The 72,089-nt window shown below is 42.7% G+C and overlaps 1 protein-coding gene across 1 annotated transcript; it reads left to right on the top strand.

Moving 5' to 3' along the window:
- The first annotated feature begins 12,982 nt into the window (after positions 1-12,982).
- Positions 12,983-67,381, top strand: KCNV1 (potassium voltage-gated channel modifier subfamily V member 1). The gene is made up of 2 exons (XM_077493237.1): positions 12,983-14,405; positions 66,613-67,381. Exons 1-2 carry the CDS (start codon positions 13,382-13,384, stop codon positions 67,119-67,121), a joined length of 1,533 nt encoding a protein of 510 aa, XP_077349363.1. The 5' UTR covers positions 12,983-13,381; the 3' UTR covers positions 67,122-67,381.
- The last annotated feature ends 4,708 nt before the right edge of the window (positions 67,382-72,089 follow it).

Below are 72,089 nucleotides of genomic sequence, written 5' to 3'. Positions count from 1 at the left end.
AATGATCGGATTTTTCGACAACTTAATCCGACCGTGTGTATGCAACAGTTTCGGATAAGATCAGACGGACAAAATCCGACGGATTTGGTTGTCGAAATCTCCGACCGTGTGTACAGGGGCTTAGGCTGTTTTTATACATAATCTCTGGGGAGTGCATAAATAAACTGTAATGAATCACTGGAAGATCACATATACACGTGGTGGACACCTACTTCGTATTAAGGACTTCACATCTTTACTTTTGGGACTGTATCACAATTCTTTTCATATGCTTGTTTATAGATTAATTATAATGTAGTGCGCTGCACTCATTTTGTTTTTGATGCTATTTAGGGAGTTGTATGATCACTCTTATGTGCTGGTAGCTACAGATTCTTTTTTGTATTTTTAGCGCTCACTTTATTTTTTTATCTTAAATACATGTTGTTTTTGCAAATGAGATACAAATATAAAATGTTAGTTATTTCTCTATGTAAAATGGCATATATTTTGAAGACCAATCATAAATACAATATATTTTCATTTTGCTTATTATTTAGTATTTTCAATAATTATTTCAGTTAAGTAAAACATATCTTTCAGTATATACTCATAATTGCAAGGATTTGTCTCATGTGTAAACCTGTCTAGGCATACAGTAATACACACATATTGTATAACATACTTTATTTGCTCATTTTCACATATACTTTCAATTAATACAGTAGATTACTTGCTTATTGGCACATATTTTTGTGCATCATTTTTTTTATCATATATTTGGGTAGGACCCAAATATAGAAAAACAATCGACACACAATAAACTGCATGTTACACATTCTAATATGAGACTGCTCGCTTCAATACATACAATATGCTGTATATTACAGTAGAAACAAATAGTACAGGAACGTTTTTGGTGGCTACTTGCCCCTTGAACAGAGAACAGTGAAAGATGTATCTCCCACCATGCTCACTCATGTATTCTGTGTCCCACACCCAGGTAGAATACCAGTTATCAAACTGCAGCTACACTCCCTTTACACTTTACACTTGAAAGTATTATTGGTCCAGCACCAGCAGAGACAGTCCACCCATGCCCTACCCCTGAAGATATTATGAACTAGGGTTAAACACCAATAGTGAAGTCTGTCAGATGGAGGTTGTGGTGGAGTGTTTCTGTGACTGCTGGACTAATAGTTTTCAAGTGAAAAGAAGAAAAAAGTGTGCATGTTACATTTCCTATTTAGGTCACTTGGCATGGACAAAGAACCAGCAAAGAAAGTCTTTTCTCATTACTTCTGGAACCAATGACCTTTTTATCTTCCCCCCAACAATGTAGTAAAGCATTCACCTCTACCAACCACCAATGGGGGGGGGGGGGGGGGTTCTCCAATGACCACCAATATAAGAGGACCCTTCCCCACCAACCTCTTAAATAAGTGGAGCCTTCTCCACTGACCAATTTGAGGGCATTTCTTCACCGTCCACCACTGTGAGAAGGCAACCACTGGTGCAAGGGAAAATTCCTCCAGTGGCAACTGATGTAGCACACTCTACACCGATCTCAAATGCAAGGGGGCATTTATCAGTTGACCATGTGAAAGGGCATGTATTTTCTGACTACCAATATAATGAAGCCCTTTTTCACTGACAAACATTTGAAGGGGTAACTACACTGACCAGCAATGAAAGGGATAACTACCAGGACTACTAATGTAAGGACACAATTCTGTTCATTAATAAGTTTGAGTTTGGAACCCGAACTTGACCCCGAACCCAAACCCTATTGAAGTCAATGGGGACCCGAACTTTTGAGGACTAAAATGGCTCTAAAAAAGTAATGGAAAGGGCTAGAGGGCTGCAAAATGTTGTTAAGAGCATGGCAAGTGCTCTGCAAACAAATGTGGATAGTGAAATAACTTAAAATAACATAAAATACTTAAAAATAAAAAATAATAATCTTGACCTAGGAGGACGAGGTCCATATGGAGTAGGAGGTTGAGGTGGCGGTGGATGTGGCAGTGTAGGTGGAAGCGGTGGTGGAGGAGGACGAGGTAGCCAACACTGGTTTTTGTTTTTAATTTTATTTATTTTAAATTAGAGTACACTCCAAAAGAGTGAGAAAGATCAAAAATACAACAATGGCTGGGTAAGGCCGGTATACATGTCTATTCTGCACAAGGTACGGACAAGTCTGTGGGATCCATGCCTGGTTCATTTTAATGAACGTGAGCTTGTCCACATTGGCTCTGCACAGGCGGCTGCGCTAGTCTGTGATAACGCCCCCTGCTGTGCTAAATACACGTTCAGATAATACACTGGCTGCAGGGCAGGCCAGCACCTCCAAGGAGTAAAGGGCAAGCTCAGGCCATGTGCCCAATTTGGAGACCCAGAAGTTGAAGTGGGCAGACCCATCATTCAGTACATGTAGGCGTATGCACACATACTGCTCCACCATGTTGGTGAAATGCTGCCTCCTGCTAAGACGTTTTATATCAGCTGGTGGTGCTGGTTCTTGTGGCATGCTGACAAAGCTTTTCCACACTTTGGCCATGCTAACCCTGCCTTTTGAGGTGCTGGCGGTGCCCTGGCTGCGATGGCGACCTCTTCCTCCTCCTCTGCCTTCACCTTGTGCTTCCACTGTGCCCCCGCTGTCAGGTGGGAATGCCACCAGCAGCGCGTCTACCAGCGTGCGCTTGTACTCACGCATCTTATGATCATGCTCCAGTGAGGGAATTAAGGACGGTGCATTGTCCTTGTAACGGGGATCCAGCAGCGTGGCCACCCAGTAATCAGCACCAGTTAGAATGTGGGCAACTCAATGGTCATTGCGGAGACACTGCAGCATGTAATCGCTCATGTGTGCCAGGCTGCCCCGGAAACTAAAAGCTGTCCTCTGTGGGAGGTGTATCATCTATGTTCTCTGCATCCCCCCAGCTACGCACCAGTGATGGCCATGAGCTGGTCTGGGTGCCACCCTACTGTGAACATGGTTCCTCCTCCTCCATCTCCTCATCCTCCACCTCGTCATCCTCCAAAACTGTGCCCTTGCTGGACAATTGTGTACCTGGCGTTTGTTGGTGCAGGAACCCACCCTCGGAGCCACTTGTGAATGACTGCCCTGAAAGCCTTGGAAATTATCCCTCTTCCTCCTCCTCCTCCTGTGTCAATCCTCTTCCATCATCGCCTGAAGCGTTTTTTCAAGGAGGCATAGAACAGGGCTAGTAATGATGAGAACGGCGACATCAGCACTGGCCATGTTGGTGCAGTACTCAAAACAGTGCAACAAGTCACACAGGTCTCGCATGGAGGCCCAGTTATTGGTGGTGAAATGGTGTTGTTTCGCAGAGCAACTCACGTGTGCGTGCTGCAGCTGCAACTCCACTATCGCCTGCTGCTACTCGTACAGTCTGGCCAGCATGTGCAAGGTGGAGTTCCATCTTGTGGGCACGTCACATATGAGGCGGTGAGCGGGAAGGCTGAAGTTACGCTGACAGGCAAGCAGCAGCAGGGCGAAAATGCCGAAAGTGCGCACAGACAGCCCGCACTTTCTGCAGCAGCTCTGGCATATCAGGATAATTTTTAAGGAAACTCTGCACAACCAAATTCAGCACATGCGCCAGGCAAGGGATGTGCATCAAACCGGCTAGGCTTAGAGCTGCTATGAGATTTCGCCCATTATCACACACCACCAGGCCGGGCTTGAGGCTCACTGCCACAAACCACTCATCGGTCTGTTGTTCCATGTCCCTCCACAACTCTTGCGCAGTGTGTGGTTTTTCCCCCAAACAAGAACGTTTTAAAACTGCCTGCTGTCGTTTACCCCTGGCTGTAGTTGGTGGTGAAGGTGTTACGCGGAACGTATAAGGAGGCGGTAGAGGATGAGGAAGCGGAGTAGGAGGAGTTAGCAACTGAGGGCAAACTGAAGCGCCCTGCAATCCTCATGGTGGAAGGACATGCGCCAAACTGCTATCCGCCTCAGGCCCAGCCACCACTGCATTTACTCAGTGTGCTGTTAGGGATATATAACGTCCCTGACTGTGCTTACTGGTCCACATATCCGTAGTTAGGTGGACCTTGCCACAGATGGCGTTGCGCAATGCACACCTGATTTTGACCCCCACTTGGTTGTGCAGGGAAGGCATGGCTCACCTGGAAAAAGTAATGGCGGCTGGGAATGACGTACTGTGGGACAGCCAATGCCATCAGGCTTTTAAAACTCTGTGTCTCCACCAGACAGAATGACAGCATTTCAAAGGCCAGGAATTTTGAAATGCTGGCATTCAGGGCCAGAGATCACGGGTGGGTAGGGGGGTACTTCCTCTTCCGCTCCAGTGTTTGGGAGATAGAGAGCTGAACTCTTCCATGGGACATTGTGGAGATGGTTGGTGATCCAGGTGGTAGTGTTGCTGGCAGATCCCCTGTTTGCAGGGTGGCAGGTGCCACTGTCACTACAGAGGTGGAGGAAGAGGCCGATACTGCAGCAGAAGAGGAAGCAGGAGGAGCCAGAGACCTTTCTTGGTTTTTGAGGTGTCTACTCCACTGCAGCTCATGCTTTGCACTTAGATGCCTGGTCATGCAGATTGTGCTCAGGTTGAGAACGTTTATGCCTCGCTTCAGGCTCTGATTGCACAGCATGCAAACCACTCGTGTCTTGTCATCAGCACATTGTCTGCAGAACTGGCACGCTAGGGAACTCCTTGGACCTGGCTTTGGTGTGCTCGGTCCCTTGCTGCTTTGGGCAGTAGCAGGCGTATTGTCTAGGGGACGGACGCTCCGCTTTTGCACCCTGCTCCCTCTTCTGCTGTGCTGGTGGCTCTGTGTGACCACCGCCTCTTCCTCCGAACTACACAGGTCACCTGCATGATGTTGATTCCATGAGGGGTCGATGACCTCATCGTCCTCCACATAATCTTCCACCCAGTCTTCACCCCTGCCCTCCTTGTCGGTCTGCACAATTGTGAAAGCAGCAGCAGTTGGCATCTGTGTTTCGTCATCATCCGAGATGTGCTGCAATGGTCCTCCCATGTACTCATCTTGAAACATAAGTGGTTGGGCATCGGTGCACTCAATCTCTTCCACTTCTGGGGCAGGGCTAGGTGGATGGCCCTGATAAACCCTGCTAACAGAGTCATCAAAAAGCAGAAGAGACTGCTGCATGATTTGGGGCTCAGACTGCTTGGCTGATTTGCAAGGGGGTGAGGTGAAAGACTGATGGACATCGGCTGCAGGTGCCAACTCTGATCTTTCAACAGGAGACTGGGTGGGAGACAATGTGAAGGAACTGGAGGCACTGTCAGTAACCCAATCTACTATTGCCTGTACTTGTCCTGGCCTCAACATAGAGAGCCGCATTAGGCCTGACCAAATACCGCTGCAGGCTCTGTCGCCTACTCGCACCTAAGGAAGGTGTTTCACTTGTGTGTATAGCTGGCACAGATTAACCACATCCTCTCCCTGCAACAGGAGCTCCACCAGATGCACCACGACCAGAGCCACATCCCTTATTTGACGTTCTCCTCATATTTCTCAAATTTAGGATCTTGCCCTAAATGGGTGTTTTTTGAATAGCAGAATAGAACAACAGTATCTAAAGGGTGTATCTCACACGTACAGATATGCAGAAAACACACCAAAAATTTTTTTTTTGCCCTATACAGACTAGGCCGCAATTTAAGATTTTTTACAGTAGGTGCCGCCGATATTGTGTTTCCAGCGCGATACTGTCGCGCTGGTTCCCAGCGACAGGCTTCTCTAACCAGCGCGATCCCGTTGCGCTGGTTCTCGCACTGGCTGCAATAGGAAAATGTAATTTTCCTATAGTAGCGAGAGCGAGAGAGCTGCGCCCCCCCCCTCCTGAGCCGTACCAGGCCGCATGCCCACAACATGGGGGGTGCCTTGGGGAAGGGGGGGCCGCGCGGCCCCCCCACCCCAAAGCACCTTGTCCCCATGTTGATGAGGACAAGGGCCTCTTCCCAACAACCCTGGCCGTTGGTTGTCGGGGTCTGCGGGCGGGGGGCTTATCCGAATCCGGGAGCCCCCTTTATTAAGGGGGCCCCGGATACTGGCCCCCCACCCTATGTGAATGAGTATGGAGTACAATATACCCCTACCCATTCACCTGTAAAAAAAAAGTAAAAAAAAAACACAACACACAAGGGTTAAAATAGTTGATTGCACAGCTCCGGGGGTCTTCCGTCTTCGGGGGTCTTCTCGCTGGACTCTTCCACTATCTTCCGCTAGCTCTTTTGCTAGCGGAGGAGCCCGGCTTTCTTCTTCGTCGCCGCCCTCTTCTTCTGACTTCGGGGGTCTTGTCCCCCTCTTCTGGTTTTTCTTGTGGGCCACCACTTCTTCTTCCAGCTCTTTTACTATCGGTGGCCCGGTCTTCTGCCTCTGCCGCCGCCACCTTCCGTTCTTCTTCTTCTTCTGGAGATGTTGACTCGACGCTCTCTCCGGCTGTAATGCCTGGGACGCTTTGCGGGGCGACTTATATAGGGACAAGGGGCGGGGTCACCGGTTGATGTCACATGGTGACCCCACCCCCTTATGATGTCACAGTCCCAGCATCCTCTGGGACTGTGACATTGTAAGGGGGCAGGGTCACCATGTGACATCAACCGGTGACCCCACCCCTTGTCCCTATATAAGTCGCCGCGCACCGCGTCCCTGGCATTGCGGCTGGAGAGAGCATTGAGTCAACATCTCCAGAAGAAGAAAAAAAAAGAAGAACGGAAGGTGGCGGCGATGGCGGCAGAAGACCGGGCCACCGCTAGTAAAAGAGCTGGAAGAAGAAGCGGTGGCCCGGCAAGAAGAACCGAAGAGGGGGACAAGACCCCCGAAGTTGGAAGAAGAGGGCAGCGACAAAGAAGAAAGCCGGGCTCCTCCGCTAGCAAAAGAGCTAGCAGAAGATAGCGGAGGAGTCCGGCGAGAAGACCCCCAAAGACGGAAAACCCCAGAAGCTGTGCAATAAACTATTTTAACCCTTGTGTGTTGCGTTTTTTTTTAACTTTTTTTTTACAGGTGAATGGGTAGGGGTACATTGTACCCCATACTCATTCACATAGGGTGGGGGGCCAGTATCCGGGGCCCCCTTATTAAAGTGGGCTCCCGGATTCCGATAAGCCCCCCGCCCGCAGACCCCGCCAACCAACGACCAGGGTTGTCGGGAAGAGGCCCTTGTCCTCATCAACATGGGGACAATGTGCTTTGGGGTGGGGTGCAGCGTGGCCCCCCTTCCCCAAGGCACCCCCCATGTGGAGGTCACGCGGCCTAGTACGGCTCAGGAGGGAGGGCGCTCGCTCGTCCCCACCCCCTTTCCTGACCGGCCGGGCTGCGTGCTCGGATAGGGGTCTGGTATGGATTTTGGGGGTTACCCCACGCCGTTTTTTCAGCGAAGGGGATTCCCCTTAAAATCCCTACTGAACCTAAGGGCCTGGTATGCCTCCCAAGGGGGAATCCATGCCTTTTTTTTTACATTTGGTGTTGAGTTCTCCCTTAGAATTCATACCAAACACAGTGCCTGGTATTGGCGGGAATCCAATTCGGATCCACGCACCAGTGTGAACCCGGCCAGCGATGCTTGTCGCTTATCGGGAAAGGAAAAGAAACATTTTCTTTCCCAATGCGAGCCAGCTTGGCGCTGGCTCCCGCGACGGGGCTCGTAGGGTGTCAATCTCAACGATAGAAGTGGCGAGATTAACACAATATCGCGGTCACCTACTATACGTAAATGTGTTTTTTCGAATAGCAATATAGAGTAACAGTATCTAAAGTGTGTATCTCACACGCACAGATATGCAGGAAATGCTGCAAATTCTTTTTTTTTGCCCTAAATGTGTTTTTTTTTTAATACCAGAATAGAGCAACAGTATCTAAAGTGTGTACCTCACATGTACAGATACATACAGAACAGAGCAACAGTATCTAAAGTGTGTATCTCACACGTACAGATATGCAGAAAACATAGGTACACAAACCCCCCCGATCCCCCCCCCCCGATCGCCCCCGCCCCCCCCCCCCCCCCCAGTCACAGTGTCACTGATTGCATTGATCATTTCTTTACTGATCACTGCATTCAGTGTAACAGTTAAAACTGTCAGGGCAGTTAGTGTTAGGTCCAGGGTAGCCCCCTATCACCCCCCAATAATGGTTTTAACCCCCTGATTGCCCCTAGTTAACCCTTTCACCCCCTTTTGCCAGTGTCACTAAGCGATCATTTTTCTGATCGCTGCATTAGTGTCGCTACTGTCGCTAGGTAGCTAGTTATTTTGTTAGGTTCACCGCCAGGTTTTTATAGCGCTAGGTACCCCGATATACTACCCAATAATGGTTTTAACCCCCTGATTGCCCATAGTTAACCCTTTCACCCCCTTTTGCCAGTGTCACTAAGCGATAATTTTTCTGATCGCTGCATTAGTGTCGCTACTGTCGCTAGGTAGCTAGTTATTTTTTTAGGTTCACCGCCAGGTTTTTATAGCGCTAGGTACCCCGATATACTACCCAATAATGGTTTTAACCCCCTGATTGCCCCTAGTTAACCCTTTCACCCCCTTTTGCCAGTGTCACTAAGCGATCATTTTTCTGATCGCTGCATTAGTGTCGCTACTGTCGCTAGGTAGCTAGTTATTTTGTTAGGTTCACCGCCAGGTTTTTATAGCGCTAGGTACCCCGATATACTACCCAATAATGGTTTTAACCCCCTGATTGCCCATAGTTAACCCTTTCACCCCCTTTTGCCAGTGTCACTAAGCGATAATTTTTCTCATCGCTGCATTAGTGTCGCTACTGTCGCTAGGTAGCTAGTTATTTTTTTAGGTTCACCGCCAGGTTTTTATAGCGCTAGGTACCCCGATATACTACCCAATAATGGTTTTAACCCCCTGATTGCCCCTAGTTAACACTTTCACCCCCTTTTGCCAATGTCACTAAGCGATCGTTTTTCTGATCGCTGCATTAGTGTCACTAGTGTCGTTAGGTAGCTAGTTATTTTTTTAGGTTCACCGCCAGGTTTTTATAGCGTTAGGTACCCCCATATACTACCCAATAATGGTTTTAACCCCCTGATTGCCCCTAGTTAACCCTTTCACCAGCGATCACAGTATAAGTGTCACTGGTGACGCTGGTTAGCCAGTTAGTTATTTAGGTTCCCCGTCAGGTTTTTATATAGTGCCAGGGACCCCCATATACTACCTAATAAAAATTTGAACCCCCTGATTGCCCCTAGTTAACCCTTTCACCACTGATCACCGTATAAGTGTTACGGGTGACTCTGGTTAGTTTGCTTTTTATAGCATCAGGGCACCCACCATTTATTACCCAATAAAGGTTTAACCCCCTGATCACCCGGCGGGTGATATCAATTAGGTTTTAGGGTCAGGGTCTGCGTCGCCCCAGGCAGCGCTAGGTTAGTGCCAGTACCGCTAACACCCACAGGCAAAGCATACACCTCCCGTAGTGGTATAGAATCTGAACATATCAATATCTGATCTGATCAGATCTATACTAGCGTCCCCAGCAGTTCAGGGTTCCAAAAAAACGCATTGTTAGCGGAATCAGCCCAGATACCTGCTAGCACCTGCGTTTTGCCCCTCTGCCCAGCCCACCCAAGTGCAGTATCGATCGATCACTGTCACTTACAAAACACTAAACACATAACTGCAGCGATCGCAGAGTCAGGCCTGATACCTGCGATTGCTAACAGTTCTTTTGGTAGCATTTTATATTTAAATCCGGAAGGCAGTGCTTGGTTTTCGGGGTCCCGTACGTGGCTAGGCTCCCAAAAAGTCCCCCACATGTGGTATCCCCGTACTCGGGAGAAGCAGCAGAATTTATTTTGGGGTGTAATTTGACTTATGCCCATAGCATGTGTGAGCAATATATCATTTAGTGACAACTTTGTGCAAAAAAAAAAAAGTTTGGAATATTCCCGCAACTTGTGGCAAAATATAAAATATTCCATGGACTCAACATGCCTCTCAGTAAATAGCTTGGGGTGTCGACTTTCCAAAATGGGGTAATTTTGGGGGGTTTGTGCTATTTTGGCATTTTATGGCCTTCGAAACTGTGATAGGTAGTGAGGAGTGAAATCAAAAATTTGCACCCTTAGAAATCCTGAAGGTGGTGATTGGTTTTCGGGGTGTCGTGCGCGACTAGACTCCCAAAAAGTCCCACACATGTGGTATTCCCATACTCGGGAGAAGTAGCGGAATATATTTTGGGGTGCAATTCCACATATAACCATGGCATGTGTGAGCAATATATCATTTAGTAAAAAAAAATGTTTATTTTATTTTTTGTCATTATTCAATCCCTTGGGATAAAAAAAAAAATATTCAATGGTCTCAACATGGCCCTCAGCAAATAGCTTGGGGTGTCTACTTTCCAAAATGGGGTCATTTGGGGGGGTTTTGTGCCATCTTGGCATTTTATGGCCTTCAAAACTGTGATAGGTAGTGAGGAGTAAAATAAAAAATGTATGCCCTTAGAAATCCTGAAGGCGGTGCTTGGATTTCGGGGTCCTATACGCGGCTAGGCTCCCAAAAAGTCCCACACATGTGGTATCCCTGTACTCAGGAGAAGCAGCAGAATGTATTTTGGGGTGTCATTTCACATATGCCCATAGCATGTGTGAGCAATATATCATTTAGTGACAACTTTGTGCAAAAAAAAACTTGTGGCAAAATATAAAATATTCCATGGACTCAACATGCCTCTCAGTAAATATGGGGTCATTTTGGGGGGTTTTGTGCTATTTTGGCATTTTATGGCCTTCAAAACTGTGATAGGTAGTGAGGAGTGAAATCAAAAATTTCCACCCTTAGAAATGTAGAAATCCTGAAGGTGGTGATTGGTTTTCGGGGTGCCGTGCGCGACTAGACTCCCAAAAAGTCCCACACATGTGGTATCCCCATACTCGGGAGAAGTAGCGGAATATATTTTGGGGTGCAATTCCACATATAACCATGGCATGTGTGAGCAATATATCATTTAGTGACAACTTTTTGTAAAAAATGTTTTATTTATTTTTTGTCATTATACAATCCCTTAGGACAAAAAAAATAAATATTCAATGGGCTCAACATACCCATCAACAATTTCCTTGGGGTGTCTACTTTCCAAAATGGGGTCATTTGGGGGGGTTTGTACTGCCCTGCCATTTTAGCACCTCAAGAAATGAGATAGGCAGTCATAAATTAAAAGCTGTGTAAATTCCAGAAAATGTACTCTAGTTTGTAGACGCTATAACTTTTGCGCAAACCAAAAAATATACGCTTATTGACATTTTTTTTACTAAAGACATGTGGCTGAATAAATTTTGCCCTCAATGTATGACTAAAATTTAGTTTATTCGATTTTTCTTATAACAAAAAGAAGAAAATATCTTTTTTTTTCAAAATTTTTGCTCTTTTTCCATTTATAATGCAAAAAATAAAAATCGCAGAGGCAATCAAATACCATCAAAAGAAAGCTCTATTTGTGGGAAGAAAAGGCCGCAAATTTCGTTTGGGTCCAATATTGCATGACCGCGCAATTACCAGTTAAAGCAGCGCAGTGCGAAATTGGAAAAAGACCTCTGGTCCTTAAGGTGTTTATTGGTCCGGGGCTGTAGTGGTTAAAGGCAGACAGGGTAGGGGCTACTGGGGTAGGGAGTCCCAGAGGATAGGAGAGGCTCTGGAGAATTCCTGGAGGAGAGCAAGGACGGAGGTGACAAGAGAGCTAGAATCATGAATACTGATATAAACTATTTTGTTATATAGAACAGGGAGGTTATTAAAGAAATGTTGGTTTATGATTTTATCCAAAACTTACAGATCGCTGTAATGTACCATGAGCTGTAATTACAAACACATCCGTAAGGCAAAGAAATATATGCTCCTGATGATTCTGCATAACACAAAACGAATCGACCTAATAGAAGCACAGGAACTTTCTGCACCAGAGGACACAGTGACATGAGCAAGGCAAACCTAATTGGCTTGAACGTGAGTTTTTTTTTTTTTTTAGTCTTGGGTCCTGAAACGTGTGAGGACAGTCCGTTCCGCTCCTGTGCACAGTGCGCTGAAGTGTGCTGGAAGCAATCAGGAGCACAGAGTGCTGTCCACTATGACGGGGCTGGAAGGAATCAGGAGAACCGTGCGCTGTCCACTATAAAGGTGCTGAAAGGAATCAGGAGCACAGAGTGCTGTCCACTATGACGGGGCTGAAAGGAATCAGGAGAACCGTGCGCTGTCCACTATGACGGTGCTGCAAGGAATCAGGAGCGCAGTGCGCTGTCCACTGTGAAGGTGCTGAAAGGAATCAGGAGCGCAGTGCGCTGTCCACTATAACGGTACTGAAAGTAGTCAAGAGCACAGTGGAAGATCTGTACATTGCCCATGCTGGCAGCACAGTGCGTTTTCCATACTGGGAGATACTGGGAGATGCTGAACTCCTATGGAGCACAATACACTGCCCATGCTGAAAGCTCTATAATCCCGTGTGCTGTCCATACTGGAAGGTGCTGAACCCCTATGGAGCATAGTACACTGCCCATGCTGAAAGCTCTATAGCACAATACACTTCCCATGCTGGAAACTCTATAATACAGTACACTGTCCATACTGGGAGGTGCTGAACCCCTATGAAGCACAGTACACTGCCCATGCTGGAAGCTCTATAGCACAGTGCACTGCCATGTCGAAGAGTGCTGAACCCCTATTGAGTACAGTACACTGACCATACTGAAAGCTCTATAGTACAGTGCGCTGTTTATACTGGAAGATGCTGAGCCTCTATGGAGCACAGTGCACTGCCTATGCTGGAAGCTCTATAGCACAGTGAGCTGTCCATACTGGAAGGTGCTGAGCCGTACACTGCCTATGCTGGAAGGTGCTGAATCCCTATGGAGCACAGTACACTGCCCATGCTGGCAGCTCTATAGCACAGTACACTGCCCATGCTGGAAGCTCTATATATAGTACAGTACACTGCCCATGCTGGAAGCTCTATATATAGCACAGTACACTGCCCATGCTGGAAGCTCTATATATAATACAGTACACTGCCCATGCTGGAAGCTCTATATATAGCACAGTACACTGCCCATGCTGAAAGCTCTTTAATACAGTGCACTGTCCATGCTGAAGGTGCTAAAAGCTCTCAGGAACCTAATGCCATATTAATACAAGCCAACAGAGCGGCATGACATTCCTTCTCCCTCCTGACTTGGACAAGTTTTCAGCCCCCCATGAGAGGAATCAGCCACAGACAATAGGGGCCGGTTATGTCTTTATGAGGAAGTACAGGAGGAGGCATTTATTTGCCAGGTAGTCACGACTTTAGAGCTGAGCTGCAGTAGCAGTAGCGGTATCAGGCAGGCAGCAGCTTCTCTGCTCATTAGAACAGAGCACACACCGCACTCATGTTACCCACTCTGCTCTGCTCAGATGTCCCATGCCATTCGGAGGATGGAGGGAGCCTCAGGATGCCTATGCGCCCCGGCAGCGGTAACATGAATCTAGGGACGCCCTTCAACGCCTATGTAGACGGGGAGTCCGACTCTGCCCTGTCTTTGGATTCCAGCGTTTTTTGCAGCGATTACTCGGCCGCTCCCCGGGACCATATTACCATCAATGTCGGGGGGAGCCGGTTTGTCCTGTCTCAGCAGACCTTGTCCTGTCACCCGCACACCCGCTTGGGAAGGTTGGCCACCTCTGGAGGGGATGAGGTCTTCGATCTGTGCGATGACGCCAACTTGCTGGACAATGAGTATTTCTTTGACCGCAGCTCTCAGATGTTTGAGTACATCATGAACTACTACAAGACCGGGCGCCTCCATGTGATGGACCAGCTGTGTGCCGTCTCCTTCCTCCAGGAGATCGAGTACTGGGGCATTGATGAGCTGAGCATAGACCACTGCTGCAGGGACAGGTACTTCAGGAAGAAGCTGAAGAGCGAGACCTTGGACATTAAGAATAATGAAGAGGAGATAGAGGATGAGGTTGATGACTTCACTGGAGTTGTCTGCGAGGAGTTCAGGCAGAAGCTCTGGGACGTCCTGGAGAAGCCAGGGTCTTCTGTGGCTGCAAAGACCTTTGGAACAGTCTCCATGACTTTTGTAGTTGTCTCCATAGCTAACATGGTCCTGATCTCCTCTGAGGTCGGCTCTATAGACTCCCCACTATTGAATGTATTGGAATACATCTGTGTTTCCTGGTTTACAGTAGAGTTATCCCTTAGGTTCCTCTGTGTGAAAGACAAGTGCCAGTTCATGATGAGTGTTATCAACCTCATAGACATCGTTGCTATCTTACCCTTTTATATTACTCTCTTGGTGGAAACCTGCTTTGGTGAGAGTACCGAGCTTGAAAACGTTGGGAGAATAGTGCAAGTCTTGAGGCTTATGAGATCCCTGAGGATGTTAAAACTTGGCAGACATTCAACAGGTAATTTATTCCTGCTCACACAATCATTGAGTTTTAATTTTGCAGGTACTAATGGACGTCTGGTTCAGTTATACACTGGTTACTTAAGAAGCACACACCAATATTGTCTTACTGACCAGAGCTATGACCCAAGATGCGTTTTGACTAAACAGCGGGGCTTCTATTGTATCAATTCAGGGGACATTTGTTTATTCAAGAGTTGCTATTTAAAAAAATAATAAGGAATAGGCTGCAATTCCAACTTATCTCTATAATGTGGAAGAACAGATGTAAAAGAAAGAAAAACTCTAGGATTTCCTGGAAAGGTCAGGGTCTTTTGTGGTGGGCCTTTGGGATGGTCTCCATGAGTTCTGCTATTATCTCCATAACTAACATGGTCTTGATCACTGCCATGGCTGGCAATATAGACCCCTACTAGAAAATCGGAGGAAAAATATTACTTTCGCAGCGATCATCCGATAATCTGATCATTAGTACCCAGCTTTCGAGAGCTGATCACAACCGTTCATGCAAAATTATCCAAAGGGACAAGGACTGAAAATTGGGTGACCAAGACCGCGCATGCTCGAAAATAAAAGAATACATTACAATATAGTACAATACATCACTTTCTAAGTTGTATTTTGTCTACAAGATTTTTTTTTGTAACTTTAGTAACTTATTGGTTTTCAATATGAGACTAGCATGCGGAAAAGCAGACAATCAGTCATCCAATGTTCTTTTTGTGTCTATTAGGCATTCGTTTATGGTAGAGCACCCACCATTATTGGTATTACTACTGACTAGAGCAGTGATGGCGAACCTTGGCACCCCAGATGTTTTGGAACTACATTTCCCATGATGCTTTGCCACTCTGCAGCATAGTGGAGCATCATGGGAAATGTAGTTCCAAAACATCTGGGGTGCCAAGGTTCGCCATCACTGGACTAGAGCATACATTAACCATTATTTGATAATAAGAGTTCTGATAAGCTTTGACTACAGTCAAGGATGTTCTGGTGTATCAACTAACGGGACTTTTATTTATTAAAGTAATATAAAGATTAACATTTGTTAAGTAATATATGTAGTGCTATTTTATTTTATTTTTTTACTTTACTATTTTTTACTTTATTTTAATTTAATAATGAGCAGATGGCAGGAACCAGAACTTATCTTTATAATGCAGTGTGTAATGCAATAATAAGGGATTTATATTCAAGTTATATTTATTTCTGGTATAATAAAACCTGGGGAGAGTGCGACGACAATTTCAACAAAATGGTTTATATAAAACTTTTGAAAGAATATCTTCTTTTAACCTAGTTTTCTTTAAAGTGGTTGTAAAACTACTAAATTTACTAGCTTTTGGTGATACACAGAGATGAAACAAATCCTCCTACATAAGTTGTATCAATGCATCTGCAGTCTTCTCTTCTCCACATATGTTCAAAGTCTGGAATTGATAAAGCTTGTCTGAGCTGTTAAAAAACGGGGCAGAGAGCTGAAGGGTACACTCTGAAAGCTGATTGGAGGGGAGGAGGGAAGGGACACCCACCCCCCATTTCACACAGCACACAGGAACAGATCTGAGTTTGTCAATCAGCTGGAGCTCCCTCCCCAGTCACCCTTTTTCTGTTAGTGTAAGGAAAACTTGTCATAAGTGCTGATAGCGGAGGAATGAATGAATGAATTAATTAATTAATCCTCTGCTGATAGCAGAGGAATGAAACAGAAGACAGAGGTGACATTTAGCACCCATAATTGTGAGAAGTACACACTATAGAGGGATAAGCTTTGTTCATATTTCATGTCTGAGGTTTACAACCACTTTCACCCCCTTCTGTAGGTCCCAAAGTGATACTTTAGACACTTGTCATAGATAGCATGCGACCCTGCTACATTTGGGCCTCACATGCCGCGCTGCCTCTCCTTTCCTGAATGATTTGTTTTAGCAAAGTCCTAAAAGCCATTAACCTACTGATTCTGAAGTGTGCATCATCTAAATTAATTTGATGGTTGTTCAATATTACAGAATGGATAGTGAATGCAATTGTCTGTTTGACAGCATACACTCCTGGTTGCTGCTTGCACTGTACAATGGGGTTGATGATGGAGTGTAGGTCAAGATGAGGGGGCTATATTGGGGGGATAAGGATGTCTTGAAATAAAAAAGAAGGAGAGTAGTCAGGAGTTTTAGACTTTCCAGTCTTACCATTAGGATCCCAATATAAGATATTACTGGCTGTAAAAACATTTTCACTTTTCAGTCTTTAGAGATCTGTCCAGGTACATCAGCATCTTTGATGCACATGTTACCATCAACAGACCTTGCTGTTACTACTTTAGTTACCTAAAAACAATGAATTGCTTCCCCTAAAAAAGGCCCTAAGAGAGGATTGGCTTATAATAAGGAAGACTGACTAGAATAAAATGATGTTCTCACCTAACCCATATTCTTTTTATATTCTTTAATCATCGCTCTTTCAATGGGATAAAACTCATGATGCCAAATATGTTTTAGTTCTGCAGATCACATTGATGGCAAATCTTAGTTACAATTCTTGTGATCAGATTCAAACTTTGATCGCTTACCCCCAATGCGATGACAACATATTATTTAATTGTTCCTATAGACTGCACAGGAAAATAGGGCAGCTGTAGGCCAGGGGGTTAGGTCTGGAACCTCCTCTGTGCTTTTCCTAGGGTGCTCTTTAGACACAACCCTCTCCTTGCCTCATGGTAGGAATAAAAAAAAATTCTGTATCTACTATCTGCTTAATTGAAATGGCATTCTGCATCTAGGGTAAAGATCATTTTATATCACAAACAATAAGACATAAATGTATGCATAAAATAACATTTTTAATAATGATGTAAACTGTTCAAATGTCACTCCCTATTAAAATGTGCTTTCTGAGACAATTTCATAACTAATAATATACTGTATACTTTTTACAATTTTTTTGTAATTTTATTTGCATTTTCTTCAGTTTTTTTTTTAAATAGAATTCCTATGTGTTTCCCTTTGAGTGTAAATTATTATCACTCAAAAGGAGACACGTTTAGGAGTTCCTAAATGTCTTGCAGGACAATTTCATGGGTCAGATGGTAGACGCACCAACTAGAAACAAGGTGTTACTAGAGCTACTGATTACCAACAATACAGACCTGATCACAGATGTGGAAATACGGAGTAATTTAAGAAACAGCAATCACAGGTCAATTGGCTTCAGTATAAACACACACAAATAGGAAACATGAGGGGAACACAAAGACACAAATTTCAAAAGAGCCAACTTCCCTAAACTGAGAACCTTGCTAGAACATATAAATTGGGATAAAATCTTAGGAACAAATAACATGGAGGAGAGATGGGTTTGCTTTAAGAGCATATTAAATAAGGGCATTAGCCAGTGCATCCCATTGGGAAATACATTTAAAAGAGCAAACAAAATTCCTGGATGGCTTAACTCCAATGTAAAAATGCATATAAAAGCAAAGGAGAAGGCATTTAAAAAATACAAGGCTGAAGTATCATCATCAGCATTCAGACTTTACAAAGAATGCAGCAAGATATGTAAGGGTGCAATTAGGACGGCTAAGATAGAACACAAAAGACACATAGCAGAGAGCAAAAAAATCAGTTTGTCTGTATGCTAGTGTGACGGACGAAAACTGACTCTAGGGCAGCTATTGGCTACTAGCTATGAACTTCCTTATTCTAGTCCGGTCGCACATCATCACGTTTGAATTCGTCGGACTTTGGTGTGCTTGTGTGTGGCCAAATCCGTTCGTTCGGAAAGTCCGTTGGAACTCCGCAGAAAGTCCATCGGGAAGACCGTTGGACCTAGTCTGACGAAAAGTCCGGTCGTGTGTAAGAGTGACAATTCCCTTCCACAGGCGGTGGTTTCAGTGGGGGGCATCGATAGTTTAAAAAAACTTTTAGATAAGCATCTGGACGACCACAACATACAGAGATATACAATGTAATACTGACATATTATCACACACATAGGTTGGACTTGATGGACTTGTGTCTTTTTTTCAACCTCACCCACTATGTAACTATCTAAATATGAATATGTAGAGATAATTTTTTTTTATTTTTTTTGCTAAATACCTGTGTATCTCCTAAGGACGGCCACTGCAGTGGGCTTATGTAAGAGTTATAAGGCTAGCCACTTCAGTGGGCTTATGAATATGTTTATTATCACATTAAAAAACGGGATCCAAACCCAATCCGTTTAACTTTCTCCCAAAACAATTACATTCAAGGTATGCCATGAATAATAACTGTCAAATGGTTGTTGTTCTAACTGATCTCATGTGCAGATTCATACAGAGGCTAAGATGTCAGCTTCCTTGGCTGTAAATGATAGGAGGGTTTAAATCTGCTTCCTTTCGATAAATTTTATTAACTTTTACATCAAAATTACAAAGAAACAACAGTATACAAAGTAGTGAAAAACATTAATGATCAAAAAAAAAACAAAAAATAAATAAATAAACAAATAAATAAAGTATAATGCCCCGTACGCACGAGCGGAATTTCCGTCTAAAAAATCTTGGATGGTTTTTCCGACAGAATTCCGCTCAAGCTTGGCTTGCATACACGCGGTCACACAAAAGTTCTCTGAACTTTCGACTGTCAAGAACAGGGGTCTTCAAACTACGGCCCTCCAGTTGTTCAGGAACTACAATTCCCATCATGCCTAGTCATGTCTGTGAATGTCAGAGTTTTACAATGCCTCATGGGATGTGTAGTTCCGCAACAGCTGGAGGGCCGTAGTTTGAGGATCCCTGGTCAAGAACACGGTGACGTACAACACTACGGTGAGCCAAGAAAATTAAGTTCATTGTTTCAGAGCATACGCCGAATTGTTTCCGAGCATGCCTAGGAATTTTGTGCGTTGGAATTGGTACAGACGATCGGAATTTCTTATCGGAACTTTTTCCGACCGGAAAAATTGAGAACCTCCTCTCAATCTTTTGCTGGCAGGAATTCCACCAGCAAAAGTCTGAAGGAGCATACACACAATTGGAATTTCTGACCAAAAAGCTCACATCCGACTTTTGCTGGCGGAATTTCCGATTGTGTGTAGGGGGCATTAGACATTACAAGAAAATCATGTCTTTCATAGATCAAAAGAGGCAGAAACATATACATGTAGAAAAATAGGTCAACTTCCAAATGACTGTTTTAGGAGTAATAATCTGGTTATGTGGATACCTAATCAGGTTTATTAGAGGAAGTTGTAATGTATGCTGGTTTAATAATCTAGTTACGAGTAACATTATAACAACCATAACTGTCACATCGCACCCCATTATGAGTATAAACAACAAAGAACTTGTGGAGTCCCTTGGATAGGGTACATAACCACCACACAAGTTAGCATATGGTTAGTTGGAGTGTTCAGGGTGATGAGGGAGGGGTAGGGGTGATAGGGCAGGGGTCTGGGTGAGGAGTCATGTAGAGAGAGAATGGAATGGGTGATCCATTTTTGTATGTGGATGTGGGCTACGGAGTCAATGAGGGTATCCTTTTTTGGAAGTGGAGCCAACAGGCTCATGTATGAGTGAATTTAGTGGAAGTATCACACGCTATGTTGATTAACTCCTCTATGTCAGCCGTCAAATGTGGTTAATTTCGCTTTATGTGGCTGATCATGAACTGTCTGCGGGAAATACCATAACTGGCAGTATCTCTAGAAATTTTGCAACAGATTAATATATATATATATATATATATATATATATATATATATATATATATATATATATATATATATAAGCTGGAGAAGACAGAATCTTGAGCAGCTGTGCATGGCAACCAGTCAGCTTCTATCTTTAGCTTGTTCAGCTAAGCTTGGAAAATAAAAGATAGAAGCTGATTGGTTGCAATGCACAGCTGCTCCAGATTCTGTCTGCTCCAATTTTAATAAATCTCCCTCCCTCCCCTTTGTGCTTGAGAAAACTGTATACAGTAGAACATGATGCCAAACATACTGAAAAATATGTTTAGTATTTGTTAGAGGGCAAGTGAATACTTGGCAGTCATTAAAACAATCCCTCAGGGAATAGAACCAGCTGTGGTTAAACATGTACAAGAATCTGAACTGACAGTTACTTTAACATATGACATCACACATGAGACTCAATTTACAAAGCTAAAGTGGAACTTTATGTCCTGCTAGATCACCTTAGATCACCTTAGGCTGGCCCCTTTTCCAGGAATAGCTATGTGAAACATTAAGAAAAGTGGCTATACTGTTCAAAATCCAGTAATACACTGTGTCACCCTTCTCTGCACATGTTCGGTTGCTCTCCATTTTTAGACACTTTTAGGCACTGCTTAATTTGGGGCCGATCTCCTGACAGCCTTAAAGCAGAATTAAACCCTCCTATCCTTTAGGCTACTTTTACACTGAGGCAGTTTTCAGGGGGTTAAAAGCAACCCACTACTGTCTGAAAAGTGCTGCTTAAATTACGGTAAAGTGCTGCATAAACAAGCAGCACTTTACTGCCAAAGCGGCTGCAGTGTGAAAGCAGTCTTACAGCCAAGGAAGCTGCTTCTGTTTGATCTGCAACTGCCATGGTGCTACGGATGTGATCTGTTATGATATCAGCCATTTGATAGTTTGACAGTTTGATTGATGTCACAAGCAAACGTGTCAGTTAGCAATCCTGGCAATGTTTTTTAAACCATCAAAATGATGGGTTTATTTCTGCTTTCTGATTTACTGCTGTTTAGAGGCTTTAGGCTTCAGCAAAATGGCAGCCTCCATCAAGAAGAAACAGGAGCAATGCTGGAGGCAATTTTCAACACATACTGATTTTGGTGCCATAATTATGAATGTGGAACGTATGTTCCTTGCTAAAGAACATATTTTTTATCAGGTTGTTATGGATAAAGTTTTGTTTTAACCTGTTTCCATCCCCGCTATAGCTGAATGAAGGCTACACAACAGACCTACATTGCTGGGAGACTGTCCTCCTCTTTGCACACTCCCTGCACGCCCCCTGAAGGGCATGCTCTGCGCACACTGTGATCACCGAGTCAATGAGACTCAGCTGATCACAGATCAGAGTAAGGAGCCAATCTTCCCTTGTAACAGATAAACATGTGCAATTTGTTAAGTTCCAAATTAGTTTAACGAATTTTGACAAATTTGTTAACTCTGAAATTTCAGAATTTCCAAATGTTTCAATTTCCAAAATTTCCATTTTTTTCAATTTTGAAAAATTCCAAATTTCTGAAATTCCAAATTTTGAATTTCCAAATTTCCAAATTTTCAAATTTCCGAATTTTCTAAATTTCAGAAATTCAGAATTTCGGAAATTTGAAATTTCGGAAATTGGAGAATTCAGAAATTCGAAAATTTTAAAATCCGAATGTTCAGATTTCCGAATTCTGAATTTTCGGATTTCCAAACTTCCTAATTTTTGAAAAACGCAAAAGAACGAATGAAACGAAAACAAACACATTTTTTGTCAGTGCACATGCCTAGTAACAGACTAGGGATGAGCCGAACACCCCCGGTTCGGTTCGCACCAGAACTTTCGAACGGACCCCAAATTCGTACGAACGTTAGAACCCCATTGAAGTCTATGGGACTCGAACGTTCGAAATTAAAAGTTTTAATTTTAATGGCTAATATGCAAGATACTGTCCTAAAAAGGGTTTGGGGACCTGGCTCCTGCCCCAGGGGACATGGGTCACTGCAAAAAAAACTTTTAAAAATGTCAGTTTTGGCGGGAGCACTGATTTTAATGACGATTAAAATGAAAAAAAAAGTGAAATATTCCTTTAAATATGGTGCCTGGTGGGTGTCTGTAGTATGCCTGTGAAGTGCCACGTGTTTCTGGTGTTTAGAACAGTCCCTGCACAAAATGACATTTAACGGAAATAACGTCATTTAAAGCTGCTTGCGGTTTTAATGTTATATCTGGTTCCTGCAATATGGTTGAAAATCATTGAGAAAAATGGCATGGGTAGCCCTCCCTGCCCATTACCAGCCCCTTTGGGTCTTGTACGCATATTAAGGGGAACCCCGTACCCATATTAAAAAAAGGAAATATGTGTGGCCCCCAGGCCCTATATACTCAGAACAGCAGTATACAGGCGGTGCAAACAAGACAGGGACTGTGTAGGTTTGTTGTGTTAAGTTGAATCGGTTTGTAATTTTCAACTGGTACATTTTTAAAGTGTAGCTCCAGTCAAAAAAACTATTTTTAAGCTTTTTGGAAAACATAGGGAAGGGTTATCACCCCTGTTTAATTTGTTTTGCCGACCGTCTTTTTCAGAACACGCTCTATTTAAACGAGCAAGATATTTAGCTATATAGGTGGATATAGCGGTGTATACTGCGTTCAGAGCACGCAGACAGCACGCACAATCTCCTAACACTGACTGAAAGCTCTATTTAAAACGAGCAAGATATTTAGCTATATAGGTGGATATAGCGGTGTATACTGCGTTCAGAACACGCAGACAGCATGCACAATCTCCTAATACTGACTGAGAGCTCTATTTAAAACGAGCAAGATATTTAGCTAGATAGGTGGATATAGCGGTGCATACTGCGTTCAGAGCACGCAGACAGCATGCACAATCTCCTAACACTGACTGAGAGCTCTATTTAAAACTAGCAAGATATTTAGCTAGATAGGTGGATATAGCGGTGTATACTGCGTTCAGAGCACGCAGACAGCATGCACAATCTCCTAACACTGACTGAGAGCTCTATTTAAAATGAGCAAGATATTTAGCTAGATAGGTGGATATAGCGGTGTATACTGCGTTCAGAGCACGCAGACAGCACGCACAATCTCCTAACACTGACTGACAGCTCTATTATAAAAGATAGATATACCGCTAGATATATAAGTGAATATAGCGGTGTATACTGCGGTCAGGGCATGCAGACAACAACCACTACAGAAGAGCAAGAACGAAAAATCGGCCGATAACGATCGGTGTATACTGTGTTGAAGGTACACAGAACACCCATTAACTGCTACAGATGCCAACACACTACACAAGGCCGCCGCGCTGGTGGCCTTATATAGTGTGGGGCGTGTACTACACAGCCTGAGCTATGATTGGCCACAGGCATCCTGCCTGTGGCCAATCATGGCTCTCCTCGCTGCCGGCGCTGTGATTGGCCAAGCATGGGGGGTCACAGTGCATGCTTGGCCAATCATGAGCCAGCAATGCACTGCGCCATCGCAGTGCATTGTGGGCCGTGAGCGCCACACGAATTTGGTGCAAACAGCCCATAACGTTCGGAATTCGCCGAACGGGCGAACAGCCGATGTTCGAGTCGAACGTATGTTCGACTCGAACACGAAGCTCATCCCTATAACAGACACAGCACAGACCAGTTCAGTTGGAGCCACGCTGATCACTCTGTCCCTTCTACCTCTATGCTCAGCATAGTGCAGGAAGGAAGAGACATAGTGGTGCGTAGTGCTGGAAGGAAGAGCTTCAACACGTGCAGTGTAATCACTGCACTGGCAGAGAAAGGAAAGTGAACTGTCTGCTGACAGTTCACATGCTGTATACTAAATCCAACCTGGTGGGGATCTGCAGCATTCTTCTATCTTGAACCCTGCCTCAATCAATTTATTCATTTGGATTGGACACTGTGCCAGTTTCTAGTGCACTCTGAAATAGGAATTTGTGTAGGCAGTGCACAGAGATCTAAAACAGGTCTATCTGCTTAGTTAATTTGGTGCATGCCACAAATGCCAATTTCCTGCTCCATTATAACCTCTGTTAATTCCCCAGAGTCTGTAATAAAACACTGTCGAGAAGGTAATGATTGTGAGGTTTACTGTAACTCCTGACACTCAAGCTAAAAAGTCAGACTCTGCACTCTCCACTGCAGTCAAATAATATCCTTGATTTCCAGGTATGATGGAGCATGTGGCTCACTCCTCTTGCTTATATTATGCAGTGCTGGATGCTTTAGTGGCCAATTGCTAGGTGCTTTAATGTGAATGGGCAGAGAGGTGTAAGTAAGTGGGCTGAGCAAAGGGCTTCCTCTTTTTGCAGGCAAATTAAGAAAAGGGAGGTGAGTATAAAGATTAGGGATGGTGTGGGATTAAGAAGACTTGTAGGTTCAAAAAGTGGTGGTAGACTTATGCCGCGTACACACGGTCGGATTTTTTGATGGAAAATGTTCGATGGGAGCTTTTTGTCAGAAATTCTGACCGTGTATAGGTTCCATCTGACATTTTCCATCGGAATTTCCAACACACAAATTTGAGACCTGGATTTCAAATTTTCCGACAACAAAATCCATTGTCGGAAATTCCGATCGTGTGTACACAATTACAACGCACAAAGTTCTACGCATGCTCAGAATCAAGCCGAAGAGCCGCACTGGCTATTGAACTTCAATTTTCTTGGCTCGTTGTACAACACCGCGTTCTTGACGTTGCGCAACATTGTGTGACCGTGTGTATGCAAGACAAGTGAGCCAACATCCGTCAGAAAAAATCCCATGGATTTTGTTGTCGGAATGTCCGATCGTGTGTACGCCCATTTTAGAAAGACAAACATTCGGCACATTGGAAAGACAAACATTCGGTTGTGCGCGCAAACAATAGTCCCGTCATGTAATGACCGATAAATCATTCAGTGGACATAAATGAATGCATTTTTTGTTAGTTTTTTTACATATACCTAGTGCAGACAGTTCCGACGGGAAACACATTAACCTTTCAGTTTATCATTAATTCGGCAGAAAATTCCCAAACTTGTCCTTTTATTTGGCTCAAAAACATCCCAATGATTAATGATTTTATGCCCATTAACTGGGCAAAAAATGAACAAACTGTCTAAACGACCGAATTTCGGAAGATTTTTCATATAGTGGGGATTATTTACGAAAGGCAAATCCACTTTGCACTGCAAGTGCACGTGGAAGTGCAGTCACCCTAAATCTAAGGGGTAGATCTGAAATGAGTGGAATCTCTGCTGATTTTATCATCCAATGATGTGCAAGCCAAAATGCTGTTTTTTTATTTTACTTGCATGTCCCCCTCGGATCTACAGCGACTTTAATTTCAAGTGCACTTTCAGTGCAAAGTGGATTTTTCTTTAGTAAATAACCCCCAGTGCATAGCCAGCATTAGTCAGTCAGCTGTGAGATATCTCCTCTAATGCTAGTGGTCCTTTCACTCTCTTCTAAAAGTTATGCAGCCTCACCCCTTCTGCTGCATTTGTAAGGATAAAGGTTGACAACAAGTAGTAAAATGTTAAATGAGAACTCAAAAAATTAAAACCACTGCTGTAATAATGCTATTGACAGATTGCTTCATAAATTGCATTTTTGATTTTGCCCATAATTCCACTTTAAATTCCAACAAGAAAAGTTCTTGTTTTCTGAGGCTCCAAACATTTAAGATGCCAGGTCTTTAATGTCCTTTAATACAATTATTCAAACAAGCAGTTACCCTTTGAAATCAATCGATTTATTTTAGTTCAGTGAAAGGAAGACATTTCTTGACTGGTTGTTATGGTTTACTTTATATTACCTGTTTTCTTTTTTGCCATGTATTAAAGTTCAACTCAGAGTTGGTTTAAAGCTTAATTTCTTAATTTTAGGTAATTTCTTTAAAAAAAAAATCATCAGAAGGGACGCTACTTACTTTTAGGGCTAATTCACACTATGTGCAGTGATAGACGTTTTACTGCAATGTAAACGTTCTGTAAAAAGTTCTGTCACTGCAGGGACGCACAGGAAAATATTGTTTTCTTATATGTTCCCTTCACACTGTAACGCAGCATATGGCTATGTTATGCTGCATTTCATTCTGCACTTTACATAACGTTTGTATAAAAGAAAAAAGAAAAAGGGAGCCATGTGATGTGCTGAATCGGTGCTGCGAAGATAATACCAGCATTCGACTTGAGACAAGCACTCATCAAGAGTGCCAGCTGTGTCCCCCTTTTCCACTCCTCTCCTCCATTCTTATGCCGCGTACACACGTAGCCAACTATCCGGCGGACTTAGTCTGGTGGTCTTCCCGCCGGACTGTCCGCCGGACCTTCCGAACGGGCTACTTGCCCACACACGGCACTTTTTCAGAGGACTAATACGGCGTACTAAGTCCGCCGGACTATCCGCCGTACCTTTGAAATGAATGGACTCGCCCACACACGCGGAGGAAACTCCGCTCATTTTGAGCGCGTCTCCAGGTAGCCGCGGCCAGCGAAGGAGGCCCCCCCTTCCCCAAGGCACCCCCCATGTTGAGGGCACGCGGCCTGGTACGGCTCAGGAGGGGGGGCGCTCGCTCGTCCCCCCCTTTCCTGGCTGGCCGGGTAGCGTGCTCGGACAAGGGTCTGATGTGGACCTGGGGGGGACCCCAAGCCGATTTTTTCGGCGTTGGGGGTTCCCCTTTAAGTTCATACCAGGTGGCAGGGCCAGCGACACCTCCTTCGCTGGCCCTGCCTACCTGGAGACGCGCTCAAAATGAGCGGACTTTTCTCCGGGCGGGAAAAGTCCATTCATTTCAAAAGTACGGCGGGATTGGAGTGCAAAACTACTTTCTAAGTCCGCCGTACTTTTGGGTAAAAAAAGTCAGACGGAGGCTACACACGGGGGGATTGTCCACCGGACTTTTCCACTGGATTGTTTGATCGTGTGTACACGGCATTAGAAGCCATACTAAGCGGTACTATAGCTTTCATGAATGAAAAGCGATCTATGCATGGAGGAGACAGACCTTTCATTTATCCTTCCATCCTCCATTCATAGATTACTGCAGGGTATGGGAGGAGGGCAGAGATCGTAAAGTGTTACTAAACCCAGTAATAGCTTTTTGGATGATCTGTATACCACGGTTACATTATAAACTGCACAATTTCTTTGGTGCTGAGAGTTCAGGAAAGAGGAGATTTCCACTGCAGGCTGTACACACACCCAGATGTGTGATGTCAATATCATCTCTGAGAACAAGCAACTTTTCTCTCCAGCATAAAAAGACACAACTGAGCATGTGCAGGTCGGCTACTCTGCCTGTGTCAGCTGGCCTTCCCCAGATAGACAGTGCAGGAAGGGGAGGATCTGTGCATACAGGATAAAACAGCCTTTTTTTACACAATGCAGAGGATTAACCCATTAATTCCACAGTGAGTATAACAAGCATGCTATGCTGCATATACAGACCAATTTTACTGTTGTTGGTTTAGTAACACTTTAACATTTCCACTGTGACAGCCAGTTCCTGCACAAGAGCCAATCCATATTAAATATGAATTTTGTCTCTTCTGCTGATTTAAAAAAAAAAACACCTAAACATAGACTTTAATTTTGTCTATGATCCTACTGAGAAGATATTTCGTTATTTCCTGTTCTGATGACCACTATAAAAGAAATAAATACCTACCAAAGGTTCTTCCATTCTGTCCAAAACTATATAACAAGTGTTAGCTGTAACTTTGACTTGAAGAATAACTAAAGGCATTTTTTTTCTTTCGGGTATAGAGTAGAAAGTTTGAATTTGAACATCTGTGAGATGTGTGCCCCCACACCCATTAGGGAAATTCACCCTCTTTATTGTTCTTTTTTACCATTATCACTGAATGTGAAAGAATATTCCACATTTTGAGTTGGTACCAGATAAGGAATAAAGGGGAAATCCTCCAATGGGGACACTATCTCTGGTGACCCTGGTGACAACCAGAGAATTCTTCACTTTGGATGGATTTCTTCTCACCCATTTTAACTATGGTCTAGGAAATTAAGATAAATCTCCCCAATGGGACACAGATGGGAAAAAAAACTGACAAGATTTATAACCCTCCCTTACTCCCTTAGCCTTCACTTCTGCCTTAAATTAAAAGCCTATACATCAGTTTGTCATAAGTGCCATTCATATACTGTAAGTCAGTTGGTTATAGATTTGGTTAATCGCATCACATAATATGTGTAATTTAAACAGGAATACACTTTTATGTCTTCATTTTAATTAGCAGTCTATGTGGTAATACATTAAAACATTCTCTAGAGAAAAATGTAATTTAAATGCACAATATTACCAATTAGCAGACTGACTCAGCTACAATTTCCATTCTTAATTTTCTACATTCTGTTAGTAACTTGGATAATTTCTGTTGTTGAGTTATAGTGGAACTCCAGCCAAACTGTGTTCTGGGGAACTATATGAATTAAAAATATATATATATACACACACACACACACACACACACACACAGATATATATATATATATATATATATATATATATATATATATATATATATATATATATATATATATATATATATATATATATAAAGTTAGATGACTAGAACAACTCCAAAACTCTAGCTCTTGTGGGATGTTCCCTATCAGCAGTGGTCAGGACCTACCAAAAGTGGTCCCAGGAAGAAAATCAGTGGACTACTGACAGGGTCAAGGTCAGCCAAGGCTCCCTGATTCACATGGGTGCAAAGGTTGGCCTGTGTAGTCTAATCCAATAGAAGAGCTACTGTAACACAAATTGATGAAAAAGTTAATGCTGATTCCAATAGAAAAGTGTCAAAACACACAGTACATTACAGTGTGTTGCGTATGGGGCTGTATAGGATGCCCAAGCTGACCTCTGTTCACAGCCAAAAGTGCCTACAATGGGGACATAAGCATCATAACTTGACCAAAAAAGCAACGGAAGGGAGGCAGGGAGGACCTACTCAGTATTAGGTGGGTGGTCATAATGTTATCACTGATGTATATCTGATTGATATATAATGTGTATATATATATATATATATATATATATATATATATATATATATATATATATATATAATATATATATTAAGGCCAGTATGGTAGCCTGAAATTATGGGAGGAGCCTGGGGGGTATTTAAGCAGACCACCCACACTGGTCTGTGTTGGTTTTAGTGCGCAGTATTACACATCACTAGGCTGACTCTTCCAGCTCACCTCATTTCATGAGTCTGTGCATTTAAACGCAAGTGTGTCGCGGCTTCTTCGTTCGTGGTCTTCGTCGGCTGTTCCCGCTCACTGTTGCAGGTAGGGTTCGAACCTTTTTGTAACGTACAATCTTGTGATTCATTATGCTTCCAATCCTGCATCCCTTTCGTTAAACAACCTGCCACCGAGTTGTTGTCGCTCATGTCCCGACATCATTTGGCATAGGCGTAGTACGTTCCTAGGTTCTTCTGCCTTGTTTGTCATCCCATCTACAAACATACGATTCAATTTTCCAATGATCCAAGCCTCCGAGCCACTGTGGGTCATTGTCTGATATCACTCGACATAGGCTTCACTGCTTATAGGATTCACTGTCCATGGGGTTGCCGTCTCATCCATTTGGAGATGAGCATGTATTGCTTGTATGGATTCTGTGGCTGTTTGAGGTGGTAATTAGACCCACCCGGTGCCTTATCTACACCTTGATTAGCCTAGGGGGTTGGGTGGTTGGTTGTGTTTGGTTTCAGAGCTAGGGGTGGCATACACTCTACAACCAAGTCACATCAGATCCACGTAATACTACTTACTACAATTCGTATCTAATTTGTTTCATACATTTATAACCAATTCGTATTGGAGTCAACTTACTTTACAAACCGATTTGTAGCAGACATCATTTCATATGCTCAAACCATTGTCTATCATGTTCCCTATTCAAAAAACTGCCATCACTCACCTCATGTCGTAAGTCCCATGCCTCAATTCTCACTGCTTCATAGAAATTTCACCATATCATTTGTATGTATTTGTACTCCTTCGTTGGGATTTGTACTTCCTTCAAGCCCAGTCGTAACTCGGGGCAGCCCTCTGCTCTGAACCATTCGTATCTAGCTGCCTAGGTGGCACAAACATTATGAATACACATAGCTCACTCATACTACAAGCCACTTCCGAATCAAGTCGCATCATCGGCGAATGTCCCAAAACCTATGCCCAATATACCACACCTCCTACTAACCCCACACCTCCTTCTAACCCCGACGCTTACTACTGACCCCCTACACCTCCTACTAAACACCAAACAGCCAACTACTGCCGATCCAAGTCTAGTCGCACCATCGGCACAGCGATTCAGATCAATGGCAGTACAAACCTCACCGTTACACTCCAGCCCGGTCCGATCCTAGTCACATCAGCGATACGAATGCAGTGGCACAACGATTCAAATCCTCAGCCATTACTCTTATCAAGCATAAACATGCACATCTCACCCCATCTATTTGTACATTGTTGCAGTCGGTCATTCCTACATGCTCAAATTCCGCTACCTTTTTTTTTCATCTTCCTAATAAGGCTACTTATTTGCAATCATTGCAAGCATCTCTCCAAGTGGCTCAAATCGACCACTCACCATCTCCAGTGGCAAATCGGCTGCTCACCTATTCTCTCTCGCTTCTCCTTTGAGGTCAGTAGAGTTCCAGTTGGTCCATCCTACACCAGGTTTGTCACACACTGACAACAGGGCTCACACCTTCAACAGGGGGGCAGCCATGCCCCAAACAGCTCTTTGCAATCCCCCTTGTTAAAACAATTTCCTATGTCACCTTACTACAGGTTCCCGGTTGACCCAGTTCTCGACCCCAACCAGGACTTCACAAGCTAGGGCATTGAATCAGGTGCATAGTACAATGGATCTCACACCTACAGCCGATCTGAGTCTTGTCATATCATCGCACAATAATTCAGATCCTCGGCACTACAAACACTGACAGCCCGATCTAAGTCTAGTTGCAAAATCGGCACAAACGATTCAGATCCTCGGCACTACAAACCCCCCATCCACACCTCCTACGAACACCACACCTCCTACTAACACCACCGTTACTCTCCCCAACAGTCCGATCCTAGTCTAGTCGCATCATCAGTGCAACTATTCGGATCCACGGCACTACAACCCTCACCGTTACTCACACCTACAGCCGATCCGAGTCTTGTCGGCACAACGATTCAGATCATCAGCACTACAAAACACGGACAGCTTGATCCGAGTCTAGTCACATCATCGTCACAAATGATTCAAATCCTTGGCACTATAAACCCCCCATCCACACCTCCTATAAACACCACACCTCCTACTAACACCACCATTACTCTCACCAACAGCCCGATCCGAGTCTAGTTGCATCATTGGCGCAGCGATTCAGATCCTTGGCACTATAAACCCCAACGTTACTCAGACCAACAGCCCAATGCGAGTTTAGTCACATCTTCAGCACTATGATTCGAATTCTCAGTGCTACAAACCTCACCATTACCAACGGGCGGCATTGAGCAGCTAAATATATCATGACTAGGCTGGGTGGGATGCTGATGCATGTCGGGTGGCTCGGCTTATACCTATCCTTCCACCCAACTCCCTCCCTGGCCACCTTCCCTATGCAGGAATTCCCCACCGGCCTCATCACATTGCCCCACACGACTGCAAGAACCTACTGTCAGATGCCACCGACAAGTCAGCCATCGGCATCTTGTTACAAACTAAACTGGACCAGGGGTACATGATCACCCTTTTTTCAAGTCACCTTTCACTGTCTGGAGAGTCAGCCCTATTAAACTTGCCAAACGCATTTGTATTCTAATAAACTTTGTTAGTGTATGATTTGTCTGCACCTCATTGTTCTCACATCCCAAGTTTGAACTCCCTAATAAGAATAATTTTCCCTTAAGCATTCGTCAGTCAACCTATCCGTTCAAGCCATCGTTAGTATAGGAGTAAGCACTTGGCGGTACAAAGCGGTACAAAGGCTGTTCAATACTTTTGCCCAGTCCCTTTCCTGGACCCTGTTGCATTAGGCACGTTGCCAGAAAGTCATCCACTATCTCGATGACCTCCTGCGCATGGAAATACCTGGTGAGCACCCAGTAGACGCTGACAGCTTAAGAGGGATATTTAGAAATTGAATGTGCCCATAGCAGAGAATAATGTGGAATGCCCGGGAACAGTCCATCACCTTCTCGGGAGTCATGCTCGATGCAGGGTCCATGCAGGCCAGCCTGCCTCCCAACAAGTTGATCCACATCAGGTTGGTTGTTCACACCTTTACCCTTACTCTAGGGTGTACCAAAAGACAGCTACAATACTTGCTGGGCATACTCAATTTTGTCATGAGGATCATCCCTTAAGGGTGGTCCTTTATCTCATGCCTCTTAGTCACAGGCGCAAGATCTCGAATAAATTCCTAGGCTAGACACAGCATCATCTTTGGGTTCAGTCAGTCCTCACTATTAGAACTCTACCCCGTTGTGGCTGCAGCTCAAGTCTGGGGCAGCACCTGGGCAGGGCAAAGAGTGACATTTGCCACAGACAATCAGGCCACAGCTAATATCATAAATATAGGCAGGTCCAAATCACTAACAATCATGTCCTTCCCACGCAGGCTGCAGCATAAATTCAAAGTGCACTGTATCTATATCCCAGGAAAGTGCAAAGCCTCGGCTGACGCACTATCCCGCTTTAACCTTGCGTCATTCTTCTCATAGGAACCTGGAACCGACAAGACCACATCTCTTATGCCACCTTGGTCACAGCTGACACTGGATTAAAGCACACCTACACTATGCGACCCAGTCATTATCCCACAATGCCCTGTAGACCGATCGTACAGCCTGGAATTCCTATGGCAAGTTCCTAGCCCCAAACCCCAGAGAAGATCTGTCGGGAGATCTTAAACACATCCTGGCTTTCATATCATACTGTCACATGCAGCTGGCTTTATCACATAATACCATCAGACTCTACTTAGCTGGCATCCAGCATTTTGTCTCCTTACAGGACCCTACCAAGCCATCCTTGTTCTCTGCCCACGTAGTCAAAACTATCCTATGGGGTATCCACAGGCAGCAACCCCAAAACTAGTAACAAGCGCCTATCCAGCACTAGCGCCATCTTCAGAGACATGTCTACCATCCTGTCACCTTCCCCCTTTGGGTTACTGCCCAGCCTGGTCCTCCAAGCAGCTATCTACCTGGACTTTTATGGCTTCTTACATCCGAGCGAGTTCACCGTCACTGGCACCGGCTGTCAGTTACTATGCAGATGCCATCTGACACGCCATCAGAATCACGTCATGCTGCACCTCGTAGTGTCCAAAAATGCAACAGTCCGGTCCCAGGCTAAATATCAAGCTATTCCAGACTTACAACGCCTGGTGCTCAGTAGCCATTCTAGACTAGTCATTATCCCATCTGCCTGACCTGTGGGAGTCTAGCCCATTTCTACCTTTCCTCACTAGTTCTCTGAGTCGTAGCCAGTTTACCAGACACATTAGGATCCTCTCGCTTAACGTAGGCCTTGATCCCGTCATGAAACGGTTCCCGGACCACATCATCAAGAAGAGAATTTGTGTGGTCTCTATAATTAAATTACTAAAAATAAAGATAAATAGAGATAAATAAAGATCGGCAGGTGGAAATCCACTTGCTTTGCTTGATACATCTCCAATACGCAAGCAGAAATGTCACAACCCTTCAGCAAGCTTGCCCTGTGGGACATTATCAGCTCAAATAAATAATTATCTCCCTAACCAAGTCTTTTGCCCTCTTCTCTTGGCATACCTTCCTGCAGACCAGGGCACACTTCAGGTCTACTTTATGTTGTTAGTCTTGTGAGGTGCTTATGTGGTTCACATCTCTCCCGGACATAGGGCTCTGACCATAAATATATATATATATATATATATATATATATATATATATATATATATATATATATAGATATAGAAAGATAGATAGATAGATAGATAGATAGATAGATAGATAGATATTAGTAGTTTTGACACTACTGTACACAGAAGGCTCACAAAATGAAACCTTTCTACTGACTGGACTGAACTGACCACCCAAGACCACACTCTTCTGCAAATAACCGCTCCTGCCAAGAGCTTTCCCCCACCTATGACCATAGACCTGCCATAAAGAGACATTACTAACTGCCTTAAAATGCCAATAAAACTGACGAACCTAAATGCAAAGGGCCTAAATAGCCTGCACAAACAAGCTAATCTACAAAGGGAAATGAACAAACAAAATGCGAAACTTAAGAAAGTTAATAGCCTGCGACAAGGAAATATAGTACTGGGTGGCGACCTCAATATAATTGGTGATCCCTCCATGGACACTTCCACTAACAAAGGTCAACACCAGCCGGCTTTGAACAATCTATTTCCACGACCTAGATCTCTTTGATGTATGGAGAGCACAACATGGCTCAGAACATGATTACACATACTTTTCACATTCACAGCTATCTTATTCACACATGAATTCCTTCCTGGTGGATAAATAGACCCTTTAAAATGTCATGCAATCTGACATCGGTTTCATCTTGTGATCAGATCATGCCCCTATTTCCATAACCCTAGGTGACCTATGACCTGGACCACCGAGACTATGGAGGCTAGACCCCTCCTTGTTAGAGGACCCTAAAGTCCAATGAGAAATTGAAATTGAGCACCAATCTTTCTTTAAACTTAACAAACTGCCTGATACTGACAAATGTATGCTCTGGTCAACTTACAAAGCTTCAAGGAATTTTCATAAAGCTGAGTGAAAGAGCGAGACGCCAGAGGACCCAGCAGATTGACAAGGTTATGTCCCAAATATCCTACATAGAAAAAAATAAATCAGTCCTCTCCCTCTCATGCACAAACCATCCAGCTCCTAGAACTAAGACAGAAATTACACACCCTCCTGCTCCACAAATTCGAACATAACTTCAAATTCTCCAAGGCCATCCTTTATGCATTAAGCAATAGAGCTGGGTCACTAGTGAAACAAGTTAATCCCCAATGTGCAAAACCAAAATTCTCTCTCTCCATCACCCTACTTTAAAGAAACTCTTAACAAACCCTCAGGAAATTTCCAATGCGTTTAGTGATTATTATGCATCCCTATGTAATCTCAAACAGGACCCTCTCACTCCCCAACCAACTGCAGAGCAAATACGTAGCTTTCTTACCCCGATCAAGCTACCCAAGATCTCAGAGACCCAATTTGACTATATTTCTAAACCATTCAATACAGAGGAAGTTCTCAGAGCAATTAAGGCTCTCCTTCTGTATAAGTCCCCAGGAGAGGATGGCTTCACTAATATATTTTACAAAAAAATTCATGACATCTTAGTCCCTAGACTGACTGTTGCCTCTAACTACAGACCAATATCTCTTTTGAACACTGACGTCAAGCTACTTGCTAAAGTTATTGCCAACAGACTGATGGTGTTTCTCCCTGAGCTGGTACACCCAAACCAGGTTTGGGTTTGTCCCAGGTAGACAGGCCCCAGACACAACCAGAAGAGTGCTCAACCTCATTCACCATGCTGCACATACTCAAACGCCTACTCTGCTACCCCTTGATGCAGAGAAGGTGTTTTATAGAGTCCATTGTACATTCCTTCAGGCAGTGCTGATTAAATTTGGTATTACAAGGTGGTTCCAAGATGTAATTCTATCCTTATACCTCAACCCATCAGCTAAAGTACTCACCGAAGGGACTTTACCCACCCCTTTCGAGATTTCTAATGACACACGACAGAGCTTCCCCCTCTCCCCACTTACCTTTTCCCTACAGATGGAACCTTTGACCTCTAAAATTAGATCAGATCCTCAAATATCAGGTATTCCCTGCAACGGCACGGACCACAAAATTAGACTATTTGCAGATGACGATGATCAATAACCTCATCCAGTCCCTATGAGTGAAACAAGACAGCCTCAACCAATTTAGCTCTGTATCTTACTACAAACTTAATACCATGAAATCCATAGTCCTCCTCATGCATTTCCCACCACAAATGGTTGCCCGGCTGAAATCCAACATAACCTACATGTAGGCGAGTAAATCTATCACATATCTGGGAATTCATATTGCCCCAAACCCAAAATGACTGATTGACTTAAACTACCTAACCTTCTCTCAAAACTTACCCACCCTACTGAAATCACTACTCAGCATAGGCCTCTCTACACTGGGTTGTATCGCTAACTTTAAAATTATTATACTGCCTAAGCTCCTCTACTTATTTTCAAACACTCATTCTTTCTCTCCCTCACTCCCTCCTAACATCAATCCAGAGTCAACTAACTAAATATATTTGGAACTCTAAACTACCTAGATGTGCTGGCTACATACTCATTAGGCCCCTTAAAAAATGTGGAGTGGGATTGCCCCATATGGGCAACTACTACTATACCTCAATATTAGACCAACTTTACTTTTGGTGGCATCCTACACCCAAAAAAACATGGTCCACCATAGAAGCCTCATACCCACATCCTGCTACCCTATCAGACTATCTCTTACTAATGACAGCTGGATACTCTCCAACCCTTTGGAAAATTAACCCAATGATCTCTGCCTCGCTGTTGGCCTGGAGAAAACTTTTAAATGTATACCCCCAAAACTCATCAAGTAGATCACTACCAATACCACTAAGAGCCATATCTTCCTGCATCCCTAATTTGAACCTCTCCCAGAAGCACTCTGCTGGTATCCCTACCATTGGCGACATAAAAAACCATGGTTTGCTGCATACATTTGAAGTTCTCCAGAATAAATTCAAATTCCCAAGCTCAGAAGCTTTCACATGCATACGAATCTCCCACTTCCTAAACACATCTAAACTACCCTCCATAGTAAATATCCCCGTACCAATATACCAATATTACTTCGCTAACCCATGCCCCAGCAGAGGTATCGCCCTGATGTACTCGTGCCTTAGCGACACCCGACCCTGCACACAAGTACATTCCTTAGACATATGGGCTGAAGAATTGAATGTCTCTCTCACCCAAGATCAGTGGCAATGAGCATTTACAGAAACTTTTAAAGCATCTCACTGTACCAACCACTAGGACAGCGATGGCGAACCTTGGCACCCCAGATGTTTTGGAACTACATTTCCCATGATGCTTGACTACACTGCAGAGTGCATGAGCATCATGGGAAATGTAGTTCCAAAACATCTGGGGTGCCAAGGTTCGCCATCACTGCACTAGGAATACTACCAAAAGACCATCCATAGATGGTACTTAACACCCTACTGACTATATAAAATGTACACAGGCCACCCACCATCCTGCTGGAGAAACTGCGGCAGTATAGGCTCCATTGCACATACACTATGGTTTTGCAAATCCCTAAGTTCCTTCTGGAATCAAGTATTCGCTTTGGTCTCTTCCATCACTGGGACATCTTGGTCCCCAACTCCTGCACTAGCCCTCCTACATATTGGCACAGAAAAATTTCCACCTCAGTCTACATATGCAGTCCTCCACTTACTTTATGCTGCCAAATTAAAGAATTACCAGACTATGGAAAATGACTACAATCCCCTCCATTTCAAGCACTACTCAACTACCATTGTGAAATGGAAAGGATAGTAGCTAGGAAAAACTTGCACTTAGGAAAATGTATGGCTATCTAGTCACTCTGCTTACAACATCCAACTATACCAATATGAAATGCTCATTGAACATCTATGTCTTTATCTCTGGGCCGCTGGTGCCCTTCTTCCTCCTTCTTCCCTTTACCCCTATCCCTTACACCCCCCTCCTTCTCACCCCTTCTCCATCTAGATTGCTTCCCTAATCGACTACCTTGGTTCACCCACCCCATTTTGAATCTAATGCCGTGTACACAAGATCAAAATTTTGGTCAGAAAAAGCTCTGATGGTTTTTCCGACGGAATTCCGATGGGATTTCTCTCAAGCTGGCTTGCATACACACAGTCACACCAAATTCTGACCATCAAGAACGCAGTGACATACAACGCGTAAGACAGGACTAGAAAAATGAAGTTCAATACCCAGTAGCCAATAGCTTTCATCTCGTAGTTGAATCTCAGCATGCGTGAGTTCTTGCACGTCAGAATTGCATACACATGATCGGAATTTCCAATAGAAACTTTTTCCATTGCAAAAAATTGAGAACCTGCTCTCAATCTTTTGCCAGCAGAAATTCGGTCAGCAAAATTCTGATGGAGCATACACACGGTCACATTTTCCAATGAAAAACTCTCATCTGTCTTTTGCTGGCCGAAATTCCAACCGTGTGTACGCGGCATTACTGTTTGCATTTAACACAGTGTTGTTTGTTAGAAGAGCTTGTTTCTAGTTGGAACATCTGTTTCTGTTATTGCAGTTATGGCTATAACATGTATTTACCTTTATGAACCTTCAATAAAGAACTATATTAAAATAAAATAAAAATAAATAAAAAGTAATACATAATTAATGCTCAATTCCGGGCAGATATGAAAAAAAAAAACAATTTAGCCTAGTTAGGTGTTTATTACAAAAAAAGGTTTGATATAGGCTCATTATTATTATCATTATTATTATTATTATTACTACACTTAGTCAAGATTTTGATTTAATGCAATCAGTAATTAATAAAGATAAAAAAGGCAGCCAAATTACAATACCATTCAAGGCAAGAGGATTGGGAGGATCACTTTCAGTTGTGGAGTCATGATAGGCTTCCTGTACAGATGAGTTTTCAGGAATTGACTAAAGGCAGAGTAAAAGATGGCCAGGAATGAAGTATGGAGCTCCAGAGGATGAGAGAGGTTCCAGAGAAGTCCTGGATGTGAGCAAAGGAGGAGGTGACTAGGAAACTGGAGAAGAGGAGATTTGGGGAGCAATTAGCACAGTTTGGGTAATATTTTGAGTCAAGACAAGGTTGGTGATGTAGCTGGGTGCCAATTTGCAAATAGCTTTGTATGTTGTAATTATTTAAAACTGAATTTGAGTGATCAAAGCAAGTGGAGGAATTGGCATAGAGGGGTGGTGGGCACTGAGCTGTTAGGAAGGTGAATGAGTCAGGCAGTAGCATTCATGATAGACTTTTGAAGAGGTAGGGCAATGAGGAGGGTGTTACAATAGTTGAGGTGAGAGATAAATTAATGAATGTAGCTTGGTGGTGTCAGTGGTTAAAAAGGGGCATATTTTAGAATTATTACAAAGGTAAAGGTGTCTAAATACGGACAATGATTGGATGAGGGGCTACAAGCAGATCAGAGTCTAGAATTACAACTATCACCTTGGTATTGAGAAGGGGTTAGCTGTGCTACTGAACTGAAAGGAAAAGTCAGGAGAGAGACACGAGAGAAGGAAACATTGCAAGCTTAGTTTTTGAAAGACTGAGTTTTAGGAGGGGGATGTGACATCCAACATGATATATCAGTTAGTGAATCAATGATTGTACTTGCTAAGAGCATGACTATGTCTGTTGACACTTCTGGTGTCCTTTGTTTGGTATTAGCAGACGGGGCTTAATTAGTGGCCAAGTCATGGCAGGACAAGGGTGAGATTATGTCATAGAGGAAATCGGTAGCAGAATAAAGAAGAGATGGTGTGAAATGACAAATTTTTCTTTGGGCAACTACTGGTTGGAGGGATGGGGTGGAAGAAATGGTGAGCATGAAACTGATAAGCTTGTGATTAGAGAAAGGAAAAGCGTATTGAAGGTGTTGCAAGGAGGGCAAAAGTTGGAGAATACAAAGTCAAGGGTGTTGCCATCTGAAGAGTGTGTGCCCAGTAATTTAGGTCGAATGTTTAGGTTAGATTGAGAAATATAGAGGTAGTCAGAGTGTCAGCATGAACAGGGATGATACAATCAGCAAGAATTATAATTAGTATAGGCAAGTAGGGTAGCTAGGCAGAAAAGAAACCAAAGAGGCAGGACACCAGTCCTGGATGCCAATAAATCAAATGCATCTTAGGAGAAAGTGGAGAAAAAGAAACGTACAGTGAACTTTGAAAGAGTAAAGGGATAGAGAGGGAGGTATATCAACTTCTCTACAACCACCTTGCCCATCCAAGGATTTAAATTTGGCTAGCCCCTGCTGAGCAGGTCACATTTTGATTCATTTATGACTGGCTTAAAACAGGTAGTGGTCTGATCAAACAAAATATGAAGGTAAATCAATCCATTAATATAGAAAAGATAAACAGTTATAGGTTTATTTAGTGTATCAGTGTTACAGAGGACCGCAAAAACTGTTTTACACAGGATCAGTTTTACATAGATAGCCAGTAAAGCAGAGGTTAATTCAGTGTATCTGTTAAGGAACAGAGAAGAGGAGATGAGAAGATGAATTGATAGCTTAGGGGAAATGGACATGGTAAGAGTGCCAATGCCCCCTGGCAAAGGTAGAAAAGGCACCTGATTCTGTCTTGATATCAGACTCTTGTAACCAGTTGAAGTTCTCTGAACTTGGAAGTGTAAAAGCACAATAAGCCTTTTCTGCTTTGCTAGCTTTTGATAGAATGTAGAAAAGTCAAAACTTCTGTCAAATTCTTTTTATTTTATGCTAGTTTTCCCTTTTTGTGAGATATCTACTTATTTCCTGTCTATTTTGTGGGACTACTTACTTCCTATCTATTTTGAACCCTAAAGCCCCATATACACGATCAGTTTTTCCTGCTGAGTTTTTTCCTTCAGGTTTACCAAAAACATGTAGTGCAAGGGCCTGCATGATTGCATACACATTGAAACTCCTAAGGTTTGACCTCATATTATATCATTTTGGTAAATCTGAAGGAAAAACTCAGCAGAAAACCTGATAGTGTGTATGGGGCTTAAATCTAATATGAGAGGGATTTACCAAAAGTGGTGTACACAGAATCTGGTTCAGCTATGCATATTAACCAGCTTCCAGGTTTTATTGTCAAAGCATAATTGAACAGCTCAAGTTAGAAGTTGATTGGTTACTTTGCACAGTTACACATGTAGCGCCGGCTCCTGAAGAGCATGCGCTATTTATTTTAAATTTAATGTTACACCTGAACTGCAGTTTGGTTTGGGTATAATTATTCCAAATTTGGACCTCAGCATCAGTCTGACTGGACTATAGGGTTTTCAGCCTGGCCATAGGGGACACTGTCTCTTCTGTAAGGCAAGGAACCACAGTCTGGTTGAGTGCTTTAAGGTTACTTTCTCTCGGAGCCAGCCCAGTGGGAGTGTCACTCTTGCTGTGTTTTCTGGGAGAGGGTACTTAAGATGCGGATGTCACGTGGTTCGGGGTTCCGGTCCAGAAGTATGTTCTGACTCCATGGCCTGGTCCTGCTGACCAGCCCCCAGGAAGGCTATGGCCTAGGCTGCGGATCCTACCGACTTTATGTTCGCATTGTGCTATACAAGTATGTCTCGGGGCTGGCTAGCCCGAGGCAAGGAAACTAAAGAAAGGATTCCGAGGTGGTCTGGTGCCATCTCCGGTTGTGGAGAGGCCCAGAAATTTCGTAGCTATCCAGAGGAGGACTCTTGAGAAGAAGGCCACATACAGGTTGGCTTCTTAGCAAGAGCCTGGTGAGGCTGAGGGACCTAAGTGAATCCAATCTAGTGGGTATTGCCGAACCCGCTGAAAGATACTGGTACCGCATGAATGTTCTACAAGTTCTAGTTTCCTACATGTTCTACAACAACGTCTGTGGCAGAGACTTATCCATACATGTTCTACAACAACGTCTGTGGCAGAGACTTGTTCCTGATTTAGGCACCTTGTTGGCTGCTAGGCCTTGTGAGAGAGGGACTATCCAACTTGAGTGAACATCCAGCTGTGAATGGCTATTCTCTGGATTTAGTCAAAGTAAGCAAGTCCTTTATCATTGACTTTGACACTAATGCTGCGTACACACGATTGGAATTCTCGTCGGAAAAAGCTCTAATGGTTTTCTCTGCGGAATTCAGCTCAAGCTGTCTTGCCTACACATGGTCACATCAATTTCCAATCATTTATAATGCGGTGACGTACAACACGTACGACGTGACTAGAAAAAGGAAGTTTAATAGCCAGTAGCCAATAGCTTCTGTCTCGTAGTTGAATCTGAGCATGCGTGATATTTGGCGCGTCGGAATTGCATACACACGATCTAAATTACCGATAGAAAGTTTTTACATCAGGAAAATTGAGAACATGCTATCAATTTTTGGCTGGCGGAAACTCGGCCAGCTAAATTCCGATGGAGCATACACACGGTCGCATTTTCCGATGAAAAGCTCTCATCGCTCTTTTTCTGGCCAGAATTCCGATCGTATGTACGTGCATAAGAGTACCTAAACTTTCCTCCTAACCCTCTGATCCTATACTAAGAGACTGTTCATTAACTACGTTTTTTTGAAAATAAAAATCCCTTTAAGCGGATCTGTCGTAAGTCTCTAAAGTTTCTGGATTATCTACCACGGGAAACCCCTAGATGCAAATTGAGGTGAAGAAGGTAACTGTAAGCCCAATCAAACCAGCAGCTCCTTCGGGGGTTGGTGCTACACACATATTTTCTGTATTTGCAGGATGTACAGCAATGTATCAGCAGCTAGACAGAGTTTGATCACTAACCTAACCCAGCCTGTGATTGAACATTCAAGAAACAACAGGATACTGATGTGGCAACCCCCTTTTCTCTTCTTCTGTGGGCATGGATGTAACAAGATTTTTGCCAGACTGAAGCTAAATAGAGCTAAGCTCCATGTATGGTGGAATTAAACTCAAACATTGAAGACACACTATGTTATATAAGTAATGTTTAGTGTGCCTAAGCAGTGCCCTAAAATTCTGTAGCTTTTATACGGAATTCATCTTAAAAAAACAGTGCACCTACTGCTATATAAGTGTGTCTAGGACAGTCTTTCTCTTTTGGGGTTCTTCCAGTATATACCGGAGGTTTTCTGGGAAATTAGCAATTTAATCTCTACAAATAATGTCAACCACTGACACCCGGAGCCACCAAGGCAAAGAACATTCTTTACACTGATCACCAGTGTAATAGGGTCCTTCTCCATTGACCACCAGTGTAAGAGAACCAGTTTCCCTATGACCATCAACGTAAGGTGGTTCTTTACTCTCTGACCACCAATCTAAGGGGTCCTTCTCCACTGACAAACAATCTAAAGGATTTTACTGACCACCAGTAAAGATGGCACTTCACTGACCATAAATATAAAGTGATATTTTTCCACAAACTACTACGATTTTTCCTGTCTGCATTTCTTTTATGACCTTTATTATTAGTATTTGTTTTTTTTAAGACTGAAAATAATTTTGGCCCTTGGCATCAAATACTTGAATTAATTAAAGACGAGAAGATTTTCCCCCTTAATGACCAGGCCCTTTTTTGCAATACGGCACTGCATTGCTTTAACTGACAATTGCACATTCATGCGACGTTGTACCCAAACAAAATGTATGTCCTTTTTTTCCCACAAATAGAGATTCCTTTTGGGGGTATTTGATCACCTCTGTGGTTTTTAATTTTTGCACTATAAACAAAAAAAGAGCGACAATTTTGAAAAAAATATAAATATATTTAACTTTTTGCTATAATAAATATCTAAAAAAAATGTAAAAAAATAAATGTCTTCATCGGTTTAGGCCAATATGTATTCTTCTACATATTTATGGTAATAAAAGTCACAAGAAGTGTATACCGGTAATGATTGGTTTGCGCAAAAGTTATAATGTCTACAAAATTGGGGATGGATTTATAGCATTTTTATTATTTTTTATTGTTTTTTACTAGTAATTGTGGTGATCAGTGATTTTTAGCGGAACTACGACATTGCGGCAGACAGATCGGACACCTAACTGACATTTTTGACACTTTTTAGGGAGCCAGTGACATTGTTATAGTAATCAGTGCTAAAAATATGCACTGTTATTGTACTAATGACACTGGCAGGGAGGGGGTTAACACTAGGGGCGATGAAGGTGTTAAATGTGTTCCCTTGCTAACTGTATGGGGGACTGTGTGACTAGGAAAACACATAGATCTGTTTTACTGCAAAGCAGAAAGACAGGATCTGTATGATCTTCCCTGTCAGAACAGGGATTTGCCTTGTTTACACAGGCAGATCCCCATTCTGTCACTCAGTGGAATGATCGTGGGTGGCCGGCAGTCATCGAGTCCGCCCCACCCCCTGATTGGCTCCCCCGCTAGCTAGTGGGAGTGCGTGCGCCCACAAATCGCCATTTACAAGCCATCATGCAATGACTGTGATTCGCGGGATCGCGCCATATTGCTGCAGTACAACTGCAACAGCTGGTCCTTAGCCAGTTAAGTAAACCACATTGTTTAACCACTTCAGCCCGGAAGGATTTGCCCCCCCCCAATGATAATTTTTTGCGATATGGCACTGTGTCGCTTTACCTGACAATTGGGCAATTGTGCGACGTAGTTCCCACAAATTTTGAAAAAAGATTTAAAAAAATGTAACTTTTTGCTATAATACATATCCAAAAAATATATATAAAACAACAAATGTATTCATTAGTTTAGGTCGATATCGATCTTCTACATATTGTTGGTAAAAAAAAAAAAAATCGTAATAGGCGTCAATTGATTGGTTTACACAAAAGTTATAGCGTCTACAAAATAGGGAATAGATTTATGAAATTTTTTAAAATGTTTTATTTGTTTTACTAGTAATGGCGGTGATCTGTGATTTTTAGTGGGACTGTGACATTGCTGCGGACAGATCGGACACTTTTCACACTCTTTTGGGACCCTTGACATTTATACAGCAATCAGTGCTACAAATAGCCACTGATTACTGTGTAAATGTCACTGGCAGGGAAGGGGTTAACACTAGAACAAAATAGATTATAGCTCACACAAACAAAAATGACATCTAAATCCTGCAAGGCTGTATAAAAACACCTAAACATATTCAAAAATATGGGGATTTGGTCACACTATATCAGTGATGGCGAACCTTGGCACCCAAGGTGTTTTGGAACTACATTTCCCATGATTCTCATGCGCTCTGCAGTGTATTTGAGCATCATGGGAAATGTAGTTCCAAAACATCTGGGGTGCCAAGGTTCGCCATCACTGCACTATATGGTCAACCCACTTACTGCGTCAAAGTACCCCATTAATAGTGGGTCCTACACTGGTAATAGAATGAAGGATCCTGCGTCTCAACCATGGGAGACAAACTCCTCTTTGTAGGAGAACTGAAAGGACTCCTCCTATAACACTGGTGGACACTAATAATGGGGGGGGGGGGGGGTGCTCCAGCCCAAGGAACCTGGCCAGGGTCCATACAATATACAAAGATGGTTCAAGATGGTTCTGCTATATAACCGAACAAAACATATTATAGTGCACACATACAAAAATGACATTTAAATCCTGCAAGGCTATTTAAAAACAATTCATTCAAAAATATGGGGATTTTTTCACACTATATGGTCAACGCTAGAGGGCGATCAAGGGTTTAAATATGTTCCCTAGGTGTGCTCTAACTGTAGGGGGGATGGGCTGCCGTACGGCTACAGCATTTTGTGCAGGAGATCCGACCTGCCTGGTTGGCAAGTGGTTGATGTAATCTTGTTGTTCACATCAACATACCCTGAGCTGTAGATATAGCAATTATTAGCTAAGGTTTCCTGAGACCTCAAAGTATGTTTTTTTAAGGGTTTTTTCATGTGATAAAGTTTGAAAATGCCTGGTTTAGGCGTTCCTGTTCCTACAGCTTTAGAGGTGTATATCTGCAGATTAAGAAAGGCGGAGCGAGATTTGGTGTTGTCACTATCATGTTTCTCACTGTTCTCCTTGCTGAAGGCACTAACATGGGAAAGCAAAGCCCTGCCTCAACCAAATATGGCTTTTTCCATACAGAACAAGGCATGGTAAGTCAGTAATGGGGAAAGATCAGATGCAGAGAAACTACGGGGATACAACAGAAATAGGAAGAAATATCTTACTAGTTCAAAAAATATATAACTGGATTAAATTGTGTTTTTATTTTTATTTTATTTATGCTACAGATTGAGCTGCAATTAGCTTCAGCCAGAAAATATCTATTGTTCATGCACAAAGCTGCTGATATACATTATATTCACCAACAAAGCAGACCTGAACAACCAAAAGAAGAGCATGTGATTGGCGAGTAGCAGCAGCATTGTATTTATAACTAGTGTGATCTCACCCAGATGGCAAATGTAAAGTTCTTTGTAGGTGTGATCACTTTTCTGGTATGTGTGAGATCGGGATCTGACTTTCACTGCAAACAACGTGCAGTGCAAAAAATAGGCAGTGAAAGGAAAAATAAATCCAGGAATCTCAAAAGCCTGAAATACATACAATACTAACATTATTTGTGAGGATGTAAATTCCAGTCATTCGTTTTTACTATGCTGCAGTATTGGTACCTTATACTGCAAAGAAGAAATTAGAAATTAACATTTTATATTCGTACTGTAGATCAACTCCCACACCATCAAGGCAGGCTTTATAACCTGCCCCTCATTTTATTGATAACTTCTAGGTAAAATGACAACCAATTAGTAATCTACTAATGATGTCTATTGAGTACTGCTTGGACCTTGAAGAAGGGGACATACCCCGAAAGCTTGTCCTGAAAAATTGTACGTTAGTGCAAATAAAAAAAGTATCACAAACAGTACAAAATTTTTGCATTTTGCAATGATTGCTATTGGGTATTGATTGCAGAAGCAGGTTCCTCCGTCCCTCCAGGGGCGTGAACAGTGTGGCTCCTTGTAAGTCCCTCGGGTGTGCTTTCTTCCTTTCTGGGTAGACGGGGGCGAACATCAGAGACCTCTCGGATTCCTTAAGCGGCTCTTAGAATCCTGGGTGATAGGAATACCCATTCCACTTTTGAGAGGTAAATTTACCATCATTGGCTCACCCAATGTTATCTACATTGACATGTTTTTTAACTCTGAATTCATGTAAATTCTTCCAGATCCACCTCTCCCCCTGAAGAGACCATATGTTGGTTGAAACGCGTCGGGCCCAACTACTATATGATACTATAACAATGTGTAACTATACATGTTTGTTTTATTGGATTGTGGAATATGTAATATGTATTCTCTGAACCAGATGATATACTGTACACACTGTATTGAACTATACTATGACATTGGACATTTTTTGAATAAATCAATTTCTTCATATACAACCATGACAAAGATATTTGAATTTGCTATTCCGCTGCCAAAAAGCCCCATCGGGGAAATCCTTTCTTTTTTTTGTACAATTTGTATTTAGGGGTGTGCAGCGCTTTCCACTTTCCCTCTAGGTGTCTTCTCTTTTCTGTTACTGGCTATTGAACATCCTTGTTTAGTCTCGTTTAAGTCATCACGTTCAAAACAAATGGACTTTTGAATGCACTTAGTCTGTTCACGTGTGGCCAAGTCCGTTCGTTCAGAAAGTCCGTCGGAACTCTGGCGAAAGTCCGTCGGGAAGACCGTCGGACCTAGTCTGCCGGAAAGTCCGGTCGTGTGTACGCAACAATAGTCTTCAATAAACACTTATCTTCATGTCCAACTTCCACCAAAAGAAAATATTTATTTTTTAAGTAAGTGAGTAGAGCCATGCAAAACCTTCTATTTGCCATGTGGCCACATCCAGAACCATTGGTTTGTAGTACAGAAACAGTCTAATATCATATTAACCCATTTACTCCAAATTGTGTACAGCTGTTTCAGGCTTGTTTAGTCCTCAACAGAACAGTTCATCAGGGCCGGATTAAGAGCATCATGTGGTTGGTGCTGAGGCTTTTGGTGGACCTTTTACTGGGCACCCTTCTGCTTTCCAAGAGCCTGTGCTGGCATGCGCCCAAACTCAAAAGGGCACAACCACACAGGCATAATAAAAGGGAGGCCTAGCATTTGATTTGCCAAGTTTCTGTAAGGACCGTGCATCAGCGTGCACCCTAAGCTGAAAGAGTGCAGCTGCGCGGGCCTAACATTATGGAAGCCCCAGACTTCTGTAAGAGCCCTGCATTGGCGTGCCCCAGGCTTCTGTTAGGACACCTGCTCATGCAGTGCCCATTATCAATCCCATCGCCCTGCCCAGGCGGTGCATGTGGAATGCAAGGCTCGTCAGGGGAGATTTCTTCCCATTGGCCCATTGCTTTCCATGGGCAGCCTGTCCTTTTTGGGTAGCTGGGCCTATATTAAAGTAGGGGCCTGGAGCTGCAGCTCCAATAGCCCCTACGTTAATCCAGCCCTTCAGTTCATGGAAACAGTCTGTGACGCAGGGCTTGGGGGAAAGGAAAAGGTATAACCAGAAAGGTTATGGTGAGGTTGGCCAAAAAGGAAAAAGCCCTTTATGGGTGTGTATATTGTTTATATCACCACCTGCTTATTTGTTTACAACTTTAAAACTCCAATTAAAAGAGCCAACATCCCGGTAAATCTTTAATTTCCCATTAAATTAAGAAATGCCATATTCCAAACTCCATGCACATTGAAGCTTCCAAAAAAAACTTTGCTTAACTTCAGCTCCTTGGCTTAAGAATTCACAACTTTTTTGCACAGGGAATTTTTTTCCTCTCGACAGTAAAAATAAAATTACATTTCTTATTGACTTTAAAAGCTCTGCTTTATATACACAAGCACTGGTTGTATTTCTGACTATTACCTCCATGCAGCTGGGTTGCAGAATCCTGGGGTGGAAAGCATAAAACAGCCTCTGTGCTCTGCCAAGAAATATTTACATACATAAAATTTTGCTTTTAGAGACTAAAGGAGCTGAAAAATACTGGATAGTAGTATGCAGTTATAATGGATATTTTTTCTAAAACCAAAATTTTTATTATAAACATTTTAACTGTTTAATGAGAAAGTTTTGGAGACAAAGTTTGTCTTTTTTAAACCTCCGTGGACCTTAAACAAATGTTAGCTTTCAGAAATAGGAGGAATCACAGGGCCCTGCTCAATATACATACATACACAATATATATATATATATATATATATATATATATATATATATATATATATATATATATATATATATATATTTATGGTTCAGAGCCCTATGACCGATACGTATAACGATGACAAACAGGGTTAACATAAACTTACCACTTGAAATAGACCTGAAGGTGTGCCCTGGTCTAACGTACGGTATACCAAAATAAGGGGGCATACCCTAGATAAGAAATGAGGATTAAATGAAATGAACATGAAATGAAGTGAAATGAGTACTCTGTGAGGAGTATGATGCCTTGAGAAATGCCCTAAAAAGGGGATGGGAGGGTGGGTATTGCACACAGGAACCGACGAGGAACACAGCAGAATGGGCTGATTAAATACCCCTCCGTGCTCCTCCCATAAATTCCGGCCACCGTACTGGCTGATAAGGAACACAGCTGAACGGGCTGATCAATTACTCCTCCGGGCTCCTCCCATAAATACAGGCCACCATACTGGCCTTTCAACTTATGGTTCAGAGCCCTATGACCGATACGTATAACGATGACAAACAGGGTTAACATAAACTTACCACTTGAAATAGACCTGAAGGTGTGCCCTGGTCTAACGTACGGTATACCAAAATAAGGGGGCAAAAACATACTGGTAGGGAATTGCTCTTTATCGATTGAGTTTGACCACTGAGTGAGTTTAACAGATGCCTGAGCTATTTCCACCTGAGGATTGTGGCTGTACTGGGTGAAGCAGGCAGACTCCTACCTGCCTAGCTATTCAATGACATTGTCTGGGGACCCGCTGTTACCGATTCTGTAAAAGTGATCTTTGTATCAGGCTAAGTAGCGTCTACATAGCTCTCGGCCTGCTGGATTACCGCAGGTGAACTCTCCAGGTCACAGGAACCTGTAGTAGGCCAACACCTGGCTGCTTGTAGGACCATGCTAGGGGAGAGAACAATGAGGGGATAGTCAGGATGGTCGGAATACCCTTAAGGATGTCGCCCGTTTGGGTAAGCATTTGTCACCGACCATCGGTTGGATTTCCTGGACTTCACAAAACACGGTTCAACCAGCGTGGGACATGAATAAAGAAGGTTTGCGGGGTCCGGCAAGGACAAGAAATGTTGCCTGCCGGCTAGGTATGGCCGAACAGTGTTATGGGATAGGCAGCTGGGTATGACAGTATGACGCAAAGGCCAGTAACTGCCAGATGTAGGAGGTTTCATAGGAGTGGTGTGTCCGGAATTTCTGAAGGCCCTCCAGGCCGTTTGGTAGTTTGAGCATGTTGCAAGAAAGTGAGATGTTTACGAGTTTGGTCGCTGTTTGTAGATATCGTACTACACCGGGGTTTAGGTGAGACCGACCAAGGACAATGGCTGACACTGGATCGGCTCCAGTCAGATACGACAGCGCATCTGCTACGAGATTGCTCTAGGCCAGGAACAACGTATAGTTAACTTTAAACTGAATTACAACGACAGCTGTACCAGCCTACCCAGGCAGGACATGACTGCTAGGGATTTAGACCTATCTTGCAATAATCTCTGCTGGTTGCCTGATGGTGGCCAAAAATTGCAGCGACGCCTGTGATGGTCGCTTACATCTGTCCCTAGCTGGGGTGATAGGGGCGAGATAGACAGTATAAACATGATATACCGATCTACGTAGTACGGAACCTCTGAAATTGAAAGATCCGTGGCATCCAGATTAAGGGTCTGACAGGGGCCCTGAATCTGGGAGGGGAAGACGAGGATGCATGACATAAAGACCAACCCTGGGGAATGAACATATGCAGAACTGAACATACCCGAAACAGACTGAAGCTGCTTCTAGGTATACCCCTGTGTGTGGGTGAAGTGTTTGGAAAACTGACCTGATAGGGTCAGCTTGTCAAGGGGGAAACTGGCGTGCGAGGATGTTCTACATGTCCCTAAAGATGGCAGTTGTGATGGGCAAGCGTCTAGCGTTGGCTACGGGCCGATGTTTCTGGATACCCGTTAGAGGGGATCTTACTGTATGGGCCATCAACAGACGGCTCACTGGGGTCCTGTAAGGATAGAAATGTCGGGTGCTGGCTAGATATAGCCTGACCGTGTTACGAGAAGAAGCCAGCTGCGTGTGGCAACTCAACCTCTGGTGTAGGACGGAAGCTGAACTCAACTGCCCAACGGGAGGAATGAGCGTCAGGAGTGGCGTAGTCACTGGGGCTAAGTGGCCGAATGAGTACCGCTGAAAATGATGTGTGGCTGAGTGCCAACAAAATGCTTGCAACGATCACAAGTTATGCTAAGTTGCACGCCTAGCCGTGATAGCAAGTGTTGCGCTTAAATGTGTGCACACAATGATAGCAAGGGAGCTAACGTCACTGGAGATGTGTTTGTGGTGGCTGGACTCGGTGGTGTCGCAGACGTCCGGACACCGGGCTGTGAGCAGTAAGACCTGAAAAGGCTGAATAAGTTATGCCAAGATGCGTGCTTGCTGCGATTGCAAGGAGTTATGCTAGGATGCGTAGTTAGCTAGGTTGAAAAGACAAAGTCCACCCAGCCCACGACAAAATCAACAATTTAGACAAACATTGCACAACCCGACACACCCAATGCTAACCCCACAGCTGATCCAGGGGAAGGCAAAAACCCCCCGCAGAGCATGCTCTAATTAGCTACAGCAGGGGAAAAAATTCCTTCCTGACCCCTCGAGTGGCAATCAGATTTCTCCCTGGATCAACCTACCTATGATATAGCACCCCATTATACTACGTACGTTAGGAAGATATCCAGGCCTTACCCAGCAATGCACTGAGCCAGCCAGAACTGCCTGCCAGCAAGGATAGTACTACATTTGTGCCTGGGGCTTGCTAGCGACAACTGCAAAGTTTGTGCTAGGATGTGTGCTAGCAACTATTGCCAGAAGTCTATGCTTGGATGCGTGTTTGCAACGATTGCAAGAAGTTTATGCTTGGATGTGAGTCTGCCACGATTGCAGGGAGTTATGCCTAGATGTGCTTGTGGTGACTGCAGGATGTTTGTGATTGGATGCGTGCTAGCAACGAGCTTGCACGGAGTTGTACTTGGATGCGTGCGAAATGAATCCGATATGAACCGGATGTAGGTGTGAAATGAATTGGTTATGTGATAATCCGACCCAAACGATCGTGGAGTAGATGACAATGAATCTGATATGAATTGCTGAGTTATACCCATAAGGCTAACAAGACGGGTGCGGATTAATGCGTTGCTGGTTTGAGGGATTTGAGTTGGTAAGCGATGAATATGTGGAATGAAATAAATGAAACGTTTGCCGTGATATAGACAAGAATTGGTATGTTTATGATTAATGATGAGTTGGAACTGCGGAGCACAGAACGAAATGAGGTCAAGACACCTGGGGCATGCCTAGATGAATCAGTGCATGGAGGGTGCTACTGGACTTGACTGAGCTGTAAACACAAAGGCAAAACCAGTTGAGGATTCCATACCTGTCATAGACAACTGGCCAAATGGTGACTCCTAATGGGAGTGGTGAGCTTTGAAATGAAACGAAATGACATAAAATAAAATGAAACGAGACAAACAACGAAATGTTTTTTTTTTTTTTTTTTTTTTTAAGATATACATTTTTTTTTTCCCTTTTCCTATTATTATTATTTCTTCTTTTTCCCCCCCCCCTTTTTTTTTTTTTTGAAATGAAATGAAATGAAATGAGACGAACAAACATAAACGAAATGTTGCCTTTGATGAGAACCTGCGATGGCAGAAGCGCAGCTCGGTCGTGTCACAGGCGCCACTGACAGCGAGCGGACTCTGGAGCATGCACTGAAATGAGGCAATTAGTGAAATGAGGCCAAATGAGCATGGCCCCCTGTCCAGAACCTGAATTTGTAAAACAACTGGGTTTGAACCGAGGTGCAGGAGGTGACAGTGAGATGAGTGAAATGAGTGAATCCGCCATGACAGAGGCCCGAATCGCCATGCCGTAACTTTGCGACTGAGCACGAAACGGACTCTGGAGCATGTACTGAAATGAGGCCAGTCCTGGGGCACGCCGAAACGAATTAGCACATAGGTGTGACTATTCGTGTCGGAGCGTGATAGGTGAAACGAAATGATACCCATGACAAAGACAGGGATCAACGGCTGCGCTCAAGAATCGACAGTGACCCTGTTCTCTGGAGCATGTACTGAAATGAGGCCAGTCCTGGGGCACGCCGAAACGAATTAGCACATAGGTGTGACTATTCGTGTCGGAGCGTGATAGGTGAAACGAAATGATACCCATGACAAAGACAGGGATCAACGGCTGCGCTCAAGAATCGACAGTGACCCTGTTCTCTGGAGCATGTACTGAAATGAGGCCAGTCCTGGGGCACGCCGAAACGAATTAGAACATAGGTGTGACTATTCGTGTCGGAGCGTGATAGGTGAAACGAAATGATACCCATGACAAAGACAGGGATCAACGGCTGCGCTCAAGAATCAATGGTGAACCCTGTCTCTGGAGCATGTACTGAAATGAGGCGAAGCAGCTGGGCACACCGGAACGAATCGGTGCATATAACTGCGACAGGATTCGAATCGGAGCGTAATAAGTGACATACCATGACAGAGACCGGAATCAACGAGTGGCCCACCGATTTGGTAAAGAATCCGTCTCTGGAGAATGTATAGAAATGAGGCCAAACAACTGGGCGTACCGAGGCGAATCGGTGCATCGATATAATGTGACTGGATTCGTAACGGGGCGTGATAGGTGACCAGAAATGATACGCCATGACAATGACAAGAATCGAAAACCGTGGCTGAACCTGCAAATGATTCTGTCACTGGAGCATGTATTGAAATGAGGCCGACAACTGGGGCACACCGGAGCGAATCGGTGCATCGGAGATGCGACTAGATTCGAATCGGAGCGCGACTCGTGACCGAAATGAAATGAAATGATTGAAATGATCGAAAATGATTGAAATTATCGAAATGATAGAAATGATCGAAACGACTGAAATGATTGAAACGATTGAAATGATTGAAACGATTGAAATGATTGAAATGATTGAAATGATTGAAACGATTGAAATGATTGAAATGATTGAAACTCTCCGGTTAGTTAGAATTTAGGACGTCTGATTGGGAATTTCCGAAATGATCCGAACGATTCGGACGTAGGGACCTGTGATTTGGTCGGTATGCGGAAGGTTTGAAAAATGAAACGCTCGATGTGGTGTCATGAACGAGTGACCACGACTTCTTTCGAGAAGAATGAAATGAAATGCCATGATTAAAATGATTAAAATGAGCCGGTTAATTAGAATTTAGAACATCTGATTGGGAATTTCGAAATGAACCGAACGATTCGGACGTTTCAGTAGAGACCAGTGATTTGGTCGGTATAGCGGGTTTGTGAAATGAAATGCTCGATGTGGTGTCACGAACGGATGACCACGACTTCTTTCGAGAAGCAAGGAGCACAAATGTTTAGAGGTAACGGACGCGTGAACGATATCGGAAAAATACGAAGGTGATATTTCAGTGAGTGGTTCGTGAGTTCAACAGATCACAGTTTAGTGACATGAAATAACATGAAATGAGAAATGGGAGCCGAAGCCCTACCCGTGACCGCCGAACCAGATGCGTTGCACGATACCGGCAATTTTTCGAGTGTTGCGCCTCAGACAATACACGAACGCTCACGACGGCAAAACCGACTGTAACACGAGGATGAAGACAGGACTTCAATGAAGACGGAACTCACGAACACTGCACTCATTCTATCGAACGGTCTCGAATAGTCGGCCCTAGATCTGTGGCGTAGCTAGTATTGCACACAGGAACCGACGAGGAACACAGCAGAATGGGCTGATTAAATACCCCTCCGTGCTCCTCCCATAAATTCCGGCCACCGTACTGGCTGATAAGGAACACAGCTGAACGGGCTGATCAATTACTCCTCCGGGCTCCTCCCATAAATACAGGCCACCATACTGGCCTTTCAACATATATATATATATATTGCTGTCTAAAAGTTTTAGGCAGGTGTGAAAAAATTATTAAGAATGATTTCAGGAATAGAAATGTTAATAGTTTATTTTTATCAATTTACAAAATAAATGGAAAGTAAATGAACAGATGACAAATCCAAATCAAATCAGTATTTGGTGTGACCACCATTTGCCGTTGCCAAAATAGCATCACTTGTTCAATTATTCTAGGTACATTGTATGCAGTTTTTGAAGGAATTTGGCAGGTAGGTTGTTCTAAACATCTTGGAGAACTTGGATCTTCTGTGGCCTCAAAAACATCTGTCTCTTCACGTATACCCAGACAGACTGAGGGTTCTCTGGGGGCCAGCCCATCACTTCCAGGACTTCTTGTTCTTCTATACACATAAGATAGTTCTTAATGATATTGGCTGCATATTTGGGGTTGTTCTGCTGAAGAATACATTTGGGGCCAGTCACATGCTTCCCTGATAGTATGGCATGATGGATAAGTATCTGCCTGTATTTCTGAACATTGAGGATACCATTAAGCCTGATCAAATCTTCATCTTTATTTGCAGAAATGCAGACACAAATTTGCAAGAAACCTCCATCATGCTTCACTGTTGCCTGCAGACATTCATTATTGTACCGCTCTCTAGCCCTTTGTGAACAAACTGCCTCCTGCTACAGCCAAATATATCAAATTTTGACTCAGTCCAAAACACTTGCTGTCATTTCTGTTGAGCCAATGGGGAGAGAGAGATCAAGATGGGGCTCAGGTAGGTATGGGGGGGGGGGCTGGGGGGAGAATCTGCACCCAGAATGCATTAGGGTAAAAAACCTTGAGCCATTAGGACCACTTTAAGAATTGGTTAGCTCACTGTAGAATGCCAGCAGTGGGTGGGACTATTCCCCATCACTGATATTGTAGGATGCCATTGGTGGTGGGGGTGGGGGGATTTAGTCAACAAGGGAGTTAGAGGTCCTAAATATTCCTTATTTGCCACCCACGTGAAGGAGGAATGCATGGGAGGTATACAACACCTACTTTAATTTTCTTGAACTCTATTGCCATAATGTCTGAGGGTTACAGTGAAAATGTTGTTGCTGGGGATATAGGTAAAACAAGTTCAACTGGCATTCAGCATCCCAGAATATCACTATAACTGCAAGCTACACCAAAATATTTAAAACTCTATGCAAAATGAGTGGGACTTAATTATTTAATAGCTTGTGGGCTAGATGGGAGTTTTATTTAAATTGAAGAGGAACTTTACTTTTCTTAGTGGATAAGGTCAACTATGTTACTTTAAATACCCAATCAAGGGCAACGGAAATTAACAGCGATAACAGTTTTTTGCGTGCACATAATTGGATGGTTGAGGTGAACACAGTATTTTCTTCTTCTTCAAGTTAAGTGAGGTTTAATTTTGTAAAGCAAACATTCTCTTCTGATAAATGAATCCTATTTTTCCAAAACAACTATAACAGCCTGAATAGGTGTCTAATTGCAATGACCATTTGCTCAGGTTTTAAAAAATTAATACTAATGGTTCCAAAGTTTTTCATTACTTGTTGGTTTAAGAGGAAACTATAATGACTTTGACAATGTTTCAAACATTGAAACTTGTGCTTTGGATAATTTTTTAACCACTTAAGGACCGCCTCACGCCGATATACGTCAGCAGAATGGCACAGCTGGGCACAAGCACGTACAAGTACGTTGCCCTTTAAGAGCCCAGCTGTGGGTCGCGCGCGCGCCGCTGGCGGCGCACTCACGACCCGGTTCTGAGCTCCGTGACCATGGCTGCGGGACCCGCAGACCCGATTGCCGCCGGTGTCCCACGATCGGGTCACAGAGCTGAAGAACGGGGAGAGGTAAGTGTAAACAAACCTCTCCCCGTGCTTCCTAGTGAGCCTGCCACTGATCGTCATAGCCACGCTCACACCCATTGTGCATCTGCGTTCGCATTATTAACTCACGTTGATGAGTTTTTTTTACCTTTCTAGCATTTCGTTTGTTTTTTTAAACGTTATCTGTATCCTCTTATGACTCAGTGGAGTTATTTTAAGTGCTTGATTATTCGGTTTAAATAAATCCTGTTGAAACTATATCACACGATTTGGCGCATTTTGTTTCTCTATGGTGATACGTCGTTTGGAGGCGTGCTGAGAGTATCCGAGCGGATCTGAAGATCTCGTGACATCCGAACGATTGGGATGATCTCCGGTATCTGGTATCGAGACGTCTATGTGACTCATGATCGAATCTGCGCAGTTTGACCTCCCTTAACAGGGGGTCACTGAGGATCTGGTAAGCCTCCATCTATTAGTGGTGTTTAGAGGTGAAGGGTCCATGTGGTCAAGCATTATTTTTGAATAAATAAGTTTCAGCTACTTCTGCTTCATATTCACACGGGACATTATTTACATTATTTTGCTGCATCAATGTATATATGGTAATTTTTGAATTCACAGTTTTTGATCTTATTGGACACTTGAGTTTCAGAAGTATTTTTCATTAAGAATTTTTTCACAATATTTGTATATTTTACCTCACAGTTTTTTTGTTTTATATTTATATTTGTTAGGCCACATTCACATTTAGTGGCCAAGCGCTGCACTTTATTTCTTTGTTTTCTTTGTGCCCAGTATCCTGGTTATGGTGTTCAGCTGCTGATTTTTTATTAGTTTTTACTAAGCGCAGATTTTTCTATTTTTTTCAGTTTTTACTGATCGTCTGTTCCCTGTCATAAGGGACGACGATCAGTGATATCATACGCTAAGCCACACCCCTCTACAGTAAGAAACACAAATTAGGTCACACTTTTTTTTTATTTTTTATTCTTTATTTAAATTTTTCATTTAAGTTGCATACAAAACATAATCAAGTATTAAAAGAAAACCATAGGACCAAAATACATTCATGCCCTTCAATTTTTCACATTATCCTGGTTTTCTTTCTTTACTTCTCGAGTTCTTCTAAAATATCTCCCTCCCACCCCTCTCCCCACCCCTACCGACCCATTACCTCATTAAAAATCATAGATTGTCTAAAGATTTTCCAGTATTCCAAATTAGGTCACACTTAACCCCTACACTGCCCCCTAGTGTTAACCCCTTCACTGCCAGTGAAATTTTTACAGTAATCAATGCATTTTTAATCGCACTGATTGCTGTATTAATGCCAAAAATGTGTCCAAATTGTCTGATGTGTCCGCCATAATGTTCGCGGTCACAATAAAAATTCCTGGTCGCTGCCATTATGAGTAAAAAAATAAATATTAATAAAAATACTATAAAACTATCCCCTATTTTGTAGACGCTATAACTTTTATGCAAGCCAATCAATAAACACTTATTATGATTTTTTTTAACCAAAAATATGTAGAAGAATACGTATCAGCCTAAACTGAGGAAAATAAATGTTTTTTTTATATATTTTTGGGGGATATTTATTATAGCAAAAAGTAAAAAATAGTGAATTTTTTTCAAAATTGTCACTCTATTTTTGTTTATAGCGCAAAAAATAAAAACTGCAGAGGTGATCAAATACCACCAAAAGAAATCTCTATTTGTGGGAAAAAAAGGGCGCCAATTTTGTTTGGGAGCCTTGCCGCATGACCGTGCAATTGTCAGTTAAAGCGACGCAGTGCTGAATCGCAAAAAGGGGCATGTTCCTTTAGCTGCAAAATGGTCCGGGGCTTAAGTTGTTCATATATATATATATGTTATTTTGTAATATTTTTAATATTTGTTTTTATGAATAAATATGTTCTGCATTACAAAAAAAGGTCCAGAACACTATAACTTTTCTAAAGATTGAGAACAGTAAATGATCTTTATTTGCAGGTTTTTAGTCCCAGATTTACTGTTTGGATTACAAATTCCTAAGAAGTCACCAACACATCACTTGCAAATCAAAAACAAATCATGAACAGTTTACCTCAATGGGGTTCTTTTGTGAAGGTGCAAATATATTAGCACATGATATTTTTCTACTTTGAGCTGTCCCTGCTGAGATATTTAAAAAGAGGAAAAAGTGCAGCGCTAACTGAATACAAGTAATAAATTGATTACCCAAACTATGCATACAAAATAACATATAGTGACATAAATTATAAAAATGCAATGTGAATCGAATAAACTAGAATAGAAAAAAGTAAAAACTTTTGGCTAGGTATGTGATGAAAAAAATCCAAAAGATGGTAAATAAAGTGTCCAGAAAGTGTTAGTGAAGTCCAAAAATGATAAGTGACTATCAAACAAATAGCAATTCCGTGAATGTCCAACCCAGCAAGTGACAAACGTAATCCACCGCCGACAGCACAAAACGCTTACCGGGACACGATGACACACACAAGCATATACTTGGTGGGTCAAACAGGCTTAGTAATATAATTCCAGAGGTCCCGGATTATTAGATGCAGATCTGACCTTTCTAGGTATCATTCTCAGATAATGGGATCAGATTATAACAGGATCAATCTCACCAGAGGAGCCAGATAGGAAGATAGAAGGAGGAACATAGCATAATTCCATATAAAAGGTGTTTATTAGGACAGTAATGTAGGAAATGCACTTACATGCTTCCAAGTAATGACAAGCATTTATAAAGGACAAAAACAGCAGTAATGAACAAGTCAGAATACAGTCCCGACTTGTTTCACTTGATTAAGCATCATCTGGGGTCCCTGCTGAGATACCCCATGTCTGGCAGTTGTGATTCTATTAATAATCCTCTTGGCCATTCACTCATGAGTAAATATCAGTTTGGACTATTGAGCTCTGTGAACAACAGCCTTTTTTTCAGTGGCTGTAAGTAAGGTGTTCTGGTCTAAAAGCTAACATGAATGTACTCTTGCATGAGGGAACACATTAATGCTAAGAAATGGTGGGACCTTGCATTTTAATACAAGGATGGCTTTAAAGTACAGTGCTTTGTACAGGAAAACACAGCATTATCCCTTTTATTCTGCTTTGTTGCTGTAAGAATAGGGTTTTACTTTTTCTACTTTGAGCCCTCCCTGCTGAGATACCCCATGTCTGGCAGTTGTGATTCTATAAATAATCCTCTTGGCCATTCACTCATGAGTAAATATCAGCTTGGACTATTGAGCTCTGTAAACAACAGCCTTTTTTCCAGTGGCTGTAGGCAAGGTGTTCTGGTCTAAAGGCTAATGTGAATGTACTCTTGCATGAGGGAACACATTCATGCTAAAAAATGGTGGGACCTTGCATTTTAATACAAGGATGGCTTTAAATAGGAAGTCAACCCTGATGGGTTGACTTCCTCTTTGTCTCCCTGCAAAGGTAAAGCATAATGGACTACTATGCATCACATAGCAGCCTATTATGTGTCACTTACCTGACACAGGAGCCAGAGATGTCAACACTGTCCCCTGTAGCAGGAAGAGTCCATCTTCTTCCGGGTATCGCTGCTCCAGCCACTCACAGTGCCGGAGTAGCGATGACGTCACTCCCGCGCATGCGCATGGGAGCCACCACTAACGGCATATAGTAGTTAGCAGCGGCAGGCTCAGTGCGCTAGCATGCCGCTGTCTACAGTGCATGCGCCATAGACAGCAGTGCCTGTCTTTTTGCAAATATCTCCTATACCATGTAGGTTTAGGAGATATTTCATGGACCTACAGGTAAGCTTTGATCTAGGCTTACCTGTAGCTCAAAGTGGTCTGTAAGGGTTTACAACCACTTTAAAGTGCAGTGCTTTGTACAGGAAAACACAGTATTATCTCTCTTAATCTGTTTGTTACTGTAAGAATAGGGTTTTATTTTTCTTATTTGAATGTATACATCCAATATGTGTTACTCATTTGTTTCAAAATTTGTTTAGATAATGCACAGTACAACCTCTGTAATAGCTATGTTTATTTCATATAAAAAGTGGAACTACAATCTAAATGAACAAAATGCTAGCAAACAAGAGAGGCATGCAGTTGGAGGCCAGATTTTGGTTTTAAGATCAAAGTTGCACAGACATTTGTTTTTCCGGAGAGGACACCGGTTTGGAAATTTATGTAAGTATGTGTTCTGCTTGTTAATACTTTGTGCAAGTTTGGCACTGCTTTCCGCAAGAAACAAAGGTCTTTGCTTTTGTAACTGCAGATCCCATTTTCAAAAAAACAAGATAATAAATCTTGTTATTGTCTGAACTTTTTTTCCCCTCTATTAGCTGAGGATTAGTTTGCTTTTTATTCATGGTGAGCAGTAAGCCTACTTCTAGGCTTTCCCCTTTACCTTCATAAATAAGCTCTTCAAACCATCCTTATGTTTAGCCTTTGGTATGCTATCTTCTGCATATCGAAGTATGTAGATTTTTCTCTTTTTTAATTGTAAGCTTCTGACTCGTGTTAGGCTGAATTTTGCATAATATATTCTATTTGTAAGTTGAATAATAAGACACGATATAAAAAGAACAGTAGTACCCCTCTCCTCTCTAGTTATTATTATCAGAATACATCTCTCACTGATCTGACCACAAACAAGTAAACTCTGGTTACTATAATACTGTGTTGTTATTCTCTTGGCCTCTACTAAGAGAATAATGAGGAATCCACTAAGCCCTTGTACACACGATCGGAGATTCCGACAACCAAATCCGTCGGATTTTGTCCGACGGATTTTGTCTGAAACTGTTATATACACACGGTCAGACAAAGTTGTTGGAAAATCCGTGATGATGTTATTTCGTTACAACGGGACTATGTTCAGGCTAGTAGCCAATAGCTTTGATGTAGGAATTTGATCTGAGCATGCGTGGCACTTTGTTCGATCGGAATTCTCTACACATGATCAGAGTATGTCCGATCGGAGCATTTTGTCGGAAAATATTTCCGGCAAGTTGGAAAATTTGGTCCGACGGATACTCCGATGGAAACAGTCTGATGCATACCACACACAGTCAGAATATCCGACAAAACGCTCAGATCGGACACATTCCGTCGGAATCTCCAATCGTGTGTACAAGCGCTAAGAATTCCTGATTGACATTCCTGTTGCAGTGACAAATTTTAGATGTTTCCTTATTGTTAAGCCTAGTACACACTTCCAGTTTTTTTTTTTTTCCATTCAACCCAGCAAGCTGAACGAATTAAAAAAAAATTACAGATTAGGTCGAAACCACTGTACTACCAACTCAGTGTTAGTACAGTGATCTCCCCTGCTGTTCTATTGGGTTCTGATAGGGGGACGGCCCCTCTGCCAGAACACTCTGGTCAGCGCTCTCAGCTATTGGCTGAGAGTGCAGACCGGGACCTGGACCTTTTTGGGCTGAGTCCTGTTGAAGGGGCATGACTGAAAAAGGTCTGCCGTCCAGGTCCGAGTCTGCTGACCAGAGTGTTCTGGCAGGGGGGCCTTCAGAGCTTCTGTCGGACCGGCTGTGGTACACACGGGCCAAATGTTGGACCGTTTCTTTTGAACCAGCCAATGCCTCCTGACATTTGGCTCATGTACAGGGCTTTAGTCTAGGTGACAGTGAAGATGTGAAACCCCATCACACAGACAAAAATAAAGACGATAGTTGCTAACCATTCCCTACCAAAAACTAAAAAAAAAAAAAAGTTTTCAGGTTTAGACGTTGGATAGGTTGGCATACTTTTTTTACCAGAGTAGTAAAATATTAGCACCTCCCTTAAATTTTCATTGTTATCTGTGCTCTAGCTGGGGAGAGTCAGCCTCCTTATTTGTTACCGACATAAAGTGATTTTAAACCAGGACAGGAGGAGAGAGGTATATCTTCAATTGGGAAATTTGTTCCAGTGACAAAAGGGGATTTGCATCGTGGAGAAATTTCTGATCACTTCCCACTGTGTCCTTGGGACAGGAAGTGAATGAAAATCTCCCCAGTGGGACAGGATTTTTAAATATTCCTATGCTTTCCCAAAAAAATGCTGTAGATACCGGTTTCCACCGAAATTGGACTTACATGTGTATGACTGATTTGCAGATCTCATAAACCCATATTTTATTCAACTCTCTAAGATGCTCTTTTTATATCCAGTCATGTTATTTTACCTGATGCCAATTAACCTAATTAGTTGCAAAATGTTCTTCCAGCTCTTCCTTGTTAGTCCCACTTACTTTGTCAGCTTTTTGTTGCCCTGTCCCAACTTTTTTGAGACATGTTGCTACCATCAATTTCAAAGTTACCTTATTTTTTTCTTAAAATTATACACTTACTCGCTTTAAATATTTGATATGTTTTCTATTTTCTATTGTGAATAAAATGTGGGTTTATGAGATTTACAAATCATTGCATTATGTTGTGTGTAGATTTTACACAGCGTCCCAACTTTGTTGGCAATTGGGGTTGTATATCTAGATACTTCATCTGGAAATAATATAAAACAGTCTTCCGGTATAAAGACAATCTTAAGTATAATTCCGATACAACTAAAGGCAGATTAACAAAAAAATGTTTGTTTTTTCAATCAGATTATCACTTATCACACAAATAGTTTTGGGATGGTCCAACACCATAAATAATGGCAATTCAAATCACATCTAAAAATCAACAACAGTAAATATAGCAAAAAAATATAGTGAAGGTCTTGCGAGCTACCAAATCAAAGTTCCCCTGTCTTATAATAGTATAATGACAGCTGCTCGCACTAATCATGTCCCATACTAAGCCCCTGTACACACGGTCAGAAATTCAGATGAAAAATGTCCAATTGAACCATGTTGTCGGATAATCCGACCGTTTGTGAGTTCCATCTGACTTTTTCCGTCGGAATGTAGGACCAACAAAGTTTGAGAGCTGGATATAAAATTTTCCGTTATGATCCGATCGTTTGTAGAGAATGCCGATCGGACAAAGTGCCACGCATGCTCAGATCAAATTACGAGACCAAAGCTAATGGCTACTAGCCTGAACGAAGTTCCGTCGTAACGAACGAACATCACGTTCCGAACGATCAGATTTTCCAACAACTTTGTCCAACCGTGTGTATGCAACACCAGTTTCGGACAAAATCCGTCGGAAAAAATCTGATGGATTTTGTGGTCAGAGTGTCCGACCTCGTGTACAAGGGCTAACGTGTGAGAATCACAGATAAATAAATAAATCATGTGCTGCACTATCCTCTTAATGATCTGCAGAACCTGCAGCAAAAACCTAAAAAAAAAAAATTGTTAATTAAAGTGATGTGCCTATAAATCAAATCCATGAATATAATAATAATATACAAACGATTAAAGTCATCATTCAGCTTACATCATATAATGTTATTATACACACATTTCATAAAATATAAATATTGATACAAAAGTGATCTATAAAATGCTCAAGTGCATATAAGTCCATGATACTCTGCCCACCCTGGATCACTTTTCAGTGTCCTTAATACAGCAATAGTAAACATGGCTTGATGGGTGACTGTGAATATAGCGATCTGCAGCAGTGACTACACTCAGGTGCTCCCCACCCCAAGGTAATGGCCGCTCACCTTAGAGCGTGTGACCTTTGCAATTAAGTTTGGTCAGTACACACTTTTGAATCATCAAAACGGATTCCAGGTCAGGTTGCAAGGTCCAAACAATGCTCAAAGATGTAGCCTCCTCATATTTAAATATCAAAAAGAAACTCCATAGTGTGATACCATTTTAAAATATTTTATTTACTGCAAATAAAACACTATTATAGGGTACTCACATGGGTCTGGTGTGTTAGTGCACCAGTCTATAGCATGCCTTAAAAGCGCCAACCCGTGGATGAGATTGTGTGCTCCTACTCCATAAGGTAGACCAGCTGTCTCCTGCGCTGTCCAGTCCCCTCCCCTACGCGTGTCAATACAAGGGAAATATTATATCTTCATCAGGGGGATGGTAATTGGATGGTGGTGCTGTATGAGAGTAATTAACAATTCAGTTTTTTGGGGTTTTTGCTGCAGGTTCAGTAGATCATTAAGGGGATAGTGCAGCACATAATTTATTTATTTAAAAGTAAATATAGCCTTTGGCATAATTTCTTAATAAAAAAAAAATACATAATAAAGTTCAAACACCCATAACTCATTTCTTATAGCCCTAAACATAAATAATTAAAATGCATTCATTTCTTTTTGACTGCTGCTCATGAGATTGTGAAACATTAATATACGAGAAAAATAATTATTATTAAATACATTTGTTCATCTTTTAACCTTCCCTGTTATTGCAACGCTGATGCCACAGGCAGCCAGTTATTAAAATTCTTATCAGCCTCCCATAGGATCAGGTCTGTGGCAGAACACGGTCAAAAGGAAATACATATGTATTAATATTCAACAGAGCATGGAATGAAAATGCAAAGTATTTGAAGTAAGAGCTTTACAGGTTATACGTTTTTTAGCTCACCCAGCAAGAAAACAGGGCTGTATTATAGTATATATATATATATATATATATATATATATATATATACACACACACATATATATATATATATATATATATATATATATATATATATATATATATAACTGTTGCTACAATAATGGGAAAGCCAGGCCTAGAGCTGGGTACAGAAGCATAAGCGTAAGTTCTGCTTGACAGGATTTGAAAAGACAGATTCGCAGACGGTTAATAACAGGGAAAGAAGTGGTGTAATGAGTTAGACACTTCCAGTGATTGAAGCTCCATGTGGTGTTAGAAGAGTAGGGGAGGTGGAGTAAGGAGGCTTGAGAGACCACCTAGAGTTCAGATGTGTGATGCAGTGTCAGATGAGCATACTGCCCTTAGTTATATATTTTTCCAGACTAGGACTAAGTGTACAGAATACTGATAAGGTATTATTTGTAACTACTGATTTGTGACTGCAGCTGGACAAGGTCTTGGGGTCTTTGAGGAACCAGAGTTAATAAAGATAGGGCTGTCAATTTGGATATGGTGCCCCTTCATTATGGTCATTATGGTCTAGTTTGGGTCCACATACATTGAGATCTTTATGTGGGACTTTAGGAAAAGCAAATAGAAGGGTGCAAATGCCTAGTGTGTTACCAAAGGATTTACTGTATTGTTATTTACACATGAGCCATATACTCACAAATGAAGAAAGATGCAAGCATTGCACCACACCAATCACAGATTCAGAGCTGGTGGAGTGTCTCTTGATCCAATGCACCACATTGGCAACCCAATGGATTTTGAGGGACGTACCCCTTCCTCAGAGCTATATCTGCTGGCAGTGCCAGCCTGCTGCTGTCAGTCAAATCCAGTGAGGAGAAAGTGGGGGTGGGGCCGATCCACAGTGTATGTGTCTATAGACAAATATAGCCCAGCTTGGGATTGAGCCTGCACATCTGCCTTGATAGCAAGTGGATTGCTATGGGGCAGACACAGAATAGGGGGAGCCAAGATCACCAGGGAAGGGGGAACCAGAAGGGGAGGTTCAGGGCCTCTCTGTGCAATGCTATTGAACAGAGCAGGTAAGTATAAAAAGCAGGTAAGTATAAATATTAAAAATGTAATTAAACATTTTAAATTTTAAATAAAAAACAAGCTTTACAATCATTTTAATTAATATGTACCAAATAACCTTTTTGCTATTCCTTTGTAGGTTTGAAGTCTTTAGGATTGACAATTGCCCAGTGCTATGAAGAAGTAGGTCTGTTACTTCTCTTCTTGTCGGTGGGTATCTCCATATTCTCAGCCCTGGAGTATGCTGTTGAATTCAACGTCCCTGACACAACCTTTACCAGTGTACCAAGTGCCTGGTGGTGGGCGACAACCTCAATGACAACTGTTGGTTATGGTGATATCAGGCCAGACACAACATTTGGTAAAATTGTTGCCTTCCTATGCATCTTGTCTGGGATTTTAGTCTTAGCGTTGCCCATTGCCATTATAAATGACCGCTTTGCTGCCTGTTACTTTACATTAAAGATGAAAGAAGCTGCACTCAGACAGAGGGAAGCATTGAAGAAACTCATGAAAAACATAAGTACAGAATCGGATATAAATGTGAACCTGCGAGACATTTATGCCAAAAGTGTCATGGAGATGTTACGACTAAAAACCAGAGAGCGAGCAAGTACGAGAAGCAGTGGTGGAGATGATTTTTGGTAACCCATGATGTTTTTTTATATAGTATTAAATGTATAATTTCCTTTCTGTGTCTTTTATTTGCAGGTAGTGTGAGGTGTCCAGACATGCTTATAGAATTGTTCACTTTTTATGATTTATCATTTCAACAGCGACCACATTATGTAGGGACTGGAAGTAATGGGAAATCTCTCCACTGGGTACCGAAAGTATTCTTAATTCCCTCCAATGGGAATACAGACAACAACAATGTATTTTTTTTAGTAAACTGGGAAGGACTAGTATTTAGTGTCTCCGTCTTTATATCCAAGAGATAACAGCTGTTGCTGTCAAGTAAACCAATGGGGCCATGGAAAGCAATAGAAATGTGGCAGAAGTATTTTCTTTTCCCGAGTCTTTCCACAACTAAAAGAAAATACTTTTGGCTGGAGTTGTGCTTTACAACGGAGTTCCACCCATTTAAAATTCAGCAGCTACAAAAAGTGTAGCTGCTAACTTTTAAAAATCACACACTCACCTGTCCCACGGTCTAGTGATGTGGGTGCATGAAGCCTCGCTCCTTTCCCCCTCCTCTCCGCAGCACCGGCATTCTCACTGTGGGCACCCGGCTGTTGGCTTCACAGCCGAGCACGCACTCCAAATGCACGAGCGCTCTGTGAATGGCCGGACAACCTTCTGGGAGCTATTAAGTGTCCCAGAAGATTGCAGGGAGGGAGGGGGAGAGGTGAACTTCCTTCTGGCTCCACAGTGCCAGGGGAGGAAGTGGGAGCTGTGGGCCTCTAAAAACAGGGTAGATGCGCCCCCCTCCCCCAAAAAATGAAATACCAAAGGTGGCGTGTCAGGGGGTCACCAGCACTTAAAGCGGAAGTTCCATTTTTGGTTTCAGGTCATAAATGAGATGACTGAGCTGATTTTCACTGCTCCTTGCAACATATAAAATGTTTGAATCAGGATTATAATTTGTGGTATAGGGATTGTACGCTTTGCTACTATTCTGCCCCAGCTTAGTGCTTCTGAATTTCACATTCCATGTCAGGACTGCATTTTACTTTTAGAACACTGGTTCAAAACCAGCAAAAATAGTCATAACCTTTACACTCCTTTCACACTGGGTCCACCGGTGTGTTAATGGTAAAGTGCCGCTCCTTTTAGCGGCGCTTTACCGCTGTTTAAGCTACGCTTTTAACCCCAAAGAAGGGGTTAAAAGTGCTCATGTTGCAGCACTTCCGAAGCGCTTTTCAGGTGCTTCGGAAGCACTGCCCATTCATTGCAGTGGGCAGGGGCGCTTTGGGAGCACTGTACACATCACTCCCAAAACCGCCCCAAAGATGCTGCTTTTTCTAACGTCCCGCAAGAGCACTGCCCCAGTGTGAAAGTACTCGGTCCGTATTTCTAGCGTTAAAATGCCTGGAAACTGCCTCAGTGTGAAAGGAAATGTGTAGAGTCTTTGTATATATTGCATTTGTTTATTTATTTAGGTATCATGCACTGGAATTAACAAATATTACATTTTTTAACAGTAGTAAACATTGCATATGAATACTTCAAATTTACCTCTAAGGCCCCTTTCACATATGCAGGACATTCAGGTCTGCCTGTCAGGTTTTTTAGGTAGACCTGAACGGATGCTCCATGCATCTCTATGGAGCAACAGATGTCAGCGGTGACATGTCCACTGACATCCGATTCGCTCCGCTAAATCCAGACGGATGGTGGTCCTATTTTCCATCTGTCTGGCAGATCAGATCAGATGAAAACAGACAGGCGGTCCATTTTCATCCAATCTCCCCATAAAGGAGAGTGGAGCTCTGACAGGTCTGTTTCCTCTCAGTGAGCGGAGACGGACCTGTCATCCTCCAGCTCAGCGGAGATCAACAGATCGACCCCTGCTGAGGACGCGGAATCCATATAATGGATCTGCATGTGTGAAAGGGGCATTAGGCTCAGTTCACACTGCCATGACCTGAAAGTCATGTGACTTGCGGTGCAACTTTGCCAGGGGACTTCCTGGTGACTTGAGTACTACTTTGACTTTGAAGTATAGGAAATAAGAGAAAAGAAGAAGTAGTACAGGAACCTTTTTTGAAGTCAGAGTGGCGTAAGTAGTGCTAATTAAGGCAACTCTCATTGACTAAGATGGGATTGCACATGTCACGTGACTTGGGGGCTCACGAGTCGGGAACCCAAGTTGCGGCAGTGTGAAACGAGCCTTACAGGCACCAGGTGCTGAGCTTGATTTCACAGCGTAATCTTTTCTGGAAGATGAATCTGGTTGTTAGATTACACACACATGAATGAGTCAGAAGGGGGACCCCCCCCCCTTACTCTTTCCTAAGGCTAGCCATACACTATAGAATATCCTTGCACAATTTGCCATTAGATTTACCAAAACAATATAAAATTAGGTCAAAACGTAACACTACTTGTATGCAGTCAGGCAGGCCCTTGCACTACATAGTTGAATGTAAATCTAAAGAAAATTAATCAAGAAAATTGTATAAAGTATGGCCAGCCTAACAATGTTGGGCCTTATCCAGATTAATCAGTTTATATAGGTTGTCAACAGGCATAGGTAGTGCTGAGTTTTCCTTTAGAAAGCCTACCCGAACCTGCAAACTGAGTTTTTTTAAATGTTCGTTAAAAGAAAAAATATTTTTCACAAATAATTAAAATATAGATAAAATATAATTTTATAAACTTTCAAATAAAACCAATGTAAAAAATAAGAAACGTAACCAAAAATCACTATACTTTCCCTAATTATGCAAAGGATAAAATGCGTATATTTACATTTCCAAGTGTATATCAGCCCAACCAAAAAAATATATTTCAGTTGTAAGTCAACTATAATTGTCTGAGTCTGCCATAGTTGTGGCTGTACACCTGCCCTCCGTATAGTTATGTTGCAAACTTCATTGGTGTGCTTTTGCTCCTCTTATTAGATTCTCTGTAATATAAAAATAAAGAAAGAAAACATCTAGCAGTTGAGTGGAACCTTCTTGTCATGGCTGCAGTAGGTGCACAGACCTGGAAAGTCAGGTGCAGAGATCTTACTGCCAAGGCTATGAGAGATATAAGAAAACCTTAAAGTGGTTGCATGAAGGTAAAAAACCTTCTGTGTGCAGCAGCCCCCCCCAAGACCAACCTGAGCCCCCCTCTCAATCTGGCGATGTCCACGAGAGCCTTGCCTTTCTGGGAACTCACACTCCTGATTGGTTTTTGACAGCAGCAGGTGCCATTGGCTGCCACTGTTTTCAATCACAGCCAGTGAGCCAATCAGGAGACAAAGGGGGTGAGTCACAGCTCCCTGTGTGAATGGACACACAAAGCCATTTGTATGCTTGGGTGCACCCACAGCAATGCCCCCAGGAGCTCCAGCATGATACCCGAGAAGAGGAGGATCTAGGATGCTCTTTGCAAAACCACTGCACAGAGCAGGTAAGTATAACATATTTATTATTAAAAAACAAAACAAAAAAAACACAAGGCTTGAATATCATTTTAAGTGCTTTAAGTGCTGTAATTCTTCAAAATCTAGCTAAATCTGGAGTACCAATTTTGGTGTGCACTGACCCTTTAATTTGTCTGAGAATGTGAAAAAGATCATTGTGAGGTCTTCTACATAATGTTTAAGTATTTATAAAAGTGATCATATTAAGGCGGTAAAGGTGCAACAATTCGGGGGGCACACATAACCCCTTCATCAGTGATGATCACATGTCTGATGAAGGGGCCATGCATGGCTCCGAAACATTGCACCTTTAGGCTGGATTCACACCTATGCATTTTTTGTGTTTTTTTGTATTTTGCAGATTTGCACTACAGATTGTGTTCCATAGAAAGCCATGTTAAATGGACTGTAGTGCAAATCTGCAAAATGCAAAAAGCACCAAAACTGCATAGGTGTGAATCCAGCCTTACAGCTGTAATGTGATTACTTTAATAAATGTATAGATGTTAACCTGAAGATACATAGGAGGGGATTTACTAAAACTGAAGCACACCGAATCTGGTATAGCTGTGCATAGTAACCAATCAGCTTCTAACTTCTGTGTTTAATTAACCTCTTCAGCCCCAAAACATTTGGCTGCTGAATAACCAGGCCATTTTTTGCGATTCGGCACTGCGCCGCTTTAACCGACAATTGTGCGGTCATGCTGCTCTACGCACAAACAAAATTGACGTCCTTTTTTTCCCACAAATAGAGCTTTCTTTTGGTGGTATTTGAGCATCTCGGCGGTTTTTATTTTTTGCGCTATAAACAAAAAAAGACTGCCAATTTTGAAAAAAACACAATATTTTGTACTTTTGTTTTACTAGTAATGGGGGCAATCTGCGACATTATGGTGGACACATCGGACACTTTTGACACATTTTTGGGACCATTGACATTTATACATCGATCAGTGCTATAAAAATGCACTGATCACTGTAAAAATGTCACTGGCAGGGAAGGGGTTAACACTAGGGGGCGATCAAGAGGTTAAATGTGTTCCCTCTCTGTGTTCTACCTGTGGGGGGATGGGACTGTCTAGGGGAGATGACTGATCGCTGTTCATACTTTGTGTGAACACGCGATCAGTCTCTTCTCCCCTCAGAGAACCGAGATCTGTGTGTTTACACAGATCCTGGTTCTCCATGCGTCACAATCGATCGCAGGAGGGCGAGCAGCGGGTGCGTACCCTTAGTAGCCACAGGGTGAAGCGCTGTTATATAACGTTGTTTCGCCCAGTCGTGCCATTCTGGCACAGTAAAACTGCAGTGGCTGGTCGGCAAGTGGTTAAGCTTTGACAATAAAACCTGGAAGTTGATTGGTTACTATGCAGAGCAGCACCAGAGAAAATGTGCTCCCGTTTTAGTAAATCCCCCCCCCCCCCCCCATAGTGTGCTTGGTAACACAAATTGGCTAATCAGCCAATCATATGGCAACTCAATGCATTTAGGCATCTAGACATGGTGAAGATGACTTGCTGAAATTCAAACCGAGCATCA

The sequence above is a fragment of the Lithobates pipiens genome, unplaced genomic scaffold, assembly GCF_037356315.1.
Source record: "Lithobates pipiens isolate NorthernLeopardFrog02 unplaced genomic scaffold, aLitPip1_a1.2 Scaffold_19, whole genome shotgun sequence".
Taxonomy (NCBI): Eukaryota; Metazoa; Chordata; class Amphibia; order Anura; family Ranidae; genus Lithobates; species Lithobates pipiens.
The sequence above is the reverse complement of the archived record's forward strand: the minus strand, read 5'-3'. Positions and strand labels throughout refer to the sequence as shown.

Coding starts and splice junctions, on each gene's coding strand:
- KCNV1 (XM_077493237.1), top strand. CDS start 13,382: ATGTTACCCACTCTGCTCTGCTCAGATGTCCCATGCCATTCGGAGGAT. Junction 14,406..66,612: donor ACTTGGCAGACATTCAACAG/GTAATTTATTCC, acceptor ATTCCTTTGTAG/GTTTGAAGTCTTTAGGATTG.